The sequence below is a fragment of the Cajanus cajan genome, chromosome 9 (genome assembly GCF_000230855.2).
Source record: "Cajanus cajan strain Asha chromosome 9, NIPB_CcT2T_4, whole genome shotgun sequence".
Classification (NCBI taxonomy): Eukaryota; Viridiplantae; Streptophyta; class Magnoliopsida; order Fabales; family Fabaceae; genus Cajanus; species Cajanus cajan.
The window spans coordinates 13,518,497-13,590,585 of NC_138525.1; the positions used below are offsets into that span (position 1 = coordinate 13,518,497).

At 35.1% G+C, this 72,089-nt stretch overlaps 5 protein-coding genes across 6 annotated transcripts; 2 read left to right on the forward strand and 3 right to left on the reverse strand.

The window, feature by feature from the left end:
• Positions 1-811: 811 nt before the first annotated feature.
• LOC145951952 (uncharacterized) lies at positions 812-6,136 on the reverse strand. Its single transcript, XM_083064153.1, has one exon. The coding sequence runs from the start codon at positions 6,134-6,136 to the stop codon at positions 812-814; it is 5,325 nt and encodes a 1,774-aa protein (XP_082920279.1).
• Positions 6,137-17,834: 11,698 nt separating this feature from the next.
• On the forward strand, positions 17,835-20,784 carry LOC109792625 (subtilisin-like protease SBT1.7). Its single transcript, XM_020352044.3, has one exon. It carries the CDS (start codon positions 18,063-18,065, stop codon positions 20,367-20,369), a length of 2,307 nt encoding a protein of 768 aa, XP_020207633.2. The 5' UTR covers positions 17,835-18,062; the 3' UTR covers positions 20,370-20,784.
• Positions 20,785-30,788: 10,004 nt separating this feature from the next.
• Positions 30,789-34,013, forward strand: LOC109792627 (uncharacterized). 2 transcript variants are annotated; one of them, XM_029270177.2, is made up of 5 exons: positions 30,789-31,186; positions 31,438-31,552; positions 31,655-32,281; positions 32,655-32,883; positions 33,575-34,013. In XM_029270177.2, the coding sequence occupies exons 1-5, from the start codon at positions 31,110-31,112 to the stop codon at positions 33,598-33,600; spliced, it is 1,074 nt and encodes a 357-aa protein (XP_029126010.1). In that variant the 5' UTR covers positions 30,789-31,109; the 3' UTR covers positions 33,601-34,013. The 2 variants fall into 2 exon arrangements, with proteins under 2 accessions (XP_029126010.1, XP_020207634.1); XM_020352045.3 differs by having other exon boundaries at positions 30,794-31,186; positions 32,655-32,838.
• A 1,908-nt stretch (positions 34,014-35,921) lies between these two features.
• Positions 35,922-37,494, reverse strand: LOC109792624 (3-oxo-Delta(4,5)-steroid 5-beta-reductase). Its single transcript, XM_020352043.3, has 2 exons — positions 37,483-37,494; positions 35,922-36,317 (listed from the first exon to the last, which is right to left on the reverse strand). Exons 1-2 carry the CDS (start codon positions 37,492-37,494, stop codon positions 35,922-35,924), a joined length of 408 nt encoding a protein of 135 aa, XP_020207632.2.
• A 20,057-nt stretch (positions 37,495-57,551) lies between these two features.
• LOC109791533 (uncharacterized) lies at positions 57,552-60,342 on the reverse strand. The gene is made up of 3 exons (XM_020350841.3): positions 59,700-60,342; positions 59,177-59,524; positions 57,552-58,493 (listed from the first exon to the last, which is right to left on the reverse strand). Exons 1-3 carry the CDS (start codon positions 60,147-60,149, stop codon positions 57,870-57,872), a joined length of 1,422 nt encoding a protein of 473 aa, XP_020206430.1. The 5' UTR covers positions 60,150-60,342; the 3' UTR covers positions 57,552-57,869.
• Between the last annotated feature and the right edge of the window lie 11,747 nt (positions 60,343-72,089).

Here is a 72,089-nt window from a genome sequence, read left to right on the forward strand (position 1 = left end):
GTGAATAAAACCGAACGAATTGCCTCGGCTTGTACTTCTGTTTTATGTAAAACCGAACGAACAAGCCTCGGTTTCTAGAACATTTATGAATAAAACCGAACGAATTGGCTCGGCTTGTACTTCTGTTTTATGTAAAACCGAAGGAACACGCCTCGGCTTGTAGAACTTTTATTAATAAAACCGAATGAATTGCTTCGGCTTGTATATCTGTGATGGAAGCATATTTGTTAAGGCACATCCTTGGCCGAGTTGAACAACTCGGGAGGGAAGCCTGTTGCGAGACTTTGAGGCACATCCTTGGCCGAGTTGAACAACTCGGGAGGGAAGCCTGTTGCGAGACTTTGAGGCACATCCTTGGCCGAGTTGAACAACTCGGGAAGGAAGCCTGTTGCGAGACTTTGAGGCACATCCTTGGCCGAGTTGAACAACTCGGGAGGGAAGCCTGTTGCGAGACTTTGAGGCACATCCTTGGCCGAGTTGAACAACTCGGGAGGGAAGCCTGTTGCAAGACTTTGAGGCACATCCTTGGCCGAGTTGAACAACTCGGGAGGGAAGCCTGTTGCGAGATTTTTTGAGGCACATCCTTGGCCGAGTTGAACAACTCGGGAGGGAAGCCTGTTGCGTTGATTAAGTAACAGAATCGAAAATTGAGCTGTAAGAATGGAAGAACTGCATAGATTTTTATTAACAGGTGCCTCGTTAAAAACCTTATCGGCCAAAACCCCTTTTCACTTTTTTACAAGGGGAGAAAAGACCGAATAAGGAAAAGAGTACACCATCTATGTATACAAGGTCTGATTTACAACAAACATTAACTATAATATGTCTTCAGATGGGATGCATTCCAAGTTCGCGAAATGACCTTGCCTGAAAGCTCTTCCAATTTATATGCACCGTTCTCCAAGCTATGCCGAATCCGAAATGGGCCATCCCAATTAGCAGCCAACTTTCCTTCTCTCGGATTACGCCTCGCCGATCCTTGTGCTCTCCATACTAGATCACCTTCTTTAAAACTTCTTCTGATAAGATTGGAATTAAATCTGCGAGTCATCCTTTGCTTGCAAGCCTCAGCCGTGATTTCTGCTTTGAGACGAACCTCGTCCGCCATATCCACTTCAGCTTGGAGAGACATATCATTGGTATTTTCATCAAAATGCATTCTTCGAAAAGAAGGTTCTCCAACCTCCACAGGTATCATAGCTTCGGTGCCATATGTCAGCCGAAATGGTGTTTCTTTAGTCGTGGATTGGGGCGTGCACCGGTAAGCCCATAGAACTTCCAACAATTCCTCCGCCCAAGCTCCTTTAGCGTCTCCCAACCGTCTCTTCAGTTCGCCAAGTATGACTTTGTTTGCTGCTTCGGCTTGCCCATTGGCTTGTGGATGCTCAACAGAGGTAAATCTGTGCTTGATACCGAGATCTTGTATGAACCGATTGAGTTTCTGATCGGTGAACTGCAGCCCATTATCGGTAACAAGTGCATATGGAATGCCGAAGCGAGTAATGATGTTCTTCCATAAAAATTTTTGGACATTGGCAGCTGTGATACTTGCAAGCGGCTCGGCTTCAACCCATTTTGTGAAGTAATCCACAGCTACCAGTAGAAACTTGCACTGTCCTTTGGCTATCGGGAAGGGGCCTAGAATGTCCATACCCCACATCGCAAATGGCCACGGCGAACTTATGCCGTGCAGTTCTTCGGCCGAAGCGTGGATAAGGTTACCATGTCGCTGACATGACACACAATGCTTCACAAAATTTACACAGTCGTCCTTGAGAGTAGGCCAGTAGTATCCGGCTCGTAGCACTTTCGTTGCTAAAGTCCGTCCCCCCGAATGAAAACCACATATCCCTTCATGCATTTCTCTCAAAATGTAGCTAGCTTGTGCCTCATCAACACATTTCAATAATGGAGTCGAGAATCCTCTCCTATACAAATCTCCTCCAAGAATAACATATCTAGCGGCTTGCGTTCGGAGCTTTTTAGCCGCTGTTGGGTCCGATGGTAGTGTGCCCTGCTCAAGATAATCCATTATCTCAGTGATCCACGTACGAACGGATCGCTCCACTGCCAAACATTCGGCGGCTACCACACTTGGCGATTCGAGGTCCAAGTGAAGTGTGGTTCGTAGTTGTCCAGGCTTTCTGGTGTTGCTTGCCAACCGAGCCAATTGGTCCGCTCTCGTATTGTGTTCCCTTGGTGTGTGTTTTACTTGAACTTCTTCAAACGTATCGCGCATTTTTTGGAATAAATGATAATATTTCAACAAGTTTGCATCTTTTACCTGAAAATTATCATTCACTTGTTCGGCTACGACCTTTGAATCGGTCCAGCACTCCAGCCGGTTGACACCAATTTCTTGCGCGAGTCTTAAGCCAGCCAATAACGCTTCATACTCGGCCTGATTATTTGAAGCTTTGAACGCAAACCGTAAGGACTGTTCTATGATTAATCCTGTTGGTCCCTCCAAAATTATACCTGCCCCACTCCCTTGATTGTTTGAGGAACCATCCACGTGTATCGTCCATACAGTACTAACAAAATATCCTTTCGGTTGCAATTCATCAACGAAGTCCACCAAGCATTGGGACCGGATAGGTCCCCTAGGTTGAAAACAAATATCAAACTCCGATAACTCAATTGACCAAGCCATCATCCTTCCTGCTAACTCGGGTTTGCGTAACACTTTGGCTATCGGGCAATCAGTTCGAACAATAATCTGATGACTCTGAAAATATTGCCGAAGGCGCCGAGCAGTGTGAACAAGCCCGAGTGCAACTTTTTCTAAAAGCTGGTACCTTGTTTCGGCTTCCTGTAACATACGACTGATGAAATAAATGGGCTGTTGTCCCTCTTTTTCTTGAATTAAAACCGTACTTATTGTGTCATTCGAGACACACAAGTAGACCAGGATTGGTATTGCCGGATCGGGCTTAGAAAGGATAGGTGGAGAACCAAGACGTTCTTTTAAAGTCTGAAAAGACTTCTCACATTCGGCAGACCATTCAAACTTGTTCGCTTTTCTCAGTAATTTTACCATAGGTTTGGTTATTTCAGCCAAACACGGGAGGAATCTTGACAACGCTGTAAGCCGACCTGCTAACTGCTGAACTTGCTTAAGATTCTTAGGGCTGATCATTTTGACGATTGCCATACACTTATCGGGATTAGCTTCGATCCCCCTAACCGAAAGCATGAAGCCAAGGAATTTTCCTCCTGATACTCCAAACACACACTTCTCCGGATTAAGCCTCATATCATACTTGCGCAACTGTTTGAATATTTCAGAAAGATCCATTGCATGCTGATCAACATTTCTGGATTTTACCACCATATCATCCACATATACCTCCATGTTCTTGCCTATCTGATGTTGAAAAACTTTATTCATTAACCTTTGGTACGTTGCTCCAGCGTTTTTCAAACCAAACGGCATTACCCGATAGCAGTAATTAGCCGAATCGGTAATGAACGCCGTCTTTTCCTCATCCCGAGCATGCATGGGAATTTGATTGTATCCCGAATAAGCATCCAGGAATGTCAACATTTCGTGTCCCGAGGCTCCATCGACTAATCGATCTATGTTTGGAAGTGGATAGGCATCCTTAGGGCATGCCTTGTTGAGACTTGTATAATCTGTGCACATTCTCCACTTTCCATTTGACTTTTTTACCATGACCACATTCGCCAACCAAGTGGTGTAATGAACCTCTCGAATGAATCCGGCATCAAGCAATTTGGCAACCTCTGTTTCAACTGCCAGCTTTCTTTCGGTCCCCATTTTTCTCTTGCGCTGCGCGATTGGTTTTGCTTCGGCACAGACTGAAAGCTTATGACACATGACTTTTGGATCCACTCCTGGCATATCGGAGGGTGTCCATGCGAAGAGATCTCTGTTCTTCTCTATAACCTGACATAAGGCCGAGTGGTCATCTTCAGAGATTTCGGCACCGATGTACGTGACCTGCTCGGGACGTGAGCCTATCTGGAACGGTACTTTAGACTCAATTGGTTCCACCCTTTCTTCATTATTCATTCTTGGATCAAGATCCAACACAGCCTCTTCTACTAGTGCCGAAACGTTCACAGCATGAATTTTGTTGGATTTGGATTTTCTTTCCTCCCTCGGCTCAACACGCAAACTAGCGTAATAACATTCCCTAGCAGCCTTTTGATCGGCGTGAATTGTAATGATATTTCCCCTATCTGACGGGAACTTCATTGCCAAATGTGGCGTTGAAACAATAGCTCCTAATGCATTTAGGGATGGTCTACCAAGTAGGATATTATACGAGGTATTAGCTTCAACGACAATGTACTTTACTTGGATCTCTCTGCTCTCCTTTTCGTCAAAACAAAACCTTGTAAAAAGTTTTATGTATCCCTTGGTGCTGACTCTCTCTCCTGCAAAGCCAACCAACGGATCGTCATAAGGAAGCAACTCTTTTTCCGAGATACCCAACTGTTGGAATGTGCTCCAATATAGTATGTCCGCCGAACTGCCCTGATCAACCAGTGTTTTTTTGACAATGCAGTTGTGAATCTCAACACTAATGACCATCGGATCATCTTGTTCTGGGTCAATACCCTTGAAGTCTGCATCTGTGAAGGTTATCGTTGGTAATCGCCGAGACGACTGTCGGTGAACAGCGTTGACCGACCGGATAGCTCGGAGATGTCTCTTTTGGGCCGAAGAAGTTGTGCCTCCACCTGCAAAGCCACCAGCAATGGTATTGATAATCCTTCGATGCGAGGGTGCCGAATCATCTTTTCTTTCACGTGACCTGCTTCTCTCGCGCCGACCTCTATCAGAGGTTTTATCAGAACGGTCTTGCCTGTGCCGATCCTGATACCTGGGTTGGTATGAACGATTTTGAGACGAACCAGACCGGTCCACAAAATTGTGCAGTTTCCCTTGCTTAATCAGGTCTTCGATCTTGTCTTTGAGGGCCGCGCATTCATCAGTTGAATGTCCCCGATTCCTATGATACCGACAAGATTTGCTAGTATCTGCTCTTGGCGGAGTAGATGCTCTCTTCGGGATCGTTAACACTTCAGATGCCAAGGCCTGTTCGAGGACCGCCGCGCGATTGGCACTAAGGGGAGTATACTGAGTATACTTCGGTCCACGAATAGGCCTCTCCCGAAGGGATATTTCTTTGCCTCGCCCCCTGTATGATGGTTCAACTGGTTTCTCGGATTTAGTGGACTGCTCGGCGCGGGCCTGATTTCTAAATTCTGCCAACTCCTCCATCTGCATGTACTTATCTGCCCTCCTACGTAATTCATTCATGTCCGAAGGAGGCTTTTTACAAATGCTGTTGACGAATGGGCCTGGTTTTAAAGCCGTTGTGAGATGATGCAGCGCCACGGCTGGGTTGAGATCTCTGATCTCCAAAGTAGCCTTGTTAAACCGATCCATAAACGCCCGAAGAGACTCTTTTTTATCCTGCCTAAGACTAACCAAAGATAAAGATGTTAGACTGTGAGGGCGACTTGTCGCAAATTGGATAATGAACTGGGATGATAATGTATTAAAGGAATCGATTGAGTTAGGTGGGAGACGAGTGAACCAGCTGAGAGCTCTGCCTTTGAGGGACGTAGGAAAAATCCGACACAATGCAGCGTCATCGGTCGTACTCAGAGTTACCTGTGTCAGAAAAACATCTAAATGTTCATCAGGATCAGTGGTACCATCATACTTGTCAATAGGTAAAGCCTTCCAGTTGTCCATCAGGGGGAGTTGCATAATGGAGGGAGTAAACGGATGTCGGTGTGATCCGATAGTGGTTACATCTGCAGGACGAACTACAGTAGGTAAAGCCGAAGGGAATCTCTCAGGGGCTACTGCTGAAGCGTGGGGGACCGATGTATGGACCGCATGAGATTGGTATGATCCCTGAGTTTGTGTGTTGGTGGCATGGGTAGGCTTCCAAGAAGTATCCTGACTTCTCAGCGCTTCATTTTCAGCCCTCAAGGCTGAAAGCTCCCTTGCATCTTTTTCTCTTTGTTGTTTCATCAATTCCATTTCTTGCTTGAGTAGTCGTACTGTTTCGGTGAGATCTGTTTCATCCACCATCTCCACATGTTCTTCATTAGGGCGGTCTTGCGTGTTCGTTCTCCTAGTTATCGGCATCGTTCTTAGCAAACTTTCAACCACTTTCGTTCGGCCCCACGGTGGGCGCCAAATGTACCTGCCTGGAGGAATGTACCTGCCTGGAGGATACACCAAATCTTCTCGTACTCTGAAGGCCGAACGAGTGGTCCGATTCAACGCGAGTGAAGGGTTGGTACCTGCAAAAGGCACTCCAACGCTCAAGTCAGGACAAGCACCAATATCGAGGGTAATTAATGAACAGTGACGTTACCTTTTGACTTGAGCTATTTATATTGACATTTATGGGCTTTGGACCCCATGGGCCCTGCAACGTATTTACCGTATTAGGTAATACACCTTAATCAACTAATTAACTCCTAATCATGGATTAAGGACCATGAGAGATGATGGGCCGATCCAGGTGGCCGAACGCCACTCGGTCACTTGGTTTTGCCTTTTGGCAGCCGACCGGGTGGTGGCCAAACGCCCTTACCCGTACAATATTTATATAAACTATTCAACCCAACTTGTAACTTAATCAAATTATTTGAATTTTTAATGTTGAATGAATAATGTATATTGAAAGAGAACTGTTCATTTTGTATAACTTTTTTACAGTTTTTTATAGATATCAGTCACCCATCATATCAATATTATAATTAAGAAATTAATTTAGATATATTATTTTAAATTAAAATATATATTATGTTAAGAGAAATTAAGACATAATCACTATAATCGATTTAATAGTAAAGAGATTAAAATAAAATATACAAAGTCTTGAATTCGAATTTTAGTGTCATTATTATAATTTTAATAAATAATAATAATAATAATAATAATAATAAAGGAATTAAGACTAAGGTTATATTACAACTGTTTATATAGTATAATTTTCAACTTAAATTCTAATAAAATCTATTAATTCTTTAGTTAATATTCTTAGGACAGCGGTTAATTAGTCAAAAATGAATTTTAGCAGTATTGCCAACCTGCTGACAGATGATCTAATTACTTCATTGTTTCTTAATTTGCTGTAATTTTGGGACCCAATAATGGTATTCATGCATGGATGAAATGTTGAAGTAATTAATGTGAGAGAAGCGATAAGTAAATTATTGGTGAAGTGCTTGAGTAGAACAGTGTTGGATTGTTTAAACTTGGTTGGAAGCAAAACATTAAGTGTAGATAGCAGATTGCTTAACCTACGTGGTTAGCATTAATAAGTGGTAGGTCCTATCCAGCTAATTGCCTGAATAAAGAAGAACAAACAAGTTTACAAGTTGGAGAAACTATCATTCATACGTCTCTACTCTCAATAATTAAACTATTTTCTCCCTCTGTTTACTCAGCAATCCCTTTTCTTCTCTATAACAACGGTGGTTTATAAACAAATTAGTATTTCTATTAAATTCCCATCTTTACGGATACAGTTCTAAGCCATTCTCGATGGGTTGTACCATAAAATATTAAGTCTAAACTATAACTCTTCTAAGTCCAGGAGTACTATGAAGAGGATTCTTCCAATCAGGTGTGAACGAGTAGGGTGAGATGAGTTTAATAGGATTGAATTGTTTCAAATTCATGAGTTTTTTTTTTTTTTTTTTTTAAATATTTAACCTAATTCAATCCAATCTATTTCAACTACAATTGAATTGGATAATGTGAGATAATTGAGTAGAACAATCAAAATATTAATACGTATTAAAAATTGAAACAAATAAAAACTAGAAAAAAATACTTAATTCAAATTTTAATACATAATATAAATTTCAAACAACATTAAAACAATCAAAATAAGATTATGCGTGGTATTTTGTAATCATTTTCAACCATATCCTCCATATACTTGTCCATTCTATTTTGAGTATATATTGTGACTCAATACAAGAGTGTAATATATATATATATATATATATATATATATATATATATATATATATATATATATATATATAATTGTGTGTAGTATTTTATAATTTAATTTAGTAATTTATTAAAGATTGAGTTGGATGGAGTCGAGTTCTTTGAAAAATAAATTCTTTATTCAATTTAATTATAATTGAGTAACATAAAAAATTATTAATTCAATTTCTAAAAATATAATTAACTTGGATAGCTCGAGTTTGTGGGTGGATCATTATTTGCTTATACCCCTACTTCCAACTATTAGATACCATTACATAATATTTAAAATTAAATATATTTTTAATCACTTAAGTTTATAAAATTTTTGTTTCAAAACTTAAAATTAATCTTTAATATTTATATACAATTTTAAAAAAATTTGTTTCAAAACCGCCACTAATATTGCTGAAAAATAGTAATGGATTTGGACCTTAAGTCTTATTTAAAAAATAATAATTATTATTGTTGTACATATAAAAATAAAGGTATAAATATTACATGACAAAAAAATTATTAAATAAGAATAAAATATTTTATTGATTATATATAAAGCATTAAAAAACATAATGAACTAAAAATAAAACATAAGAAAACAACTAGTTAAAAAAAAGTTGACAAAAGAAAAATTAAGGAAAATATGTTCATATTATAAAAATAGGAGATAAAAAGATAATGATAATAATAATGGATGTAACATGTATTTGCACACCTCAATTGTACATGGGTTTGTTGTCACTAATATACACAAATTATTTCAATTGTGCAATATTAGTTGAATTTATTTTGATATTTTCACGAATAAAGACATTGGTACGTGAATTTTGTGTGATAAATTTAATGATATATAAGTTTTGTTTGAGGAAGACATTTGATCAAAGAGTATATATGTATATATATATATATATATAGTTTTTACCAAAAATCCTATAGGTGCTCTGATGGCAAGGACAACGTTTTGGTTATTTCAATATCCATAGCTCTGGAGACACTTGCAAAGATACTTCGATGCTCAAGTTAGAAAATATTTTAGGTTAAGAATTAGGTTAGGGTAGAATGATACTCGACGTCCCATATATAGGTGTTGATTGCGTGATTCTAGGGAATGATCTCGTGTGATGTTATAGAGTATCCCTATGATTGCGCATGAGACTTATTATGCAAATATATTATTCCTTCATAGACCTTTAATGTGTCATGGTTTTTGGGAGTATGGTGTTAGTGTCATCATCTAGTTTTTTGACTCAAAGCTTGCCATTAGTTTGCCATAAGCGTCTATTCGAGCCCGACTCGGTGTATTCAAGCTAAATGATGTATCTTGACTAGGTGTATTTGAGTTGTAGTACATAAGCTCCCTAGTTTTGAGCTCTACAGGAGGGAAGTATGTAGTTGCTAGGTGGTTCTTAGTGTGGTTCAATAGATAGTGTTTGCAAAGCCAATTTTGGTTATAATTGAGGAGGTTGTAGAGTTGCAATCAGAAAAGATATAGGTGAGGACAAAGGTAATGGCCCTTATGATCGTGAGGGTTACAAATGGGTCAAGAGTGAGGTAGACTAGTATGAGAATCGACTGGATGTGGAGGAAGTTGTGGTGTTATTACTTGACAGGTGTGTTGTCTATTCAAGTTGATGCTCATTTGTTTATGGCGTGGCCTTTTGTTGAGGGTGACCATGTATATTTGGGAGAGAGAATTTATCTACACCCATTCATGTACATGTATCAGTGCATTTTGCAGGACATCCGAGTTACATTGGCTTTCAGTGATCTTAAATGTGCTTTTTTGAGGCGAACAAATGTGGCGTTGAGTCAACTTCATCCAAATAGTTGGGCATTTTTATGGATGTTTCAAGTGTTGTGAACATAAGTTGGAATAAAGTTGACCTTGACAAATTTCATGTATTTCCATCAATTGAAGGTGGGTCCACCAATAAGTTAGATGCCATTGAACTGGTGGAATAAAAGGAGTTTGTATAGCTTGTTTATGCAATCATTCATGGGTTTTAAGAGTGATTTTGTTTAGATTAAGGTTACGACAAGCCATGAGAGGAGGAATACCATGTTCCATGGGCCAGATGGGACGACTAAGTTTCCTTGGCATTGGATGGATAGTCCCCGAAGGTTTAGTGGGGACAAAAAGTTGAGGATTACGAGGACTAAAATAAATTAGTGTTTGGAGTTGGTGAAATTACCTCGTTCTCTATATGTGAAGGTTGTGTTGGTATTGCCGAGTGTTGCCAATTTGGAGGTGGCTTTACAAAGTGAGTGTATGTTGTAACTGGTTTTTTGTTTGGGTGTTTCTTGATGTTGTTTATATTGAGTCCAAACCCTTAATGTTTTAATTATGACAAACTTTATGAACAACTGTTATAAGCCTTCTGAGTATTTATGCTACTAATAAGTTTACTTAGTGTACTCAAAACATTAATTAAAGTAAACTAATAATTGATTCAAAATGATCCTTAGAAGATGGCTCATGATCAATGTCACATAAATATCTTGATGAGGTTTCAAAAGCAAGAACTCATAATGACTCGAAAGGAAACACTATGAAGATTATCTGTATAATATATTAAGTTCTAGGAATTCATTTAAAAAGATCTTAGTGAATATGAAAAGCCCAAAGAAGTATCTACATTCTTCATGTAGAAGCCAAGAGCTTATATGGAGTAGATCATGTGGGAAATTGCAAAAGAAGTTGTAGGAATTGTTGCCTTGATTGCAGAACACAACTGCTATTTTTTTTGTACATAACTTAAGTTATAGATATAAGCTTGAGGAAAACCTTGTGGATATGAAAATCTAGAACTATTATCTACAACCTTCATGAATAAGTCGTACATTGGAAAAGCCTACATCATGGACAAATATGGCAATCAGGATGAAAACATTGTCTTGAGTTGCAACTCAAACACAATGCAATATATTGAGTATAATTGTAGCTGTAGACATGTGTTTTATCCAAACTTGGTGGATATGGAAAGATAGAAGGATTGTTTATAACTTTGATGAAGAAATTGTGGGAAAATGAAACCTCTATCATGGACAAATTATCTCTACAACATAGAAACGTTGTTTTGTCCATAATAGCATGATGTTGTTGTAATGTTTTGGGAATAACTTGTGTTGTAGAGGTCCAAACAACATGAAACCAATTCTTAATGATCAATGATATGTTCATGTGTAAGTTTCATGAATACATCCTTGTGACAACTTAAAATAAGATTCAATATCAGTCAAGAATTATTATTAAGCAAAGAGACAATGTCTATCCTAAGCTAAAAGATGAGCATCATGTGTTGATGATTCAAGGGAGTTCAAGTTGGACATCTTTTTCGAGGAAAGATACCATGAAGACCTTGTACAAAAGTCTCTTTAATGGAAACTTTACATCAAAAAGCTCCAATTCAAACTCAGCTTCTCAGCAAGCTAGTACTAAAGACCCTGCTTAGAAGGTTTCATAGAAGCAGACTCAAAAGGAAACACAAAAGCAAGGAATATGCCTTGAAGACCTTGTACAAAAGTCCATTTCTTTGGACCTTGCATCGAAAAGCTTCAGTTCAAGCTTAGTTTTTCATAAGACTAACACTAAAGACCCTACTTAAAATGTTGTTTGGAAGCATGCTTATAAGGAAGCTTCAGAAGTAGACTGCTTATGAAGGATATGTTGACAACAGTAAAATGAAAGAAAAACCTGATGTCAGCATTGCTTAAAATTTCAGCTAGCTCTAATAAACATATTTCAAAGGCTATAAAAAGAAGACACTGGGTTCATTTTCATGTGAGCAAAACTAAAGAGAAAAACTAGCTATTAAAGCTATAAACCTTACTCCACATTTTAATATATTTAGAGATGTCGACTTCAACATATGTATCAGTTCTATAATGAAAAATGAAGTATGAAACTTAGTGGAAACTTCTAGTCTAGGAGAGATTGTTGCAATCCTAGCAGTTGTTAGGATACATAAACCCATTGATTGTAAAAAAGTCTTCCTTACCCTGCAGATTTGGTGTGCAAAAGTGTAGGAAAAAGAGAAAAGATTCCAACTAGTTGGTTAAGCGAGCTCATAGCAGGTGGCTGTGAGGGTTGAAATCTCAACAAGTTGTCGAGTAGGGAAACTTAGTAAATGGCTAAGTGTAGAACACAAACAACATATGGTTGTGTTTTGGGAAGGAAATCTAGTAGGTGGCTGATGGTGTAATCTTAATTGGTGTTAAGGAAGAAACTTAGCTGGTGATTAAATGTGGAACACAAACAGGAGGCGGATATGTTGCGTAGTTGAAAATCTAGTAAGTGGCTAGTGGTGTAATCAAAATAGTTGTTACTAACTTAAAGGAAAATCCCATAAGGTTGTATGAGGACTGAATGTAACCCAAGTTAGGGTGAACCAACATAAAACTCAGTGTGCAATCTCTCGAATTCTATCTCCTTACTTGTTGCCAATATTTTAATTCCCTATATATATATATATATATATATATATATATATATATATATATATATATATTGCATAATTTGTCATTGTTTTTAATTGATCAGAAGAAATAGTCATGAGAAAATTAATCCTTTGAACACTTAGAAGCAACGGATTTTCATAAAGAACAAATATTATTTGAGGGAACATGTTTATTTAATGCTACTGCATTCAGCCATTCACTGTCATGTTGTTGCATAATTTGTTTTACAAATAACTAAACTTGGAAACCATTTACAAAAAAATACTTTAAGCTTTAACACTTAGAAGCACCAACTTCTAAAGCTATTTTTAGAATATATAGTATGCACTAACACTTTTGAGCAACAAATATTTACAAAGAAATTATTTTTAAAGAGCATTACAATTCAAATTCCCTTCTTGTATGTTAACATTCACTTTAATGTATTGATATATGATGTGTTTGTTTGCAAATTTGATGGGGAAGAGCATGTGGAGGTAATTGAAGGCCAAATTCAAGGTGGATGGGGAGGAGGGGGGCAGCTGATCAAGCTCAGGGGCATTGAGGAAGAGCACAAGACCCTCAAGGATTGTGAGAAAGTTTTTGCATATGACCCTCTAGCCCCAATATTTCAATCGTAACTCTGCTAACATCATTAAGGTCATCACATTCGATGTATTATCTGTTTTGGCGCTTGTTGGATCGTTGCAGTTTTATTCTTAAAAAGACATTTCAGTTGATTAAAGAGAGAAAATATTTATAAACTACCTTTAGTCTCAATTCTTAAGCAATATAAGATTTTTAAGCAATACTGAAATATATATATATATATAACTAGAAATTGTTTTAAATGTGAGAGATGAAAAATAATTTTTTTTACTATTGAGAAATTAAAAATATATTTAAATTATAGTTTATTTTAATTTTAAAAAATTTATTTACTTATTTATTTGAAAATGGAGCTTTTTGCTTGGAAAGCTTCTTTTTTGTGTGTAAAACGAGTGAGTTGTTGGTAGAAAATGGTTACACAATAAGTGTTAGTCTTGATCCTTGTTAAATAGATGAAAGGGACGTACGTAATCTCCATTTGACACGATCGACCTGACCATAGTTGTCAAAAAGCAGAAGAATCCTTCTGTTTTGATTTTTCATTGATTGGACGGTACTGCTTAAATTTCTTTGTCCAAAGTTTAGTGAAAGAATATATGGTGAGATTTTTGTGTAGAATTATTGCTTTCCATTCAACATAATTTAATAATTTATATAGACCAAGTGAACATGCCAACTGAATAGAAAAAGCAGAGTGTCAATTATTGTGAGATATAGATAAATTTTGTCCATATCTTGGCCTTACTTAAACCACTCCTTTTTGTTATAAAATCAAGCTTATTGAACTGGTATTCTCTGTCATTGGCCTAGTTTAGCTTTTTTAGTTTATGTTAACTGAAATATTTTCAGGCTAAAGAGTGGGAAATCTGACAGTGAAGTATATTCAAGCTAAAGGAATTCGATTGTTTACTGAAAATGTCATCAAACTAGATATCCAATTATATATTATAATAAATAATAAATAAATTTACTCAACTTAATATACAATTCATCTTTTTATGAAAATAATGAAGTACGGGTATTTTAGACTATTAAATACTGAATTAACTATTCTTAAAAAATTTAGTTTTTTTTTTTAATTTTAATTTTGATCCCATATTTAGTTTATACATAATTTTGGTCCTTTTAATTTTTATATAATTAAAAAAATATATAACTATCTCCAAAATTGTGCGACTATTCTAAAAGTAAAATGACTTTCTATTATGATTTTACGTTCAAATATTTTGATTTTATGTTGAAAGTAAGAATTGAATTTTTGTCTATAATTAAAGAATATAAATATTGAATCGGTTCTATTAATAATTAAGTGATCTCTCTAATTTTAATCTTTTACATTTTGTTCTTATAGTTATTATTGTTAAAATTAAGTTTATAATCTCATATTTCATCCGATAATTAACAATTGTCTCGTGATATCAATTTATATAGATCAATAAAAAAAATAATACATGTATAAAATGTCCAAATAATTTTTATTTTGAGAAAGTTAACTTCAAATACTTCTTTAACTTCTCTCTTTATCACATTATCTTTCATAATTATATTTTTTTTTCCACTTATGCCATGTTTAGTCGAGCTTAAGTGCTAGGCAAATAAAAAAATGAAAAAAATAAAGTAATTAGTTAAAACTTGCCTCGTTTATTGCTAATAATGAAATATCGAGGAAAAGAAATGAAAAGGTCGTGAATCTCAAATGAAAGAAAAATTTTATGGATTAAGTAAGGGAAATTAAAGTGGAGAAAGTATAAATTGATATATTTTTTTATCTAACTAAATTACAATATCATTAGGATTCGAAATTAAGATTATATGTATTTTACTTTAATTCTCACCTTAAATAAAAAGTATCATGTAATTTTTTTTGTTCTCTTAAATCAATCACTCTATCAATAAGATGTAACATTATTGATAGATAATATTTGTTTCTTAAGTATATAGTTAGGAGTTCTATCCTTTATCTATGTGTGGAAAAATATTTGTTAAGAAATGTCGATTTCTTAAATAAATCTCAATATTTTAAAGAAAGTAATCCCTAGCTTTTGACCAAAGAATATCTTTATTTCATACTTATTTCACTCTCAATTCAAGTGGGAGGTATTGGATTGAGATTTTGAAAGAGTATTTTAGCATGAAAAAAACTTATGAATTTTAATGGATTTTAAAAGACTTTGAATGAATGTCATGACTTTTAAGATTTTTTTTAAAAGACTTTTAGAACATAGATTTTAATCAAAACTTTATAGTTCAAATTTTAATGGATTTTAACGTATTTTGATGAATTTATATTGTAAGATTTTATAGATTTCACATGAAAACATGGATTTGTAAGATAAATTTAATGTTAAAAGAATTAATAAAAAAAATATAATAAATAATAAATAAAAGTAAAACTAACACAACTTTTTTCCCATCTTTTGATAAATAATTACCTTTATCTTTTGACAAATAATTAATTATAATGTATTCCTAACTAACATTTTTCCACATGTATAAAGCTATACTAGCCTTGCATGCATTGACTTTCATGCTCTTAAGTTTGAATAATATGTTCAAAATTATGATTTTCATTAATTGGTAGTACTAAAAATGAAAATTCATCCATTGATTCAATTGGAAATTCATTAGAACGACAGTCTTTTGCAAAGAAAGTTATGTAGTGCTACACATATTAATACAAGTTCAGCTTATGTCTTAAATAGAAATGAAAGTGTGAACTTAAAAATTGTGATTTAAAAATATCAAATATCCGTTTGATTAGATTTCTTAAGGATGGGTGACATAAAATTGAAACTTCATTTTCATTTTGAAAGTCATTACCATGATTTGTAAAATCTTGTAGATGATATTGCACACCTCAAAATGGAGCGAAAAATTGGTGCCTATTAGAAAATCCACAATCCACTAGAAAATATTTACCTAATTACATATACAATACATATAAAATTAGTATGGAAAGTTAAAAGAAAATATATTATTATTTAAAAAATATTTACCTTAGGGCACTTTAAGTCCATTTCTCCTTGTCAAAGCATCACTTAATAACTTGGAATCATAAGCTAAACCTTCCACCCACTAAGAACATACATGAATTCCAAATCAAAGTTACAAGTTGATAATACATTTTTTGATATCTTTTCATGATGATTACGATAATTGCTTACATCTTGTCCCTTTACCATTATCAAAATATGAGTATCATCAATAGCTCCAATGCAATCCAACTTTCTTTTATATATTATTAAATTTCAACCATTATAGGCCCACCAAAATATAAAAAAAATACCTCAACCAAAATATAATCAAAATGACACTTAGAAAAGTATAGTTCAACAAAGCATTAATCATCCCAACTTAAAATTTTATTCAAGATGAACATTCTACTAATGACATCTTAAAGAAAATGTCATTCTTTGCTTTAGTATAAACCAAATTAACAAGCATAAAATGAGTTTTGTCATCTAAATTTAGGATCTCTTTTATAGTATTCCAAATATTATTATCTTTCAATTTATCTTTGTCTTTTTTCTCTTTTCTCCCTATCTTTTTCTCTTATCTCCAATATGTTAAATATTTTTTCAAAAATTGATAGCAATAATCCTAATCCCAATAGAAATAGTATCTAGAACTTTCGCATGATTGTTGGTACCATTTGAATTAGTACTCCCTCCATACTTAGATCTATTTCTTTTTAGACGGTTTGATTTTTCAAAGAAAATCTCTGAACTTAAAAGGGAATTAGATAATGGGCTACATAACTAAGGTGGTGAAGGTTGGTAGGATGATTTGTAATTGTCTAGTTGATAAATTATACATCAATATTGATAAATAAAAATGTAACAAAAAATATTGATAGATAAAAAATGATAGGAGAAAAAATAGAGAAAGAAAGAAAAATAAATAAATGAAAGAGATGAACAAAAGGAGAAAAAGAATATGAGATAGAAAAGATATGAGAAGCGAGAGAGAGGATAAAGGAGAGAGAGAGGATAAACAAAGAGAAAAGAGAAGATGAGAGAGAAAGAGTGAGAGAGGGAAAAAGAGAAGAAAAAAGGTGAAGAAGCAAAAAGTGAAGAGAAATAAAATAGAAAAAAAAAAAGTTGTGCAAAATCTTTTAGTAAATTATTAGATGAGTGAATCATATGTATATTTTACTAAAAAATCTGTCCTTCATATTAATCTATTAAAATTTTAATATTTTTGAATATCAATAGACTTATTTTATGTAAAAAAAATTAATTGAATACTATCAAATTTTAATATACTCATAAAAAAATTCTGACTATCTTAATTGAATATCATTAAATTTTGATATATTCTTAAAAGAATTTAATTATCTTAATTAAATATTATGTAACTTTTTATATTAAAAAGTCTTAATTAAATATTACAATATTTTTTATAACAATTTTTTTGAAATCTTAATCTAATATATCTTTCAAATTTCACTTTATTTCATATTTATTTTTATTTATGCTTTTTTTTCAATCTTCATTCATTTTATTTTATTTTTTCACTAGACACGCCCATAGTTTTGTTGTTCACCCTAAAAACAATTCCACTAATAATTCAACTTTTCATTTTTAATAAACCAAAAAAATTATTTTAGTTTTTAATATAAAAAATACGATGATGACGTCATCGAAAAAGCTACTTTGTCTCCTCACGAGTCCAGAGGTTTGCACTACCACCATGTACAAGTGCTTTTTCCCAAAGATTAAAGAACTGGCTTGTTATTTTTCCTTTATCTTTATCTTAAAAAAAAAGTAGGCAACACATTTTTTCAGTTTTATAATTCTTCATATTGCTATAATATCCCCCATTGCAAATTTGCCATTCCTCTCTTGGTCGTAAAACACCCTTTATCCATCCATCCGCGCTCAAATTCAGCATTCCAAAATCATCCATAAATACCTCACGCTCACGCTCACGCTCACACTCACACACACCGTATCCAACACCACACTTGAATCAACCAGAAACAGAGCACTGAGCAGTGAGCACCTAAGTCCACAAGATGAAGCCCCCCAATTCCATCTCCCTCCTCCTCTTCTTCCTCTTCCTCCTCACACTCTCCATCACCAAAGCCCAAGCCCAAGCCCACCAGCCCAAAAAGACCTACATAATCCACATGGACAAGTCCAGCATGCCCGCGACCTTCACCGACCACCTCACCTGGTTCGACTCCTCCCTCAAATCCGCTTCCCCCTCCGCCGAAATCCTCTACACTTACAAACACGTGGCCCACGGCTTCTCCACCAGGCTCACCCCCCAAGAAGCCCACGCACTCTCCAACCACCCCGGAATCCTCTCCGTCACACCCGAACTCAAATACACTCTCCACACCACCCGAACCCCGCAATTCCTCGGTCTCGACAAATCCACCACACTCCTCCCCGCCTCCGACCAGCAGAGCCATGTAATCATCGGAATCCTCGACACCGGCGTCTGGCCGGAGCTCAAAAGCCTCAACGACGCCGCCTTCGGCCCCGTCCCCGCCACCTGGAAAGGCGAGTGCGAAACCGGCAACAACATGAACGCCTCCAGCTGCAATAAGAAGCTGATCGGAGCGAGATTCTTCTCCAAAGGCTACGAAGCCGCACTCGGACCTGTCGACTCAACCACCGAGTCAAACTCCGCCAGAGACGACGACGGCCACGGGACTCACACGCTGACCACCGCGGCAGGGTCGGCTGTGGCCAAAGCTAGCCTCTTCGGCTTGGCGTCAGGAACAGCCAGAGGCATGGCCCCGCAAGCGCGCGTGGCGGTTTACAAAGTGTGCTGGCTCGGCGGATGCTTCACCTCCGACATCGCCGCCGGGATCGACAAGGCCATCGAGGACGGCGTTAATGTTCTATCAATGTCGATCGGAGGAAGCTTGCTGGAATATTACAGAGACATAATCGCCATTGGTTCGTTCACCGCCATGTCACACGGGATTCTAGTGTCCACGTCAGCAGGCAACGGTGGGCCCAGTCAAGCCTCCTTGTCCAACGTGGCGCCCTGGATAACCACTGTGGGAGCCGGAACTATCGACCGTGATTTCCCCGCCCACATAACTCTCGGAACGGGCAAAACCTTCATCGGAGCTTCTCTTTACAGCGGCAAACCCTTGTCGGATTCGCCGCTTCCTCTTGTCTACGCCGGTAACGCCAGTAACTCCTCCGTCGGCTATCTTTGCTTGCAAGACTCTCTGATTACTGAGAAGGTTTCAGGGAAGATTGTTGTATGCGAGCGAGGTGGGAATCCGAGGGTGGAGAAGGGTTTGGTGGTTAAAAATGCGGGAGGTGCTGGAATGATTTTGGTTAACGGTGAAGCCTACGGAGAAGAGTTGGTTGCTGACCCTCATCTTCTCCCTGCTGCATCTTTAGGACAAAAATCGAGTGAAATTTTGAAGAAGTATGTTTTCTCATCAACTAATCCAACGGCCAAGATTCAATTCCTAGGGACGCATTTGGAGGTTCAGCCTTCGCCTGTTGTGGCGGCTTTTAGCTCCAGAGGACCCAATGCTCTTACTCCAAAGATTCTCAAACCGGATTTAATAGCTCCAGGGGTGAACATCTTAGCCGGTTGGACCGGTGCGGTTGGGCCAACCGGTTTAACCGTTGACCAACGACACGTCAGCTTCAACATAATTTCCGGCACTTCCATGTCGTGCCCGCACGTGAGTGGCTTGGCCGCGATTCTCAAGGGCGCGCACCCTCAGTGGAGCCCCGCCGCAATTAGGTCAGCGCTGATGACCACGGCGTACGTGAGTTACAAAAACGGCGAAACGATTCAGGATATCGCCAATGGACAAGCCGCGACGCCGTTTGATTACGGCGCGGGACACGTGGACCCCGTGGCTGCGCTTGATCCCGGTCTCGTCTACGATGCGAACGTGGATGAGTATCTGGGGTTCTTCTGCGCGCTGAACTACACGTCGCTTGAGATAAAGCTTGCCGCGAGGAGGGACTTCACGTGCGACCCGAAGAGGGAGTACCGAGTGGAGGATTTCAACTACCCGTCGTTTGCGGTTCCTTTCGAGACGGCTTCGGGGATTGGGGGCGGTTCGGATGCGGCGAAGACAGTGAAGTACTCTAGGGTGCTCACTAACGTGGGGTCCGCGGGGACTTATAAGGCTTCGGTGTTGTCCGGTTCTTCGAAGGTGAAGATTGTGGTGGAACCGCAGGAACTGAGTTTCGCGGAACTGTACGAGAAGAAGGGCTATACGGTGTCGTTTACCTCCACTTCGATGCCGTCTGGAACGACCAGCTTTGCACGTTTGGAATGGACGGACGGAAAGCATAGAGTTGGTAGTCCAATTGCGTTCAGCTGGACTTGACAATTGGATTTGGCATGACGTGACTCCGATATATATCTTATTATTATTTAAATTTAAATGGTGTCCTCACTCGTGGTGGATCTGGATGATGGACTATGGCCCAAATGAAAGGGGTCACTTGATTGTTGCTCTTTATGCTATGGTTTTGGGCCCAACAAGGAGGCCCGGCCTGGCCTTACAGAGCTTCTTCTTGTTATGTATCACTATGTTATTTTTATTCGATAGGCTCAAGTTCAGGAATAATAATTGTACATAAAAAAAAGGTAATGGGGGCACCTGTATCATTCTATGCATGTATCATAATAGCTTTCAATTATTGGTATCTTTCCAGTTTTGAGGTTTTCGTGGCAACCGAGATTTTAAAATTGCTACTATGAATAACTTCTATATTTTATTAAGAGTTTTATTTTTGTAACTATTAGTACTTTTCAAATTCTCTACTAGTGTATTTTATTTATATGTAAAATATAAAATGATGGGTCACGCGCGCATCTGATTAGCACACACTACAACAGTACAGACATCCTATTTTGTTCGTGTTATGCAGAAATCATAATTTTAGACTTTTGGCCAATGATAAACTCACTATGGGTGTTGCCATTCATCATTCATGTTAATTAAACGACTTAGAACTACGTTGAAATATTAATTAAAATAATATATATTGTTTTTAAAATCATATGAACTACAAAGGATTGGAGTAGTATGTATACACAAATGATGGTGATCGTAATTTCAATTGATAAAAAAGTTAGATCGGGATAAAGTAATACTATATTTATATAATTCTTTTTAGATAAAAGTTATTATCATATAAAGATTTGAGTTGGAGAGCAAGTTTAACTTCTTTTGAAGATTAAAATTGTTAGTTGTCCAAATAAATTAGGACTAATTCATCGAACGTATGCTCTTATTAGCCCTCAATTAACATGGAGAAAAAATCCCATAACAAGTTAACTCCCAATCAGAAGACAATGGATGTTAGAAATAATTACTGATGTTTATATTATACATATAGTATAAATCAGCAGAACATCATCTTTACCCCTTAGCCGTTGCAAACAAATATTGATTATGGATTCTGTACCGTGGTGGTCTCTCATTGGCCGATCATATTGGCCGATCCAAGGCACGTCAGTAAAATACCGATTTAACATACTCTTTGCACCTTAGTGCTCGAGCATGGAGGGCTATGTACCGTGATGGTCTCCCATTGGCCGACCATATTGGCCGATCAGAGGCAGGTCGGTAAAATGCCGATCACACAAGAGGGACCCAAATATGGGGAGATTAACTGGCTCACTCGGACAATCAATAAGATCCCACGATCCGTGGGAACGGTAATAAATACCGGGAGTTACGAGTCCATAATGGGGCGTGATTTATGGGATCATAAGTGCGATTCATGTCTATAACGTCACACCGTTATATATAGCAATGATTAGGTCTAAGGCGGCAGGTTACTCTGATCGAATGTTCTAGGTCAAGACTGCTGTCAAGTTCTTTTAGCTCGGTATCGCTAAGGGTTCTTCGGCGGCGGTCTCCAATACCGGAACATTTTGGCGCCCACCGTGGGGCAGGTAAAACTGCATCCCACACCTTTGTTGTTGGACGTGAGCAGAAAGTCTCAATACGAGGAGTGAGAGAAGTCGAAGGAAGTAGGAACACACTACACGCAACAACATAACCAGATTCACTCATTCATTCATCATCGCCAACTATCTCCATAATCCACGCTTACTGGTCAATACCATGTGTCAATATGATACACCTTTTCTTCTTCTGACTATTCACTGACGCTGCACCACCACTTTCATCTTTGGTTTGGTAAGATCAAAAAAGAAAAATCCCACCTTTTGCTTGTGTTCTTGAGAAAGTCACTGTTTTGTTAATACCCATGTGCTATATTCATGTTATTCCCGACATCACATGTTCAAAAATTGATTTGGAAGCCCTGATAGATCTCGGGGTGATTCGCGTTGTGTCACGAGATTTTCTGAGGTTTTGATGACCATGTGGTAAATTCCACCCCTTTGTGTTCGGTGTTGACTTTATTTGCATCCAAAATTGGATCTTACAACGGGGTGGTTGGTTGCCATAGAAGATTTGATTTGATTTGATTTTATGTTATTTTGTTTTGTTGGTTTTAATTTGTAAGGAAGATGCAATCAAGGGGTGTGCCCCTTGAAGAGAGAACGAGAGGTGGCGGGCGGAGAGATTTCCAAACCCAAACACTGGCCATCCGATAAGGCCGCAACAAAGAAACTGATTCACAAAGAAAAAAAAAAAGCCCAGTGGTTTCACGAGAAAGCTGCGCAACGGAACCCATCTTCACGTGACCTCACCTCACCTCACCTCACCTCACTCTCTTTCTTTGATTCAAAATCACTCACTCTTACTGTTTTCCTTCCAATCGGATCCACCATGAGGGACAAGGACAAAGAAAAAGAGACAGAGAAGAAGTACCCTATCGGCGCCGAGCATTACCTTCTCTACGAGGAGATTGGCCAAGGCGTAAGCGCTTCCGTGCACCGAGCGCTATGCATTCCCTTCAACAAGGTCGTCGCCATCAAAATCCTTGACTTCGAACGTGACAATCGCGATCTCAACAACGTTTCTCGTGAGGCCCAGACCATGATCCTCGTCGATCACCCTAACGTCCTCAAATCGCACTTCTCCTTCGTCGCCGAGCACAATCTTTGGGTGGTTATGCCATTCATGGCCGGCGGTTCATGCCTCCACATATTGAAAGTCGCGCATCCCGATGGTTTTGAAGAGGTTGTCATTGCAACCATTCTCAAAGAGGTATTGAAGGGTTTGGAGTATCTTCACCATCACGGACACATCCACCGTGACATCAAAGCCGGTAACATTCTCATTGATTCGCGCGGCACCGTTAAACTCGGCGATTTCGGTGTTTCTGCCTGCCTATTAGATTCCGGCGACCTTGGTGCGAAAAGCACTTTAAGGTCGGCACGAACCTTGGTGCGAAGAGCACTTTAAGGTCGACATTTGAATGACCCAAACCTTGGTGTGAAGAGCACTTTAAGGTCGGCATTTCGATGATCAATCCCTTGTGTGAAGAGCACTTTAAGGTCGACATTTGAATGACCCAAACCTTGGTGTGAAGAGCACTTTAAGGTCGGCATTTCGACGATCAATCCCTTGGTGTGAAGAGCACTTTAAGGTCGGCATTCCAACGAACAATCCCTTGGTGTGAAGAGCACTTTAAGGTCGACATTTGAACGACCCGAACGTTGGTGTGAAGAGCACTTTAAGGTCGACATTTCAATGACCCAAACCTTGGTGTGAAGAGCACTTTAAGGTCGGCATTTCGATGATCAATCCCTTGGTGTGAAGAGCACTTTAAGGTCGATATTTGAATGACCCAAACCTTGGCGTGAAGAGCGCTTTAAGGTCGGCACAGTCTACACCTTGGCGTGAAGAGCGCTTTAAGGTAGACATGTTCAACAATCTACACCTTGGCGTGAAGAGCGCTTTAAGATCGGCACAGTCTACACCTTGACGTGAGGAGTGCTTTAAGGTAGACACGTTCAACAATCTACACCTTGGCGTGAAGAGCGCTTTAAGGTCGGCACAATCCATACTTCGGCGAAAAAAACCCTTCAAGGTCGGCATTTTAACGACCCATACATTGGCCACGACGTCGCATTAACGGCGGATTTTAACAACCTGTACATTGGCGAAAAAACGCCCTTCAAGGTCGACAATTTAACGATCTACGTCTCTTGGCGTCAAAGCATCTTAAGATCAAAATTTTTCAACAATCTACACCTTGGCGTGAAGAGCGCTTTAAGGTCGACATTCTTAATAATCTACACCTTGGCGTGAAAAGCGCTTTAAGATCGGCATTTTAACAATCTATACCTTGGGGTGAAAAGCGTTTTAAGGTCGGAATTTTATTTTTTTACAATCTAGACCTTGGCGTAACAAACGCTTTAAGGTCAGAAATTTAGACGATCTACACCTTGGCGTGAAGAGCGCTTTAAGGTCGGAATTTTAATGATCTACACCTTGGCGTGAAGAGCGCTTTAAGGTCGGAATTTCAACGATCTACACCTTGGCGTGAAGAGCGCTTTAAGGTCGGAATTTTCTACAATCTCCACCTTGCCGTGAAGAGCACTTTAAGATCGGAATTTTATATGATCAAAAACCTTGGTGTGAAGAGCACCTTAAGGGCGGCATTTATACGATCAAAACCTTGGTGTGAAGAGCACTTTAAGGTCAGAATTTAGACGACCCAAAACCTTAGTGTGAATAGCACTTTAAGGTCGGAAAAGGTCAACAAAGCGCCTATCTAACATGCTCTTCGCACCTTAGTCCTCGAGCATGGAGGGCTATGTACCGTGGTGGTCTCCCATTGGCCGACCATATTGGCCGATCCAAGGCACGTTAATAAAATACCGATCTAACATGCTCTTCGCACCTTAGTGCTCGATCATGGAGGGCTATGTACCGTGGTGGTCTCCCATTGGCCGACCATATTGGCCGATCCAAGGCACGTCAGTAAAATACCGATCTAACATGCTCTTCGCACCTTAGTGCTCGAGCATGGAGAGCTATGTACCGTGGTGGTCTCCCATTGGCCGACCATATTGGCCGATCCAAGGCACGTCAGTAAAATACCGATTTAACATGCTCTTCGCACCTTAGTGCTCGAGCATGGAGGGCTATGTACCGTGGTGGTCTCCCATTGGCCGACCATATTGGCCGATCCAAGGCACGTCAGTAAAATACCGATCTAACATGCTCTTCGCACCTTAGTGCTCGAGCATGGAGGGCTATGTACCGTGGTGGTCTCCCATTGGCTGACCATATTGGCCGATCCAAGGCACGTCAGTAAAATACCGATCTAACATGCTCTTTGCACCTTAGTGCTCGAGCATGGAGGGCTATGTACCGTGGTGGTCTCCCATTGGCCGACCATATTGGCCGATCAGAGGCAGGTCGGTAAAATGCCGATCACACAAGAGGGACCCAAATATGGGGAGATTAACTGGCTCACTCGGACAATCAATAAGATCCCACGATCCGTGGGAACGGTAATAAATACTGGGAGTTACGAGTCCATAATGGGGCGTGATTTATGGGATCATAAGTGCGATTCATGTCTATAACGTCACACCGTTATATATAGCAATGATTAGGTATAAGGCGGCAGGTTACTCTGATCGAATGTTCTAGGTCAAGACTGCTGTCAAGTTCTTTTAGCTCGGTATCGCTAAGGGTTCTTCGGCGGCGGTCTCCAATACCGGAACAGATTCCTATATAAAATTTTAATAATCTAACTGTTAAATTAAAAGTTTTTAATTAATATATAATTTAGGTTTATCAAATTTTAAAAGAATTGAAAATTATTTAATACTTTATTTTATTAATTTAAAATTGACAGATAATTATAAAAATATTTTTATACGTTAATTTAAATTAATTAATAGAGTATTAAATAATTTTTAAATTTGTAAAAAAAATCATACTTCATCTATGCATTAAATTTTTTTAATTAAATGGTTTGATTGCTAAAATTTAATGTAGAATGTGAGTTATTGAATATAATAAGTCTAATTTGGAGTAAGTGGAGCTCTTCTTATATATATATATATGAGGAGGGTTATAATAATATCGGTGTAACTTTTACTAAGTATTAAACCGTTCAATAACTTTCTATTAAATGTGAATTTTATAAATTCAACCGTTAGATTGAAACTTTATATCACTTTATATGTTTTATCAAATTGTGTTAAAATTGAACAACAACTTGAAGATAATCAAACTGTTCATATTTTAGTATATTTTGAAATGTATATATTACATCAATTTTGTCTTATAAGAATGAAGTATCAAATCATCTTAGATTAATATAAATTTTTTTTATATATGATCTAAGAGTAAAGAACTTTCAATCTAATGATTGAATTTACAAAATTCACATTTAATATAATATTATTGAGCGATGTAATACTTAGTAAATGTTACATTGATATTATTATTATAACCCTCATTCTCATATATATATATATATATATATATATATATATATATATATATATATATATACACACACAACACACGGTCAAGACTTAGTGATCTACCCATACACCACTTAAAAGGTAATCCACAACAACATCCACCCTCCAAAAGTTTAACTAGCGAAAATTTATCTTTCAGAAATATACTTTTATGTTTATAACGAGCCGTTCTACCATAAAGCAGTTCAATCAATACCTCATCCATGAGGCAGTAAAATGACCTGTAATAGCAGGTTTTCTAACTTGTTTAAAATTGCAAAATAGTCCTTATACTATATGCGAAGGCACTATGGACGCGCGGTGGCGGCGGAGGCACGGTGGCAGCGGAGGTGCCGTCTCCTTCCACGGTGGGTGGCAGCATGGTGGTGGCAGTGAAGGTGTGACTTCGTTCACGTAGTGGCAGTGCGGAGGCGCAGGCTCCTTCGTGCGGTGGCAGTAGAGGCGCGACCTCTTACGCGCATTGGTAGTGGAGGCGCGGCCTCCTTCACGCAATGGCAGCACGGAGGCGCAACCTCCTTCGCGTGGTGGCAGCGAAAGCGCAACTTCGTTCGCGCGGTGGTAGCGGAGGCTTAACTTCGCTCACGCGGTGGCAACGGAGGCGCGACCTCCTTCTTCACACGGTGGCAACGGAGGTGCGGGCTCCTGCTCCTCCGTGCCACCAGCCTCATGTCCTTCCTCTACCGCTACCTGACCCTCCCCATCGTCCGCGACGTTCAACTCTGCTAGGGCCTCTCCTAAACCCTAAACCTCGCCACCTCCAAATTCGGCCCTCCCCGCCCCTGGCTCGCCCTCGAAGGCCTCACCGTCATCGTCTTCCTCGTCCTCACCACCCGCCAGTAGCCAAAACAATAACCCTAAACAGGGAAGGGACTAATATGTAAAATACAAAAATTTTCGTAAACAAGTTACAGGTAACAAATCTAAACCGTTGATTATTTTATTATTAAATCTACCGGTTAAAAATGGTGTTTCATTGATGTACCATTTTTCATATTACTTCATGTTAGAATTTTTGGTTTATCGCATAAAGAAACTTTTGTGATCTTTTAAAAGCATAAATCACCGTGAACGTTTGAACCATAAACAATTTTAATATTGTACTATCCGTACTGCGAAGCCGAGCTCCGAGCCCGGCACCACAGCGCAGGACGACCTCAGACACGCGCTGTGTGACGTCAGCTCGTCATCCTAATCAGATCATAACTGATCTCGGGCCCAAGGCCCAACACAACCCTAATTAACACCAAGGTACGTGCATTATTTATACGAGACTCACACTCATACAAACCCTAACTTGAGCATCGGAGTCTCTTTTGCAGGTACCACCCCCATCTTGGAGCATCAAGCGTACCAGTGAAGGAGGCTCACCAATCTTACTCGGAGGATCATCTCTACAGTAGATTTCCGGTAAGGACATTTGGCGCCCACCGTGGGGCCGATCAAGACAGCTCTTATCGGCCACGCTTATGGTATTTACCAGAAGCCATAGCAGACGCACAACAGACGACGCAAACCACTCAACTACCATGGACAACGAAGCCACATTGAGGAGACTGATCGACCAGGTCGAACAGATGCGGCAGCAACACGACGCCGATCTACGAAACATGCGTGCCCAGCACGAAACTGACCTAGCTGCGATGCAGACCGCCAATGAAGCAGATCTAGCGGCGCTACGTGCTGAAAACGAGCAGATTCGCGCCCAGCTCCCTCGGCACCCCTCTGATCATCCTCTTGAGGCGAGCAACCTCCACGAGGAAGAAGCGCACTCGGTCTCTCAGCCCTGAACTGCGACTAGGGCACCGACTCCACGACCTGCCACGCATCGGTCTCATGTTTCGACGAACAAATCGGTCCATGAAGTCAGCAAAGCCCCGACTCATGTCACAGGGGGTCAAGCAACCTTCCGTCGTCATCCCTTTGTGGACGGCATCATGGAGACACCACTGCTTCAGGGGTGGAAGCCTCTCCACCTCGATCGCTATGATGGCACGACGGACCCCGATGAGCACATCGACCTATATACCACACAGGTAAACCTCTACACCAATAACGATGCTATTCTGTGTAGGGTTTTTCTGACCTCGCTCAAAGGGGCCGCGCTCAACTGGTACACCCAGCTACCTGCCGAGTCAATCGACAGCTTCAGCACTCTGGTCAGGCGGTTCACAATACAGTATGCAACGAGCCGACCTCACCACATCACTTCGGCCGCCCTGGCCAGCCTCAGACAGAACGACGACGAGCCACTTCGGGCGTTCATGGAGTGATTTGCAGCCACCTCGGTTAAGATCAGAAATCTGAACCCCGAGGTCGCCCTGCATTCCATGCTCATGGCACTCAAGCCCGGGCCCTTCGTCGACAGCCTATGCCGTGAGGCCCCTCACGATATGGACGAGCTCCGAGCTCGCGCTGCTGGGTACATCCAGATGGAGGAGCATGCCGAGTTCCGCAAGGCAATTCGCGACAAACCACAAGGAAAGCAAGACCAAGGTCAGGCCACGAACATTTAAAGCTGGCGACCTTGTTTGACGATTACGGGGAGAAGCAAGAACAGACCCCTCCAAAGGAAAATTTGGAACTTGGAATTCCACCCACCTCAAATTTTATTTCTCTTAACTTGTAAATTCAAGGGATGTACTCTTTTTCCTCCTCAGCCTTTTTTCCCACTAAAGAAAAGGGTTTTTGGCCAAGGAAGGTTTTAACGAGGCACCCCTCAGACATAAATCAACAAAGCAACTCCATTCCCATACATTTTCGGTATTGGCACATTAACCATGACGACTAACCAAGGTCGAGTTCGAACCTTGATATGTCAAGGTCGAGTTCGAACCTTGAGATCACATTTTCTTAACCAAGGTCGAGTTCGAACCTTGATATGCCAAGGTCGAGTCCGAACCTTGAGATCACATTTTCTTAACCAAGGTCGAGTTCGAACCTTGATATGCCAAGGTCGAGTCCGAACCTTGAGATCATATTTTCTTAACCACGGTCGAGTTCGAACCTTGTTATGCCAAGGTCGAGTCCGAACCTTGAGATCATATTTTCTTAACCAAGGTCGAGTTCGAACCTTGATATGCCAAGGTTGAATCTGAATCTTGAGACTACATTTTCTTAACCAAGGTCGAGTTCGAACCTTGTTATGCCAAGGTCGAGTCCGAACCTTGAGACTACATTTTCTTAACCAAGGTCGAGTTCGAACCTTGTTATGCCAAGGTCGAGTCCGAACCTTGAGATCACATTTTCTTAACCAAGGTCGAGCTCGAACCTTCAAACAACAAAATTGGGAGCTCCTCAGAAGCCCCTTCGCTCTTACATCACTCGGTGCTTGGGGGGCAAGTGTACTGGCCAGCCAAGTTGCCGACTTGTCCCTCACCAATCTATTGACTCAATCAAAGGTTTACCAGCCTGACCAAGCAGTAAACTCATTATTGCCGAGTTCCTCAGCTCGGCCATGAAATATGGACATCGGAATACGACATCGGCCCAAAGAGGCCACGTCATCAAACAGATAAAAATACAATCTTGTTACCACGCGCCTGCACGTTCTCGAGAACGAGGCGACAGTTGCAACACATGGCATCTTGACAGGCAAGCATGCGCGAAAGGTCACTACTCCCTAACGAGCTCGGTCTTAACTCCTCGACCTACGGTCTTTGGAGCTCGGGGGGCTAGTGTACTATCCGTACTGCGAAGTCGAGCTCCGAGCCCGGCACCACAGCGCAGGACGACCTCGGACACGCGCTGTGTGACGTCAGCTCGTCATCCTAATCAGATCATAACTGATCTCGGGCCCAAGGCCCAACACAACCCTAATTAACACCAAGGTACGTGCATTATTTATACGAGACTCACACTCATACAAATCCTAACTTAAGCATCGGAGTCTCTTTTGCAAGTACCACCCCCATCTTGGAGCATCAAGCGTACCAGCGAAGGAGGCTCACCAATCTTACTCAGAGGATCATCTCTACAGTAGATTTCCAGTAAGAACAAATATGAATTATGGTGCTAAACTGTGGAACGACCTTAAGAATTATTAATCCATCAAATTCCTATTAACATAAACAATTGTTCATAATAATTAAAAATAATCTTGATAAAGACCAAAATATATATATATATATATATATATATATATATATTTTGGTCAGCTGTTAAAAATCAAATATGAGAAAAGCGAAGCTTCCACAAGTTGTTTGGCAGCAATAGGAAAGCACGATGAGGCAGTACTTAATTGACCGTAAACATTGGAAGCATTACAATTATAAATTATTACACGCGTTCCGCTACTCTTCCTTATCCACATGTGACCAAGTTTCCCACTTTCCCCTTTTACCCATGAGAAAATCTCGTTGACTGCATCCCATAAAATAAAAATAAAATTGAAAACCAAACAACAAACGAAGGTCGCAAGAATAAGAACAAGAACAAGACCAACATTTTGGAGCCGCTTCATTCTCCTCCAACTAACTACTAATCAGAACTGTTCTCACAGATCCTCCTTTTTTCCCTTTCTTTTCTGCGTTTAATTCGCCACCCACCCGCAAAGCGTTAACCATTTTTGTTCATTGCAACTGAGATTTCCTCAGTTAGGGTTTTATTCATCGGCTTCATTCATTTTATCAATTTTTTTTAAAAATAATTATTGTCATTATTATTCCAAATTCGAAGCGAACCATAGTTATTCATGGCGTCGAGTTTTGACCGGTGGGAAAAAGATCCTTTCTTTAACGCTGCCGAAGAAGTTCAGGAATCTGCGGATAGGTATATTCATTTGGGTATTTATCATAAGCTTTCTTCGTTTTTTGTTCCAATTAGCTTTGTGTTTTTATGTAATTTGTAATTGATTTGGTTCTGAACAGGAACTATAGGAGTAGAACTTACTTAATTTGTGCCTTTTTCTACTCTATTGAATTGAATACAGAGAAATGATAAGCTTGGAGTTTGTAAGTTTAGTTGTCTGCACTATATTATAACTTCTTCTTGTTGATTTTGTTGTTATTGTCTTTTTCAAGGATGGAATCTACGTATAGGACATGGATACACGCAACAAAAGATGCATCTAGCATGTGGAACTCTGATGAATTGTGCAGAGATCTACGTACTGCACTTGGCACTGCCAAATGGCAGGTAATTTTGACTCCTGGTAAATGAGCTACTAGATAGTTAGTTCATTTGATATGTTTTGTCGTTGAAATGGGTATATGATTGCATCTCTGGCTTGCAATGCAGTTAGAGGAATTTGAACGGGCGGTGAAGTCAAGTTATAGCAAAAGCTCAAGCGAGGAAGCGAGAAATAGGCACCGAGATTTTATCACTGCCATTGAGGATAAGATAATGAAAGTTGAGCATTTGTTGAATGGATCAGTTGTTCCAGGAGACAAGGCATCTCTGCCTTGGTTGCGTTTAGATGAAGGAGAACAGAATGAGCTTGCTTTGTTTCTTTCAGGAACGCCAGCATCTGGAAGTAATGATCCCACTTGGTCTAACTTAAGGGACATTGAAGATCCACTATTAAGTGATGTAGCTTTGGCCAGTAATTGTTCAAAGGATTTTCATGTTTCATCTGGATGGGGTGAACCAAAGGAGGAGATGTCAAATGGGCATCGCCGGACAGCCAGTGCTAGCGCTGGTATTGGTTTTTGGAAAATTTCGGTTCATGATGATGCACAGCAGTGGAGTTCCTCCAGCGGTTCTTCTGGTCCAATGCATAAGATACCCAGTTTATCAGGTTTTCTCAGTTCTGTGGAATCTGTCCCCAAGTTGAAGTGGCCTAGGAATGGTTATAGAAAGCTCAAAGCAGCAGATCATCGTGAAGAAGCTGACACTGCACTACTTCCAACAGCTGAACTGAATAGGGTGTGTACTTAATCTGCACCTTTTGTTTCTCTCATAGGACCGGTTTGGTTAAACTTTTTTAGAAGTACTCATACGATAGAAAAATAGAAAAGAAAAATGAAATAAGTTTTTCCATAAGCTTATGTAAAAATTAATTTATAGAAACTTTCTTCTACAAGTTTCTCCAAAATCTTATTTTGACTTTATGTATAAGCTTGTTTTCATTTATGGAGAAAGTAATTTCAATTTTCCTTCCTATTTTTTTCTTCTAAAAGTATTTCTGGAGAAGTTTATTAAATCAGACTCATAATGGAGTTTTGTTTGAGTGGTTTTTAATACATTAGTTGAATTACTAATATGTAATTCCTTTTTGTTTTTCTTTTGTTGAAAAAAGGGAAACAATGCACGCTGTGAAAGAAGTAAAAGTGGCCTTGATAGTTCTGATGAATGCTATGACAAGCAACTCTATGGATGGTATGGTGCTATCCGGAGACAGCTTCAAAGATCTCAATACCAAATGCAATACAGGCAGCCTGTTCGAATAGCTGTTTCGATTGTTGTTCTCCTTTCTTTTATTGGTAAGCTGATAGCTGTTTCGATTGTTGTTCTCCTTTCTTTTATTGGTAAGCTGTTGTTGTATGTGTACTGTGTTCCTACTTACATTGTATGTACTTGCATGCAATGGGATTTCTTATGAACAACTTCTTACTATGGAAATTGAGGAATTATACCTTATTAATCTTTTTATTATTACTATTATTATTTCAATAATTTGTATGGCCTTCTTGCTAACGATTTGCTTTTGCTTCTCATCCTAAAGCTGTTGTTTATTGATCTTTTTTTTTAATTATTTATTCTTTTTCCAATTTTGTTCTCTTGATTTGCAATAGTCACTCCTGTTGCTATCTCCATGCTTTCCTATCTTTTTTTTCTTCTTTCGTTAGTTTGTTGCATAGCTTGTTTATTTTACACGTAGACATTTCAATTTATTGAACTTTATTATGCGATGGGCATTCTTTTGTTGGGAGGAATCCAAATTTATTGTCTGTAACGTGAATGTAAAGTGTGTAACTTCTGTTACTTTTGTGGTTTTGCCCCTTTTCAATAATTTTACGAATAAATTTTTGTAGTTTAATGTATTTAACCAACTGATTTTCTTCTTTCCTTGAACACCCTTAAGCTTACATCTTGGTCCATTCTTGGCAACTGTTTGAAATTTTGTCTGCCCACTATATGTGCCTCACATGCTTGCATTATTATTATTGTTGTTGTATACAATTTATGTTGCGGCTTACACTTATCGGTATCCTGCAGCATTAATCGCATTTCACGCAATGTAGAAGGAAGATATAGATACACGATCTATCAATTTGTAGCTAGAGACATGACGAGGTGCAGACAAGCTTTTGATGCAAGTTCATATAGTCCCACATTGTCGCTTGAGCAGCAGAGATAGGTTAGATTTTCTAGAGGTACACCCTTAAGTTTTGGGATTTTTATTAGTCAATTAGAGTCTACTATAGGCACTTCCTCAACTTTTCGTTTTTTTCTTTTGGCTATTCAATCTGATTTTCCCCTCCCACTTCAAAATTGTCCATGAAAAGCTCTGTTTACTATAAAATAGTAAGATGGATATGGTAAAGGGGATTGGCCTATTTGATATTCTAATGTGTATCATACATGTCTGCTGGATGCTAGAGCTGTTTTTTTATTTTTATTAAAGCTAATAATGGTCTAGCGTGGGCATTTTCAAGATGATACCTTCATTATTCTTTTTATTTTTTTGTTTTCATTTGATATGGACCAATACTTGGCAGTTATGGGCCTGCTGGCCCAGCAAAGATGTGAGTGATGTCGGTTAAACATGAGAGCTTCGCTTCGACGTTGTCTTGCTGAACTTGCTCTGAGAATCTGAGATATCGCACTGAATGTAGTGCACGTTGCATAACATTTTATTTCAATAAATTAAACTTAGACTATGCATGGAGATTTGAGTTGTCTAACTTTTACGTAACCGTTTCCTTATTATATAGACATGTTTCGATGGCATTAATAAAGAATCAACTACAAAGAATTTTAACTAAAAAATATGGAGATGTATAGAAAGCCATGGTAGGGTGGATTAATAATAATATTATATATATATATATATATATATATATATATATAGATATAGATATAGTGACGAATTTAGAATTTAGAAAATTTGTTAAGTAGGAGTAATAAAATATTTTATAATATTTTTTTTATTAAAAATAAAAAAACTTTTTTAGAAAAAGTACATTTTTGTGACAAAAAATTTAATATCTTTATTTTTTATAAATTAAAAATTTTCATAGAGTAACAATTTTTTTTTATTTTATTTAATATTATATTTAAGTGACTTTATAATTTTTAGTGACTTATTTAATATCAGAGGAACAAAATAGTATAAATTATTAAGATAAATATGATACAATTATTATTAATTTTTTTTATATCTATTATAAATTATGTTCATTTAAATCAAAAATATTTTAGGAGAATAATGTCTATTTTTTTATAAGAGTAAATTTATTTTTGCATTAAATGTTTAAATAAAAAAAATAAAAACTTTATGTGACAATTACTCTCATTTCTCTTAATTTGAATTTTCTACCAACACATAATGTACATATACAAGATCAAAATGGTTAAAAATAAAAATAAAAATTAAAAAATAACTTATATTTATATACTAAATTATGATATCTTTAATAAATAAAGTAATAAATATTTCGATAAAAAATAAAGTATATTATAATAATAATGGAAGGAACATGAGGGTTGTGTTCAATTGAAAGCCCATCAAGAATGATGGAGATGTGTTTAGATGGGTGGGGATCCTACAGAGGTTAGGGTATCAACGTTTTTCTTGATTGATAAAAGATAATTGTTGAGAGAATCAGTTTTCTGAATATCTTTGAGTTGAGTTTTCAATTGATACACCTTTGAACAAGTTTGAGATTCAAAGTAAGTGTGAAAGTATTTCTAAATTTGGTGAGCGTGGTTGCAACCCGCTATGCGAGCAGCATGAAGTGTAGGAGAGATTGAAGTAAGAAGTCATGTATATACGATTTGATCTTGTTGCTCCCAATTGGCATAGTCGTCAAAGATTTTCCTAAGAGCTATGTCGTCTTTGTCCTTGAATTTGTTAGGTATGAAAGGAAAAATCAATGAATTGTTGTAACTTGAAGGATTTGATAGTGCTTGAAGCTTGCATCATCCATATGAGGAAGTTTTCATCATCAAGTTTGATTGAAATATGTACGATTATTTGAATTGCGGAAACTATCATGAAGAATTCATTATTTTCTCAAGATCTTATTGTTCTTGATGATACCATGTAAGATTTAGATGAGAGAAAGAGAAGAAAGAAAAAATAGAAAAAATATGTATTATTATTAATGATGCATACATATTATACTACAAGAGATATATATAGAGAAAGCCTAAGAGTTTAATGGGCTTAATGACTCTTATAGACTATATTCCCTTTACATATTTCATTATTTCTCAGTCATACAAACTTTGGCACCAAAATCCCTGTAAGTGCATGTGTTACAACAGGAGATTCATCAAGATCCTTGAAGACAATGTCAACACAACCTTGAAGGCTTAGATAAATATCTTTTCCACACCCTCATGGCACAATCTTATAAACTTTGGTCCTATATATCCAACTCTTAAACGAATTATTAGAGTTCCTAAACCCCAAAAACCCATGCTCTCTCGCCTTGTTCATGCTGTCCAATACCACTGCCTCCCCTCCCAATGCAGCATCTGCAAGCCACCATTCTTCAATCTCTTCAAGCTTGACATGCAGTAGCTGATTCTCCCTCACAATCTTTTCCCACACTGCACCCTTATTCTTCATCGTTTTGGAGAACCTCATATCTGAACCTTCTAGAAACCCAAAATCCCTTATCTCAAATTGTTCCGCCAACACTTTCCACACATGCTTCCACTTGAAAACATCCCCGTTGCTACAGTTGAAGGCCTTGTTCTTTGCAAGAGGGTCCACCGCACCCCAAATGTGCTGCTCCGCAATTAAATCAGCATCAGAAGCGGTGGACGTTCCTTAACATAGCACCGTTGACTTCACAATTTTGGGCCTCCGTTGTCTTGTTCATCCAACAAACGTAGAAGATGTGAGTGACGTCGGTTAAACATGCAAGCTTCGATTCGACGTCGTTTTGGTCGGAGATATCGCACTGGATGTAGTTGATAGCGTGGTCTGCGTTCCAAGTTGGTTGGGTACGGCGTGCCACACCGTAAACCTTCTATGGACCACCGGGTGTGTTTGGGAGAGGTAGAATATGAGAGAGGCTGTTGCCCACGATGCCGCCACGCCTAAAACCAACGCCGTTGGAGGTACCTCAAAGGGTGGGATAGCTGGTCCCAAGATTTAACGCGGCTGCATACACAAGGCAGGATTCGAACCCCTGACCTTGCTTAAGCGTGGATCAACCCCTACCGCTGAACCACACGCTTGGAGTTCAACACCACGTTTTAATGATATGTATTTAAATTTTTTATTTTATAAAAAAATTAATAATACTTAACTATATGTTCTAGAGATTAATACATGTGGTGTTGGAGGACCACTTAATAGTTTTTTTTTTCTTCTACTAGATGTGATATGCTTAATCTTTGTTCGATTCTTATTTCATTTAATGTCATTTATGTGTTCATTTAATATTTTTTATTATTAATATCGTAAGTCTTTATAAATAAATAATAACATTTGTTAACTTTTATTGTCTTTTTTCTGTTCAAATGTTATTTTCTTCTTCTTCAAATCATAAAAGATTAAATGACGTTTTGTACAATTGAATTTTTTAAACAACTATTTTTTAATTTTTAAATGTTAGTCAAAGTAATATTTTTTTTATATTATTTCAATTCCTTAAATTTTAAAATATATATTAATAATATTTTATGATTTTCATTATTATAATATTACATGTGACTTTTAATTATGTTTATTTTAACAATATTCTTTTTTATATTTTAGATTATTATTATTTTATAATCATATCGTAGTATTTATTTTATTTTATTTTTTAAATTATAATATTAATCTGCTATTATTTTTTATTTTTTATATTTTATTAATTATTTTATCAACGTAGCCTACTATTAATAATTCTACCTCCCCAGAGTCCTTTTCACATGTAACATTGAGATGCCTAATCTTGTACTTCCATTGCCATGTTATTTAATGTTTTTTTTAAGATAAAAAAGATTATAAAGATGGTCGTAATAAAGATTAAACCTAGGTCTTTATGTTTTTAATTATCTCAATCCCTTCCCACCTAACTACTAGACTAACCCTAGTGATTTTAATGTTATTTATTTGTTCATTTAATTTTTTTTAGATAAAATTATATTTTTAAATTTCACTGCTTTTAAAAGGTTTAATTTGATTCTTTAATTTTTTTTAAGAAAAATTGTAATATTGTCCTTTCAATTAAATTGATATTAATAGCGTTAAAAAAATTAGATAAAAGAACAATATTAAATATTTTTTGAAAATCAAAGAACCAAATTGAATATTTTAAAAGGCTTAAATATGTTTTTAATCTCTTAAATTTAGGGTAAATTTATTTTTGGTTCATCAAATTTAAAATTGGTATTTTTAGTCCTTGTAATTTCAAAAAATCATATTTTAGTTCTTATATTCAAATTTTGTTAAGAAATTTATCAAATATTATTGCATAAAATCTACCTATTGGTGTATTTGTTAGTGAAAACATCACATTTGTCTCAAAAATAAATTTGCCTTAAATTTGAGGGACTAATATTTTTTGTCTAAATAAATTTGAATAATATTTTACGTACTTTAACAAGATCATGAATATTAACAACAGATTGAGTACTTGAAATTTAAAAAAAGAATATCACAAAATGAAGGAGATATCTAATAAAAAATATATTAAATAGGTAGAAAAAATTCAAATTTATTTAGGTTGTCGCAATCAGGATCACAACACGAATAATGCAAAAATATTTTATTATAAAGCCGCCACCAATATTTTGTTTTGAGAAAAATAAATTGGAAAGTACTTTTAAAAAATGGTCTTCGAAATCAAAGTTAAAATCAAAAGTCAATTACATGTAGAGAATGTATTAGTACTGTACAACGCTAGTTAAAAGTAATACCTTTAATTAATTGGTCAAAACTATATATCTTTACAAATATTCATTTTACCCCCAAAAAATATTTTTTTAATTTAATTTTTATTTTAGAAATAATTTATATGTGAAATATGTAACATCCCAGTTTTTATTATTATTATATGGTATTTGGTCATAATTTTGTGATTATATTTTACTTTAATTGTAGCTAATTCACATTTCATTTATGCTTAATTGTAGGCTTTAGAAATATATGTATATTGTTGGGCTTAATTAGATAGTTGTAAACTTTCTTTTCAATAAAATCGTTTTCGCTGGGCTGACTGGCAAACCTCGGTGTTTAGGGCATAACTTGGGCTGTGATGGTCCAAATGATGCAAAATTGGTGTCAATGGAAATCTAAGAGAAAAACGCACAACTTTTACAGAAATAGCCATTTGCAAAATCGGTCGTTTAGGAGGTCAAAATTGGAATTTGATTGATACAATTGGTTCTCGCTGGACTGATTGGCAAGCCTCGGTTTGTGGGGTATAACTTGGTCGGTGGTTGTTCAAATGATACAAACTTGGTGGCTATGGAAAGATAAGAGAAAATCCTACAACTTTGATGAAGGAAATATTTTCAGATTCGGCTGTCTATAAGGTCCAAATCAGTAGCTAAAGTCGATGAGGAAAAGAACATGGCACCAACTCCATTAATTCATCCCACCAACTTTAATAATTCATCTCACTAATTCATTCCACTTAGTTTTGTCTAAGATTTTTTCATTATTTTCCATTTTTTAATGTGTCTTGAAGGCTATAAATAGCCCTTCACTTCTCCATTGCAAACCATCCCTCAATTCTCATTCTCTCTTCTCTTATACTCTCTTCTTCTCCTCTTCTTCTCTTTGAAGACCTAGAGGAATCCATAGGAGGTGGTTCTATCCTAGTAGAAGGAGCCTAGAGGAGGAAGCCCTTCTTTAGTTTCAGCGCTTGTCATCCAGGTAAGGGGGGGAGTGAGAAATCTCGCTCTGGGTGTGGGATTGTATGCTGGGTAGTGGGATTGGCCCCCAATCCTGTGTTTGTTGTATGTTATATTGTTTGTATGTTCTAATTGCTTGGTTAATATGTGTGTATGAATAGAAATTCTGTTGAGATTATGATTGTGAAAGTTATGAATATGATATGATAATGTGAATGTGATGTTTCTAATGATATGATGTGATGATGAAATATGATGTGAAATGACCATGAGATATGATTGACCATGAGATAGATAATGTGATAATGTGACAATGAGATATGAAATGTGATAAAGAGAAATGACCATGGAAAGTGATAAAGTGATATGAGAATGCATAGAGTCTTGTTTGACATGCATCATTTGCATAAAGTGATAAGGGTACGATATGGAATACGCCGCCAGAGAAGGCCCCCTAGTGTAAAAGCTGTGGGGATCAGTCCTTGGGGATGGCTCGGTTTGGAAGTCCCAGTCTCGCCCATTGTGTGCATGGGATGTATCTTGCGCGGCTTAGCTATCCCGACGAGACTCTGGTAGTATGTCCTTCTAGTGAGAGTGCGCAGAGGTTGTGTCCCGGCATGTACTCCTAGACTACTCTTTGTGTATTGCTAGCGGCAATATACTACGTGATAAGTGACTGGCGCCACATGCATGATAAAATGTAGTCCGTGTCCATACATGTGTCTTTTGATGTTATATGACAAATGAATATGCCTTGAATGAGTAAGATGTGATATTTTATTAATCTATGTTATACATATTTTGTTTGTGCTTGGCTATCTGGTATATATTTCTACACTGTGAGCCGAGTGAGATGTTTTCTCACTCCCTTTTTCTTTGTGTTGTTTTTCTCTGACTGTTATACAGGTGATTATCAGTATGAGGCTGAGAATGTTGGTCGTGAAGCTTAGGCTTCTTTATGGGCTATGCTCTGATAGGACATGTGACATCGGGGCATAAATAAGATTAGATTAGGATGTTAATGTTATTATTTTGGAAACTTGAGATTTATTTCTTTGTAATTTCTGCTGATTGTGTATGTTAAAAATGTGATACTCTTTAAACATGTTTGATTATTAAATGTTATATTTAAATTTATTGAGTTATGATATGCGGGGTAGAGGGTGTCACATTTAGTGGTATCAGAGCCTGGTTGATCAAATCGACCGTGAGTTATGAGTCTACTGTGCTTGTGTGATAGTTGAGAAATTTATACTAGCATGATGGTTGATTATGTTTGTTGTCATGTGTACTATTTTCTTAGATTATGGCTGGTAGAAATGATCGTGCAATTGCTGATGCTCTTCAAGCGTTAGCACAAGCCGTGAGTAACAATAATAGGGCTGAAATCACTCCTAACTGGTTAGAGCGATTTCAACAAAATAATCCACCTACTTTCCAAGGAGGATATGACCCAGATGTTGCGATGAATTGGCTAATGGAAATCGAAAAGATTTTTAATGCCATGGAGTGTCCTTTCGCTCAGAAGGTGAGGCTGGCTACCTTCATGTTGACTGCTGATGCCCATTTTTGGTGGGAAGGAGCTCTTCAAAGGATGATTGATGGAGGAGTGCAATTGAATTGGGACAACTTCAAGAGAGTCTTCCTCGAAAAGTATTTCCCGGATGATGTAAGAAGCCAGAAAGAAGTTGAATTTCTCGAGCTGAAACAAGGAAATGATACAGTGGCAGAGTATGCTGCAAAATTTGATGCCTTGGTTCGCTATTGTACTCATTACCATGGTGAGGGTGGTGAAAGGGCTAAGTGTATTAAGTTCGTGAATGGCCTTCGTCCGGAGATAAAAACAGCAATTAATTATCAAGAGATCTATCACTATCCAACGCTTGTCAACAAGAGTAGAATCTATGATCGTGATAATCGTGCACGTGCTAGTTTCTACAAAGGGGTTGGAGGTCCTATACGTGCTGCAGGTTCTAGTGCTCTGGGTAAGAGTAAGCCTTACTCTGTTCCTACCAAAATTCAAGGAAATCATGCTAAGAGTAGATCCGTTGCTAGAAATTCTTTCGTAAGTGGTGCTGCTAGTGTAGGAGGCTCTGTTTCTACCCCTACTAATCGATGCAAGAAATGTGGGCTGCGTGGGCATGAACACTATAACTGTCCCGACAAAGAAATAACATGTTTCAATTGCAATGGCAAAGGTCATATTAGTACTCAGTGTCCACAATCGCCAAAGCAACGTATGATGGGAACAGGAGCTAATTCTCAACCTAAACGTCCAACAACTACTGGAAGAGTATTTGCTCTTAGTAGTGCTGAAGCTACTCAGTCCGATAATTTAATACAAGGTATTTGTTTCATAGCTGAGAATCCTTTGGTTGTACTGTTTGACTCTGGTGCAACTCATTCTTTCATTTCTTTTGCCTGTGTCCAAAAATTGAAATTGCCAGTGTCTTATTTGAGCTATGATCTAGTGGTAGAAACTCCCACAGAAGGTCCCATATCTACTTCTAGTATTTGCCTCAAATGCCCAATTTCTATTTCTGAAAGACAGTTTCTGGTTGACCTTATCTGTTTGCCTCTTAGTCAACTCGATATCATTCTTGGAATGGACTGGTTATCTTCCAATCATGTCCTACTAAATTGTTTTGAAAAATCCATATCTTTTGGTGAGAATAAGGGCGCAGAGTTTTTAAGTGCTAACAAAATAAAAACTTGTTTAAAGGAAAATGAAAAGGTTTACATGATTCTCGCCTGTTTAACTCTTGAGAAAGACCATGAGCCTAGTAAGATTCCCATAGTAAGAGAGTTTCCTGAAGTTTTCCCTAAGGACATATCTAGCTTACCACCTGAGAGGGAGATTGAGTTTTCCATAGACTTAGTACTTGGTACTGCACCCATATCCATAGCACCTTATAGAATGTCCCCTAAGGAGTTAGCTGAACTCAAGAAACAGATAGAAGAACTTCAAGAGAAACAATTCATTAGACCTAGTGTCTCACCTTGGGGAGCGCCTGTTTTGTTGGTCAAGAAGAAAGATGGGAGCATGAGGTTGTGCGTAGACTATAGGCAACTAAATAAAGTAACCATCAAGAATAAGTATCCATTGCCTAGAATAGATGACCTTATGGACCAGCTAGTTGGGGCTTGTGTGTTTAGTAAGATAGATTTGAGATCAGGTTATCACCAAATCCGAGTGAAATCCGAGGATATCCCAAAGACTGCTTTTAGAACCCGCTATGGGCACTATGAGTATTTAGTTATGCCTTTCGGTGTAACTAATGCACCTGGAGTATTCATGGATTATATGAATAGGATCTTTCACCCCTATTTGGATAGATTTGTAGTAGTCTTCATAGATGACATCCTTGTATATTCTAAGACTAAGGAAGAACATGCTGAACACCTTAGGATTGTCCTTCAAACCCTTAAGGAGAAGCAGTTATATGCTAAATTGTCTAAGTGTGAATTCTGGCTCAATAGTGTAAGCTTTTTGGGACATGTGATTTCTGAAGGAGGGATAGCTGTAGACCCTTCTAAGGTAGAAGCTGTACTTGAGTGGAAAACACCTAAGTCAGTTTTTGAGATCAGGAGTTTTCTGGGGTTAGCTGGGTATTATAGGAGGTTTATAGAGGGTTTTTCTAAATTAGCATTACCTTTGACCAAATTGACTAGGAAGAATCAACCTTTTGTGTGGGACTCTAAGTGTGAAGAGAACTTTCAGGAACTTAAGAGGAGGTTAACTAGTGCCCCTATTTTAGCATTACCTGACCCTAATGAAACCTTTGTAGTGTATTGTGATGCCTCTAAGATGGGTTTAGGAGGGGTACTTATGCAGAAGGGAAAGGTAATAGCCTATGCTTCTAGGCAATTGAAAATCCATGAACAAAACTACCCTACCCATGACCTTGAATTAGCTGCAGTAGTATTTGTTCTTAAGTTGTGGAGGCATTACTTGTTTGGGTCTAGATTTGAAGTTTTTAGTGATCATAAGAGCCTTAAGTACTTATTTGACCAAAAAGAACTAAATATGAGGCAGAGGAGATGGTTAGAGTTCCTTAAGGATTATGATTTTCAATTAAATTACCACCCTGGCAAGGCTAATGTTGTAGCTGATGCTCTGAGTCGAAAATCCTTGAGAATCTCTTCTTTGATGATTAAGGAGTTGCACATGATTGAAGAGTTTAGAGATATGAGCTTAGTGTGTGAACTGACCTCTAGGAGTATTAAGTTGGGAGCCTTGAGAGTGACTAATAACTTGATAGATGAGATTAGAAAAGGTCAGAAAGCAGATCCTTTCTTATTGAGTCAAGTAGAGAAGTTGAATCAAGGTGTGGAAAGTGAGTTTAAAGTTGGAGTAGATGGGGTGTTAAGATTTAAGGACAGGTTATGCATTCCTAGTGTGCCTGAGCTTAAGAAAGCAATCCTAGAAGAAGGTCATAGGAGCAGCCTTAGTATCCATCCAGGAGCCACTAAGATGTACCAAGACCTTAGGAAAATGTTCTGGTGGCCTAAGATGAAGAGGGAGGTAGAGGAATTTGTGTATGCTTGCTTAGTATGTCAGAAAGCTAAAGTAGAACACCAGAAACCTTCAGGTCTGCTACAACCTTTAGATGTGCCTGTGTGGAAATGGGATAGCATCTCGATGGATTTTGTAGTAGGATTACCTAGGACAAGGAAGAACTTGGATGCTATATGGGTCATTGTGGATAGATTAACTAAGTCTGCCCATTTTATTCCCATTAACATTAGATACCCTTTGGAGAGATTAACCAAGTTGTACATAGGTGAGATTGTAAGGTTGCATGGGGTTCCTACTAGTATAGTTTCTGATAGAGATCCTAGGTTCACCTCTAGATTTTGGGAGAGCTTGCATAAGGCGTTAGGCACTAAGCTTAGGTTGAGTTCAGCATATCACCCCCAAACAGATGGCCAGACTGAGAGGACCATACAATCCTTAGAAGACTTGTTGAGAGCTTGTATCTTAGAACATGGAGGTACTTGGGATAGTTTCCTACCTTTGATAGAGTTTACCTACAATAATAGCTACCATTCCAGTATTGGGATGGCACCCTATGAGGCTTTGTATGGTAGGAGATGTAGAACACCTTTGTGTTGGGTAGAACCTGGAGAGAGTGCCATTTTGGGACCTGAGATAGTTCAACAAACCACCGAGAAGGTTAAGATGATCCAGGATAAAATGAGAGCGTCCCAAAGTAGACAAAAGAGCTACTATGATAAAAGAAGGAAAGACCTTGAGTTTAAAGAGGGAAATCATGTATTCCTTAAAGTAACTCCTTGGACTGGAATTGGTAGAGCACTTAAATCTCGCAAACTTACTCCAAGATTCATTGGTCCCTACCAGATCCTTAAAAGAGTTGGTGATGTAGCCTACCAAATTGCGTTACCTCCATCCCTATCAAATCTTCATGATGTCTTCCATGTTTCTCAACTTAGAAAATACATTCATGACCCATCTCATATTGTGGAACCCGACAACATTCAGTTAAAGGATAACCTCACTTATGAAACCATACCTTTGAGAATTGAGGACAAGAGGGTAAGGCAACTAAGAGGTAAGGAAATTCCTTTAGTCAAAGTTGTTTGGGGAGGAAACTTTGAAGAAGACGCTACATGGGAACTAGAAAGCAAAATGCGGGAAGCTCATCCATTCCTGTTTTCAGGTAAATTTCGAGGACGAAATTTCTTAAAGGAGGGGAGAATTGTAACATCCCAGTTTTTATTATTATTATATGGTATTTGGTCATAATTTTGTGATTATATTTTACTTCAATTGTAGCTAATTCACATTTCATTTATGCTTAATTGTAGGCTTTAGAAATATATGTATATTGTTGGGCTTAATTAGATAGTTGTAAACTTTCTTTTCAATAAAATCGTTTTCGCTGGGCTGACTGGCAAACCTCGGTGTTTAGGGCATAACTTGGGCTGTGATGGTCCAAATGATGCAAAATTGGTGTCAATGGAAATCTAAGAGAAAAACGCACAACTTTTACAGAAATAGCCATTTGCAAAATCGGTCGTTTAGGAGGTCAAAATTGGAATTTGATTGATACAATTGGTTCTCGCTGGACTGATTGGCAAGCCTCGGTTTGTGGGGTATAACTTGGTCGGTGGTTGTTCAAATGATACAAACTTGGTGGCTATGGAAAGATAAGAGAAAATCCTACAACTTTGATGAAGGAAATATTTTCAGATTCGGCTGTCTATAAGGTCCAAATCAGTAGCTAAAGTCGATGAGGAAAAGAACATGGCACCAACTCCATTAATTCATCCCACCAACTTTAATAATTCATCTCACTAATTCATTCCACTTAGTTTTGTCTAAGATTTTTTCATTATTTTCCATTTTTTAATGTGTCTTGAAGGCTATAAATAGCCCTTCACTTCTCCATTGCAAACCATCCCTCAATTCTCATTCTCTCTTCTCTTATACTCTCTTCTTCTCCTCTTCTTCTCTTTGAAGACCTAGAGGAATCCATAGGAGGTGGTTCTATCCTAGTAGAAGGAGCCTAGAGGAGGAAGCCCTTCTTTAGTTTCAGCGCTTGTCATCCAGGTAAGGGGGGGGAGTGAGAAATCTCGCTCTGGGTGTGGGATTGTATGCTGGGTAGTGGGATTGGCCCCCAATCCTGTGTTTGTTGTATGTTATATTGTTTGTATGTTCTAATTGCTTGGTTAATATGTGTGTATGAATAGAAATTCTGTTGAGATTATGATTGTGAAAGTTATGAATATGATATGATAATGTGAATGTGATGTTTCTAATGATATGATGTGATGATGAAATATGATGTGAAATGACCATGAGATATGATTGACCATGAGATAGATAATGTGATAATGTGACAATGAGATATGAAATGTGATAAAGAGAAATGACCATGGAAAGTGATAAAGTGATATGAGAATGCATAGAGTCTTGTTTGACATGCATCATTTGCATAAAGTGATAAGGGTACGATATGGAATACGCCGCCAGAGAAGGCCCCCTAGTGTAAAAGCTGTGGGGATCAGTCCTTGGGGATGGCTCGGTTTGGAAGTCCCAGTCTCGCCCATTGTGTGCATGGGATGTATCTTGCGCGGCTTAGCTATCCCGACGAGACTCTGGTAGTATGTCCTTCTAGTGAGAGTGCGCAGAGGTTGTGTCCCGGCATGTACTCCTAGACTACTCTTTGTGTATTGCTAGCGGCAATATACTACGTGATAAGTGACTGGCGCCACATGCATGATAAAATGTAGTCCGTGTCCATACATGTGTCTTTTGATGTTATATGACAAATGAATATGCCTTGAATGAGTAAGATGTGATATTTTATTAATCTATGTTATACATATTTTGTTTGTGCTTGGCTATCTGGTATATATTTCTACACTGTGAGCCGAGTGAGATGTTTTCTCACTCCCTTTTTCTTTGTGTTGTTTTTCTCTGACTGTTATACAGGTGATTATCAGTATGAGGCTGAGAATGTTGGTCGTGAAGCTTAGGCTTCTTTATGGGCTATGCTCTGATAGGACATGTGACATCGGGGCATAAATAAGATTAGATTAGGATGTTAATGTTATTATTTTGGAAACTTGAGATTTATTTCTTTGTAATTTCTGCTGATTGTGTATGTTAAAAATGTGATACTCTTTAAACATGTTTGATTATTAAATGTTATATTTAAATTTATTGAGTTATGATATGCGGGGTAGAGGGTGTCACAAAATAGGGCTTCTTTTTCATTTATATTTTTTAAAAAATTTGGATAAGAATTTAAGCTAGAAAATGACTAGTCATTAAACTCTAAAATTTGATAATATTAAAGATAGAATTTTCTATTCAAATAATATTATCGATAATTACTATTATTGATTTTTCGTAAAAATATATTTTTTTTATCCTATGTGTAAAAGTTTATAATAGCAAATGACTATCCTATAAATTTTTATGATTTACGATAATAAAGGTAAAAGTGTTACTTAATTAATATCGCAAATCATTGCACAAATTAAAATAATTTATATATGAAATAGGTCTGTTTTTATATTTTTAAATTAAGGGAAAAAGCTTGCATAAGAATTTTAGTTGATAAATAAATAATCATTAAATCCTCATAATAACGTTAAAGATAAAATTATTATTCAATTAATGCTATTAGTTACGATATATTTATTTATTATTATATTAACAAAAGAGATCAAGTTTCTTAAACAAGAATTTAAACTAACAAATGGTCAGTCATTAAATCCTTATAATCAATGTTTAAAATAAAATTATTATTCAATTAACGTTATTGATTATTGCATGTGATCATATTTTTTTAAAGAAAATAAATCATTTTACTCTATGCACAAAATTAATGATAATAAACGACTACTTTGTAAATTTTTATGATTTAAGTGATATTAAAAGATAGAAATGCTACTCAATTTAACATCACAAATTATTGCATGAGTTAAAATCATTTTTATTTTCCACAAAAAAAAATAGACACATAGGATAAATAAATAAAGAAACAAGTGATTAAAATCCTTTTTATTATTTTTTAATAAAACATATTTATTGAAAAAAAGTAGAAGTATCATAAATGTGCTATTCATCCTACAACTAAGTTATCTAATTTGTAATATGTAACATCCTACATTTTTGTAATTAGATTAATAATATATATTTTATTATAAAATTTAAAAGATTGATGTTATAGAATATTTACATTTTTATTTTTTAAAAATATTAGTAAAAATAAAAATTTTAAAATTATTTCAATTTCTTATATTTTAAATAAATAATTTAGAATAAATATATATTATTAATTAGACCCGGTACCAACAAAGTATCAGTATAAAAAATTTTATTTTTTAGTATTTTTATTTTTATAATAATCATTTATGAATTTTATTATGTTTATTTTAATAATATTAGTTTATAGTTTTAAAGATTATTATTTTTTATCATTATTTTAATTTTTACTTTTTAAATTATAGTATTAGTCTACTATTATTTTTCATTTTATAGTTTATTAATTAATTATATTTATATTCACATATAGTGACACACAAAATATGTTGTTAAATTTCATTCAAAATCAACATTAAAATTATGTATAACTATATGTCAAATAAACATATACTTACATATATTATACATAAGTGACAATTTTTATATGTCACTATATATATGTAACATTTCTTGTAGTGTCATCATTAGCGATACTTTTATTTACTTTACATATACTTTAAAATTAATATATATATATATATATATATATTACATAACTATTATGTGATGCGATTCACATGTATTTGATTTAATATAAATTTTATAAAATAATAAATATATTAAAAATAAAGTATTTTATTAATTTCATTTTATAAAATGTATTTTATTTATTTATTAAAATTATTGTTATATATTATTGTATAATAATAGAAAAAGATGATTATATAGTATTTATAAATTAATGTATATAACCATGATTTTAATATATTTTTTACTCAATTATAACTAATGTATATGTTAATAATAATATCATCTTTTACATAAAATATTTGATAATGAAAATTTTATTATGAGATCACAAAAAATTGGTTCATAAACATAATTTGTCAATATGAGTTAATTCATATACCGAAACATATGATATAAACATTATATTTTATTATTCGAAACCTATGTTTATTTTATGATTAGTGTCAAGATATATGTTTGTGATTGTAAACGTTCAATCAATGAGTCTATTTTTATTTGTTTTTGGGTTTATTTTTATTTTTAAAATTTTATTTTATTTTATTTTATTTCATTTCATTTATATTTTTAAAATCAATGTCGCCCAAGTGAGAGAATGTTATAAACTTACATTTTTTATTTTAAATTTTCATTTATTTATAAAATATTGGTTGAATAGTATCTTGACAGTTCTTGAAATATTTATTTAATGAGATCGATGGGTATCGGAAGCCACATATGAATGCACATAAAATAGTGTAGCCTAATAAATGAAAAGGTAATCTCCTCTCCATTATCTTTATAAATATATGTCTTGTGACATATGGTACTGATGATATGATGCAACTTGTATAAAATTCTATCAAACTTAAGATAGATAAGATAGAAGGAGAGGAATATCATATCCTATTACAAATATATGTAAAGACTATACAAGTGGGTTAAAGGGCAAAGTACAAAAATATACACATGTCACACGAATGAAAACAAATTTTCTTGCTTAAACAAACACTTTATTTTCATTTTATTATAGTTGTTTTTACTTGTATTTTTACTTTATTACTAGTATTTTAACTTATGCAATGCACAAGCTATATATTTATGATACGTGACTAAAATTTATAATAAATTATATATCTAAATAAATATTATATTTGAATATATAAATTATATTTAAAATTTGTATAAATATATATTCTTAAATCTATAAATTATATTTTAAATTTTTGATAAATAATTTATATTATGTAGCAATATTATTTGTATTTATTAATAATTTATTTTTAAAATATTAAACTTTAATTCATAAATAAGTATGATAAATAAAATTAGATAAAAATTTAATAAAATAAAATAAAATCCTCTCATAGAAGAAAAATCCTTAAAATCGTTTTCCCGTAAAATCGAAATTTATGTTTAATATATATGGATTAATATCTTCTTTCTAAAATTTGAATTCTAATATTAAAAGTCTTATCTCTTAATAAAAATAAAACAACATAATTTTTTTTTTTATCTTTTTAAATTTGAATTCCAATATTAAAAGTCTTATCTCTTAATAAAATTAAAACAACAAAAAAAATTAATTTTTAATTTTTATGACTACTAGTAAAAGAAAGTGTTAGATTATCACATGTCAATCTCCTATTTTTATTTATTTTTTCCTATAAAAGTTTCTTCTCACTTTTACACACTTTCTCTTTTATATTTATTATTAGCATTATTTTTTTCTTTGTATTATTAGGGAAACAGACTTATCTCTTAACAAAAATAAAACAATATCCTAAATGTTAAATAATTATATATATAAGCAAATACAAAATGGATAAAAATAGGATTACTGCAAAATTAATATAATAATATTCTAAATTCTAAGAAAATATGTTATAAGATAAAAAAAAGTTTAAAAGATTTAAAAGAAAAAAATGTGTTTATGCCATATATTCTAATATTAAACCTCAAGTCTCGAATTTGAGCTTTAGGTTTGATAAAAAAAAAAATAATGCTAGAAGGAATAATCTTAATGCAGTAAAGGTTTAGAAAGAAATTAATTTTCAATGAAGTCGATAAATATTTCTATCAATACCATGATACCAAATATCTATATATATATATATATATATATATATATATATATATATATTCTAACGTTAAGATAATTATTTTCTATTCTAGATAATTTGTTATTTAAGATTATTTTAATATTAATTAATTTATTATTATGTTTTATTATTATCCCAACGAATCCTGGTGTATATCCTCCTAGGGTATTGTGATGGCTTAACCCAACATTTATACCATTGAAATATATATATATATATATATATATATATATATATATATATATATATATAGAGAGAGAGAGAGAGAGAGAGAGAGTTATAATTATATCGATGTAACTTTTACTAAGTATTACACTGCTCAATAACTTTATATTTATTGTGAATTTTATAAATCCAACCGTTATATTGAAAGTTCATATTACTTTATACGTGTATATCAAATTTTGTTAAAATTGAGCAATAACTTGAAGGTAATCAAAGTGTTCATATTTTAGTATATTTTGAAATGAATATATTATGTCAATTTTGTTTTATAATTTTAGTATATTTTGAAATGAATATATTATGTCAATTTTGTTTTATAAAAATAAAGTATCGAATCATCTTGGATTAATATAAAATTTTGTATATATAATCTAAGGGATATGAACTTTCAATCTAACGGTTGAATTTACAAAATTCGCAATAAATATAAAGTTATTGAGCAGTGTAATACTTAGTAAAAGTTACACCGGTGTAATTATAACTCCTATCATATATATATATATATATATATATATATTATTTTACTTTTTATGTTTTCAAATATTAATTTATGTGATTATACATTTATATCATTGACTAAATTTTATACATATAAATTATGAATTATGATAATAGTGTCAATTTGATATTATTTGTCAATATTTTATATAACAATTTTGATTTTATAAGTTGATTAAGTTAGTTGTGGGTGATATCTAATTCCTTTTTGTTATTTTACTTGTTCTATTGTGTAATTCTAAAATATAAAATTATAATATTTTTTTTATAAAATTTAATTATTTATTTTTTAAATTTAAATGAGTCAACTCATTTAACCAATCAACCTATAATGACTCGAACCGAATTAGCCCACTTATTGCCTAACCTGTGTGATAGGCTGGTTCAGCTACGGTTCTAAGGAAATGGCTAGGACTTTTCCATCAAATTGTGCCCAATGTATATAAGCAAACATGCGCTGTGTTGGAAGTGTCGATCTATGATCCATGAAAGTGTTGAAAACGTAGATAAAGTAAATGCACTACTCTTTTTGGTTGGGGTGAGGACTTTGTACTTTATTGAATAAAAGTTTAAAAGATTGGAGGATAGAGGGTCTGCCTCAACCATGACTTTGCGGTGGCCTACTTGTAAAAACCTAATCATCAATACCCATATCTTAACCAACTAACTAATGTGACGGATTACCTATAAAGAAAGCAAATTGCACTTTATCGTATCCAAGGTATTTACATTTGTGATTCACATTTCATAACTAGCATCCCACAAGGGACCGAGGCTAATCATTATATCAAATTGCACGAGAAAACTATGTCATCCAAGGAGAACAAAGGCCATGAAGTTAGTAGTTTTCTTTTTCATATAAAAAAGAAACAGTTCGAATAATGTAGGAAATCTTGACATATTTCTAACAGTTACAACTAAATATTGATACAAGCTTGTCATAAATTGTCGATATATATATTGTTGCGGAAACGTCTAGCAAATTTTAAACCAAAAGCAAAACAAGAAAGAAAGAACACCAAGAATTTAACGAGGTTCAGCCAATTATGCCTACTTCCTCGGACACTACCAAATATATTTCACTAAGAAATATTACAATAGAGAGAGAAGAGAAAACTACAAGCCTTAGAAGTTACAAATGAACTTGTAGTTGGGATGATTTCAAAGTGAAGGGAAGGGTTTCTATATATAGAACCTAAGGCACTACACATTCCCAAACCTATCCAATGTGGGACTAAATTTGCCACACATAAATTTGCCACACCATATTCAACAAATCTCCACCTTGGCAAATTTCATATTTTCAAATCTCTCATCTTTGATAGTGTCTACCAATGCAGTCTTCAAATTTTGATAATATTAATCAAGTCCAAACAGTGTTGGAACTTGATTGAATCTACTACCTTTGTCAATATATCAGCTGGATTCTCTGTGGTCCTTATCTTCTGGATAGCCACTCCACCTTCTTCGATAATCTCTCTTATGAAGTGGTAACGAACATCAATATGCTTCGTCCTTGCATGGTAAGTTTGATTCTTTGCCAACATGATTGCACTTTGACTATCACAATGCACCTTCACATGCTTTTGTAGAATTCCTAATTCACCAAGCAACCCTTGAAGCCAAATTGCTTCCTTCACAGCCTCTGTCAAAGCCATATACTCTGCCTCTGTTGTAGACAAAGCTACAGTTGACTGTAAAGTAGACCTCCAACATACCGGTGCTTTTGCCAAAGTAAAAACATAGCCAGTAGTTGATCGACGATTATCCAGATCTCCAGCATAGTTGGAATCACAATATCCAACCACATTTTGACCATCTTGTTCCTGCTGAAATACCAAACCAACATCTACAGTGTTCAGAATGTACCGTAGAATCCATTTCACAGCTTGCCAATGCTCTTTTCCTGGATTATGCATGTACCTGCTCACAACCCCTACTGCATATGAAATGTCAGGCCTTGTACACACCATAGCATACATTAAGCTTCCAACAGCGCTAGCATATGGAACTTTAGACATGTAGGCTTTCTCTGCTGCATCTCTTGGAGATAAATTTGCACTGAGTTTAAAATGAGAAGCAAGTGGTGTACTAACAGGTTTGGATTCATCAGATATGCCAAAACGTTTTAGTACCCTTTTCAAATACTCTTTCTGAGTTAAACAAAGTCTTCCCAATTTTCTGTCTCTACTTATCTCCATGCCAAGAATCTTCTTTGCTTCACCAAGATCCTTCATTTCAAATTCACCATTTAATTGAGTTTTTAACTTCTCAATTTCCTCTTTGTTCTTGGAAGCAATCAACATATCATCAACATAAAGAAGAAGATATATAAAAGATCCATCATGCAGCTTGCGCAAATACACACAGTGATCGTACTTGCTCCTTGTGTACTTTTGCCTCAACATAAACTTGTCAAATCGTTTGTACCATTGTCTTGGTGATTGCTTCAATCCGTACAACGATTTTTCAAGTTTACAAAACATATTTTCTTTTCCAGCAACCTTGAACCCTTCAGGCTGAGTCATATAGATTTCCTCCTCCAAGTCTCCATGTAAAAATGCCGTCTTTACATCCATTTGAACCAGTTCCATATCCAATTGTGCCACCAAAGCCAACAGAACACGGATGGAAGAGTGTTTTACAACTGGAGAAAACACCTCATTGTAGTCAATTCCTTCCTTCTGAGCATAACCTTTGGCTACTAACCTTGCTTTGTAGCGCACTTCTGACTTGTCAGGAAATCCATCTTTCTTTGCATATACCCATTTGCACCCAATTGCTTTCTTTCCCTTTGGAAGATTTGCTAACTTCCAAGTCTGGTTCCTTCTAAGGGACTCCATTTCTTCAGACATGGCACTTCTCCACTTATCTTCTTTTGAACCTTTGACTGCTTCAATATAAGTGGTAGGAATGTCATCACTTGCAACTGGAGATGCATAGGACACCATATCAACATAACGAGCAGGCATTATGGTTGTCCTCTTTGGCTTTCTTAATGCAATTGATTCAAGTTGCTGTGGAGGTTCTTGGATATGAACCTCTTCTTCATCTGACTCCTCATCTACCATAGGAGTTTTTTCTTCATCATTTGCTGGAAAAACAATCTTCCTTTCAAACTCCACCTGTTTTGGAGTACCATTCTTCTTTTGTTCTGTTGTCACCTTTCCCAACATGGTAGATTCATCAAAGGTGACATCCCTGCTAATGATTGTCTTCTTGGTCTCTAGGCACCAAAGACGATATCCTTTTACACCAGATGCAATCCCCATGAAAATTGCTTTCTTTGCACGAGGATCCAATTTTGACTCCTTAACATGATAATAAGCAGTGCAGCCAAATACATGTAAGGAATCATAATCTGTAGCAGGTTTTTCGAACCATTTCTCTAGTGGTGTTTTGCCACCAATTGCACTTGATGGTAGGCGATTGATAAGATGACTCGCATATACAACAGCTTCAGCCCAAAACTGTTTGCCCAATCCAGCATTGGACAACATACACCGAACTTTCTCCAGCAACGTTCGATTCATGCGTTCTGCCACTCCATTTTGTTGTGGTGTGTGCTTGACTGTGAAGTGTCTGACAATGCCGCTTTCTTCGCAAGCCTTCTTAAATGGATCACTCGTGTACTCCCCACCATTGTCTGTTCGAAAGTGCTTGATCTTTCGCCCAGTTTGGGTTTCCATCCTCTTTTTCCATTTAAGGAAAATTCCAAGCACCTCATCCTTAGTCTTCATTGCATACACCCAAATTCTCCGGGAAAAATCATCAACAAAGGTGACATAGTAGTGGTTTCCTGCCAATGATGCTGTTTTTGAAGGTCCCCACACATCAGAATGAACATAATCCAAAATACCTTTAGTATCATGGATAGCTGTTCCAAAATTCACCCTTGTCTTCTTCCCTTTGACACAATGCTCACAAAAGTCCAATTTGCAAGCCTGAATATTTTTCAACAATCCTTGTTTCATGAGTAAATTCAAGGATCTTTCACCAGCGTGTCCCAGCCGCATATGCCATAACTTGGCCAACTCCAACTCCTTCTCGTCACTGGATGCCACTGCTGCAGTTCCAATAATAGTAGTACCTTGGTAATAGTACAACCTATTATTTTTCCGAACTCCTTTCATTACCACCAGAGCTCCAGAGATTATCTTCATTACTCCACCTTCTGCGTGCACCGTGAAACCCTTCTCTTCTAAGGCTCCCACAGAAATGAGATTTCTTGATAAACTCGGGACAAAACGAACATCCTTCAAAGTTCTGATTGCTCCATCACGATTCTTCAATCGAATAGAACCAATCCCATGTGTGGTAAGAGGAACATCATTTGCTGTATAAACAACTCCTTCTTCTAGTTCTCTGAAATCATAGAACCATTCTCGATTAGGACACATATGATTGCTGCATCCCGAATCAAGAAGCCAAGCACTAGAAGAGCTGGTTGAACCAGAAACAGCAAGTGAACAATCTGAGTCATCAACATACTCAGCTACATTTGAATCTGCAACAGTCTTAGATTGACCTTTGTTTTTTAGTTTAGGACAATCTTTCTTCCAATGCCCCTTTTCTCGACAAAAGGCACACTCATCTTTCCCAACTTTAGCCTTCGACTTCGATCGCTTCTTCTTTCCTTTCGCCTGGATCACCGGACGTCCTCTTGCAACCAAAGCTTCATTAGCCTTCTCTGAGCTATCTTTTTTGTCTTTTCTCCTCAGTTCATAGCTGTATAGGGCTCCACAAACTTCATTTAGAGACACAGCAACCTTCCCATGGAGTAGAGTTGTTTCCAGAAACTCAAACTCTTCAGGAAGTGATCCCAACAACATTAGGGCAAGATCCTCATCTTCAAAAGTCACGTCCAGGTTTAACAAATCAGCAACAAGCTGATTAAAACTAGTGATGTGATCATTCATTGTGGCACCAGGAATGTAAGTGAACCGAAACAGCCTTTTCTTCATGTGAAGTTTATTCTGACTGCTTTTCTTCAAGAACTTTTCCTCCAACTCCGTCATCAACTTACTAGCAGAGGTCTCTTTGCAGAATGCATACTTCTGCTCTCTTGATAAGCATGACCTTATTGTACCACATGCCAATCGATTGAGGGTCTTCCAATCTTCCTCTCCCATACTTTCTGGTTTCTTTCCTTCAATTGTAATGTCTAGACCTTGCTGAAAAAGAGCATCTAGAACCTCACTTTGCCACATGCCGAAATGACCGCTGCCATCGAAAATCTCTACCATCAACCTTGGATTCCCACCAACAGCTCTTTGCAAAATGCTTGAAGAAGCATTCAAAGTTGATGATGTAATTCTAAGTGGATTTTCTTCGTTTGCCATCTCAGCTCAATTCGAAAAGAGTGTTTAAAATTTGCTAAATGTCAAATAATAAAAATAGGTCCAGGATTAAGGAAAAATTTTCTGATGTGCCGACTATAGAATACCTACAGCGCACAGAGCATAGTGTTTTTTCCTTAAAATAACCTGGCTCTTGATACCAATTGTTGCGGAAACGTCTAGCAAATTTTAAACCAAAAGCAAAACAAGAAAGAAAGAACACCAAGAATTTAACGAGGTTCAGCCAATTATGCCTACTTCCTCGGACACTACCAAATATATTTCACTAAGAAATATTACAATAGAGAGAGAAGAGAAAACTACAAGCCTTAGAAGTTACAAATGAACTTGTAGTTGGGATGATTTCAAAGTGAAGGGAAGGGTTTCTATATATAGAACCTAAGGCACTACACATTCCCAAACCTATCCAATGTGGGACTAAATTTGCCACACATAAATTTGCCACACCATATTCAACATATATGTGTCCTTAAAAGCATAAAACTCATAGACCTAGGAATAATTTAGCTACTACTTACTCTGGCTAGTTGGTTTACAATTCATAATAAAAACCAGCAATAAACACAAGTTCTTGAATCCTAATTTCCTTCAAAGATGGAAGAAATTTCCTTACGGAATACGGATACCACCAGCAATATCAATATTTATATCTGACAAAGTGCTGGCCATTGAAACTCAAAGCCAAAACTTTTCAGTTACGAAGCGAAATCGAGGTTATAACTGTGATCTCCAAGCATAGTGTTGATGCTTTCACAGGAAAAAAAAAAACTCTACAGGAATTATAGATTATAAAATGATCAGCAGATTCCCAATTTCACACACTTATGGAAAGCAAGTGGGAAAAACAAACCTTGATGCATATAATCATCCACCAAAAACCCAGAGTATAGAAATTCACTTTTCAGGATCCATGACTGATCATTTCTATTTACAGATTTGACGAGGCAATGACCCACAGCAGAAAACTCTTGACAACCCTGCTGCAATCTTACCATTTACCTGCAGTAATTTGTCAGATAGTCCACAAAAGGTATAAAAACTAGACGCCTAGGCCTAATCCAGAAACTTCCTCTTAGCTAAACATCCACTGTCCAGTTAATGTTATTCGTGCTGCTTTCATGGGATTTTTGTAGTTGAGCAACTTTGGCTTGGTATGCAGCTGCTGCCACAGCAGTCTTCACCCTCTGACCTTGAGGAAGCTCACAGGCTTCACTCATAGAAGCAAACCTTAACTCAGATGGAGGAATGAAACAGTCCAAAGAAAGGCCAGGAACATTGAATGCAACCTCCTCAATCGTCCAAGCCTCTTCCATCCTTGTTTTAGTGTGGCTCATTGCCGTTTCCCCAAACCTGAAAAGCGTCACTACAGAACGACCTGAGTGAGCAATCATTATCCCCTCAACAGGTCTGTAATCATCGAGAAACGAATTTATTGTGGTCTCCCAATATACTGCATCACCACCGTTGTTCTGAATGCGGGTCAAATGGGAGTCCTCCAAGTGAACAAGAAGCCCCGTTTTCTGGCTAAAGTACCCAAACAGAACATGCCTTATGATCTCTGCTGGACCTTCACTCCTGGCTTTCAACGTTGAGGGGTCTGCACAAAGCTTGAGGATGAAACAGTCCTCTTCATTTATCTTCTTCTCCCCAATGCATCTTGCATTGATAAACATGCTAGCAGTTGTTCTTGGGTCAAGACCCTGTTAAGACAAAAGGAGTCAGAAACATAGCAAAAGCCTAAGTCCTGCTTAACATAAATTTCTCCATAAATACATGCAAAAGAAACTAAAAAGGTAATGAATTTTCTTCACATAAGTTAAAATCAATTTATTCACTGAACTTGCATAAAAGTTCAATCAGTCTTCTAACTTGGAACCTGTTTGGATAAACTTCTCTAGAAATACTTCTAAGAGAGAAAAGTAGGAATAAAAAAAGAAATAAATTCCCTTAGCTAAATTAACTTATGCATAGAAGCTCCCTTCTATTAGCTTTCTCAAAATACATTTTTTTTTAAAGTAAGTTTGTTTGGATATAAGCCATAAGTGTTTTTGAAAGGTTTAATATTAAAATAAAGTTATTTTCAGTAGAGAAGCTCTCAAAAGCTCTTCTAAGCTTGTATCCAGACAGGCTTTTATGCATAATCGCTTATGGACAAGTTTATTTCATTTTCCCTCCAATTTTTCTCTCTTAAAAACGGTTCTGGAGAAATTTACCCAAACAAACACTTGGCGCATGACTTGATTTTAGCTTATAGAAGAAACTCAATGTATTTTACCTTCTTACTTATGATCATGCAAGTGCTTATGAAAAAAGTTATCCAACCAGGGTTCCAGCATACAACAGTCACAGCCATACATGCATGTAACAAGGCAGGAAACGTCACCTGAAGGGCGCGACGCAGCGGCCGAACAGGCCCTTTGGCGGCGTGGGCGCCGAGCCAGGGCGTGTGGCGCCAGACGAGTCTCCCATTGCAACCGGCGTGAACCTTGCTGCCACCAAGAGCAAGCTCCACATACCACATGTCGGGGTTCATCTGCCACAAGACAAACCCACCAGACTCAGCAGCCTTGGAGGAGTTCCGGCTGCGCGTGACCTTGTTCGCCGTCTCGAACTCGGACGCTATCATCCTCACCTTCCCCATGGCATAGGCATTGTTAATCGAATTCTGAAGCTTCTGCCCTCCAGAAGCCGCAATGTACTGCTGCAGAATGTACTGCGCAGAAGAAGTCTCCTACAACAAACATAAACCACCCATAGTACCATCACAAGATCAACAGTGACACTCAAAATGTGACCTAACATAGACTGATCTTAACGAGAGAACATAGGATTGACGGAATTGAAGAGAAAGGAAACAAATTGTGAAGGTAGGTGCAGTTGATCTGAGAGTGAAAAGAGGGACTTACAATGGGGATGTCTTTGATGCTGAGGTGAGGGAAGGGGTCGGTGGTGCACACGTGGACAGGGGCGAGTGGAGCGCCCAACACGCCGAGGAGCAACCTCAGATCGGACTTCTTGCAAGAGGAGGACGAGGAAGAGGACGAGGAAACGGAGGGTGTTCTCGCCAGTGGTCCTTTCATCCAGTGGCCCCACCTTCCCTCGCCGCGCCTGGAGTCCTGCCCGTCGGTGCCGTCGGGCCCTTCCTTCAGCGGCGAGAGGGCCTCCGCGGGCCGCAGGCTTCCCGATCTCGCCATCAAGAGCTCCGGCGGCGGCGCGTGCTGCTTGCGCCGGCGGCGGAGCAGCGAGGACATCGGCGACGCGCTCCTCGCCGGGCTCTTGGCGCGTGACCGCGCCGGCGAGAGGCCGCGGACCACCTCGTCCTTCAGCGCGGAAAAGAAGCCTTGCTTGCGCTCCATCTTTCACACACGCGAGTGAGTGAGTATCTTCGCTTGAAGAGAGCACGCACGCGCAAGTTATTAGAGTTCAGAGGAAATTTTGCTTGCTAAAACGAAAGAGAGAGAGTGGTGTGGCATAAGCAACCGATTCGGACAATGTTGCCGCGAGACCAGTAAGTAAGTAAACTGTGGTCTACACACACTGTTGCGCTAGATTGCTTCTCATACTACCACATTTTCACCTACTTAAACTTTCTTTTCTTTATTACTTTTTCAATTAAATTTAACTTAATTAGGGAGCCGTTTTTTAAGATTAGAAATTTAATTAGAATAAATAACCTCTGTCCAATGTGCATTCATTCAAAATTGATTATGGAAAAATGCATTTTTGTGTTCAGTTTTCTTGGTGAAGATTTTTTTGTTCAGTTGATACTTGAAAAAAAATAACATTGATGCATTTTATTAAACTTATTAAATAAATACAAATATGGTATGATATTTTTTTTTCGGTTATTAAGTTTTTTTTAGGATTGTCCCTAGAGCATCCATCGTCGATAACAGTAACTAATCTCTTTAACACATTGAAGACATCTTAAAAGGTAGTGAAATAGCTTACTCTAAAATTTAAAGCGACTGCATATATAAAACAGGATTCGAACTCCTGACCTTGCTTATACGAGTATAAACCCTACCACTGTTCGGTTATTAAGTTTATATCTATAGAAGTTGATTGTATTATATACATATAATATATAATATGTCTCGCTTTTATCAGTGGCTCATTGTTTGAGTATGGATCTTGAGAGGGATAGTGAGGAATTGGATCGGGGCATGGGAAGCGACAGCGACAAAACGCCGAAAACTCGTCAGGTGATCTTGATCCTCCATCCACAAATCAAACGGCAAATCGTTTTCGGCCCTCTGAATTGCTCATGCTTGAAACCATATTTTTCATCGAATTTATGTGTCTAAAGACAAATCCAACAAATTTATTTATTGTAAATTAAAATTCAACTTTCGAGAGTTCTTTTTTATAAAAAAAAATAATAATAATAATATTGTTTAAAATCATTTTACAATTAAACTCGAATGGTAGTGATAACCAGAGAAGTCAAATATAGTGAAATGCACCGTTAGCGATGGTCAAAATGAGGGGTTTTAAATTTATAATCAGTCCACTCTCTCCACCAAGGCAACGACCAACGAGCATCATCATTTTGGAATACTTTAATCAGTGCAGATCCATGATGAGAGACATCTTCAAAACATCACCAACCTCGGCATGCGCTTTAAAATGACACACCATTACATCTATCCATTAGTATCTTTTATTGTATTTTAATGTAAAATATATGTGTACCTAGCTTAAATTATTTATATCAGTATCAGTGCACACCTTTTTGTGTTATATAACATGGAAGAATACTTACAGGACTGAAGTGAAAGACAAAAAGAAAAAAATAATCAATGTGGTAATTGATGTAACGTAAAATAAAAATAATAAAAAAATTGTACTGCAGTAGTAAAGAATCGCATATTAATGTTGAGAGAAGAATTAGTTTTTGTTCATTGATATTTCATATTAATATTACAATTATAAAAATAAATAAAAAAAAGGTAAATGATTATAATTTTTCCTAATATGAATGAAATTGTTATTCTCAATTTTTTTATAATATTTTATTTTTGTAATATCTCATTTTATTATATTTTTTATGTATAATTAAAATATATTGTGTAACAATTTGTTATCATCTCTATACTTAACAATTCAACTACCAGTAGCAGAAGAATAAATACAATTACTTAAAATGGACATATGCATAATGCCTAGATTTACATGTCATAATATATACACATGTAAAGGTTTAACAACTGAGATAACATAATAAGTATACAAGCACATAAACATGTGCAGTAACTCATTACTAAAATAGTAAATTGTAAGATATTGGTCAAACAACACAATAACTATAAGTTATATCGGGGTAGTTCAAAAGGTCAACACCACCATCATTAGCATGACCTTGCAACATCTCCATCTCTAGTTTATCCGTGTCTTACTCTCACATCAAGTACGATCATCACAGTGCAACTACAAGGAAATATGCAAGGATAAGTTAGTACTCAAAATGAAACAACATAATAAGTATAGAAGTAAAGTACAACTATACTATCAACATACACAACTCAAGTTACTTCAACATTAAATTAACTTGCAACTTTTCAACACAACATAATCGAACAATCTAAGTGGTTTGACCCTATCAAACTAACAACAACACAATTTTTTCAATCTAGTTAGATTAACAGTCAATTTTGGAATGAAAATCCATAACAATAGGGTTTTGAATTTTGTCACTTAAACTAGGAAAGTATAATATTCCTACTGAGGTAGGACAACTTGGGTGTGGACCTACCATAGCGTTAGCATGCATAACTAAGTCTCTTATGAGATTAGCCTGTTAGCTATCTTTCAAATACTACACCTTTTCCAGTATGTAGTTAGGAAATTTGACCCCTGACCTTGTACCTTACTCTAATTTGGTTGTTTTATACATGTATGGCTCAACTTAGCCCCTATAAGGATCAACAATTGGTCACTTATAATTAGTATAGTTTGACCTGACCTTTATACCGTGGTCACTTTATAAACAGTATGACTCAACCTAGCCCTTATCCTGCATCAATTAAAGTCATAGAGGAGACTCAATAATCCACTTCAAGAATCAACTTATCAATAAAGGTTTTCAACAAAATGGGTTCTCAAAGCATCACAACAAAAATCCTCATAATGCGATATTCAACATAAAAACAACATCTTCTCTAATCTTAAGTCAATCAACACAACATAACTCAATGCTCGAAACATTCTCATCATTTCTACATATAATTGATTCATGTATATTCATAAATATAACTTAAATGTACCTTTTGTCATCCATATTTAACAATTTCCCAATTTTTTCCAGCCAAGTTTTGATATTATAAATTTTGCATCTTAACTTCAAAAAATTAGTATGTTTTGTCACGTCCTTAATTGACAACTTGGCATTGCTAGTTGTCCAATGTAACATGTTTACCATTAATGTGCATGTCATATTGACTATTAATGTAAATTATTAATGTGACATATAAATGATAATAAATATGATATGTCACATGACAATACATGGAAATTGAACTATTCTCTTTATTATTAAATATGTTGCAAAAATATGTTGTTAAAGTAATACTAGTAGACAAAAGGTATTTCGTGTTTTTCTTTGAATACACACTTGTGGTGGTAGTTGATGATTATTAAGAGATTTAAAAAAAAAACTCAAATAATAAAAGAGTTTTCTAATCTTTATTAATTATTATTGTGCAATTTTTCAAAAGTTAAAATTGTCAACAATAATGTATACACCAACACAAATAATCCCATTTATAAGGTATAGATTATGCATATTACATACGTTATCCTTTCTTTTAACTAAAGATTGAAATTCAAAGCTAGCACACAAAGATGTCGATTTGAACTTGATCAAGTCAGCCGCAAATAAGGTCAAATTGAACCTTAAAAATGATTACCTAAATAGAATCAAACTATTTTGGCATAACTTGCTAAGCCTGATAGGCCAAATGAGCAACTTGGTCCGCAAGCTTATGGGCTAACTTATTAAAATAATAATTAGAATAATCAAAATTATTGTTAATTTGTAAATTTGTAAAGTATTACAAAATAATAATAATAATAATAATAATAATAATAATAATAATAATCTTTCACTCTTTTGTGCTCATTTATGGAGTTGTGGTTACAAAATTAGAGTTATAATTAGTTAGTGTGAGAGTTTTGTTGTTTTCATTATGTCTTTAATAACTTAACATCGTGACCCGTCATCTTTGTATCGTTCGTCGAAGAAGACGAAAACGTAATTATGCTTGTGCATGTGCTCACATAGTCATAATAAAAGTAAGAGTAGGAATATTAATGACAAAGACCAAGATATTGAAAAAGCTAAGAAAACTAAACCCATACCTATGAGGTATGAAATTATTATGAAAAGGTTGATCTAGTTAATGGGATGAATAAATGCAAATACAATGATTGTAAGAAATTGTATACATGTAAAACTATTAAGTATTTTATGATAGTATATAATATTACTTAATCATATTATAATTTATTTTTTATTATAAAAATTATTTAATTTTCTTTAAAAAAAATTATTAAGTCAGTTTGGCATGATGGCCCAACATTGGCTAGGTCAGGCCAGAAAATTGTCACCTGAAAAAAGTATAAGTTAGACTAACCTAACCTACAATAACATTTGATTCGTATAAATGAAGTTAGATCAAATTAACATGACCTACTTAACACCTTTATGCATAGTATAGCCATTATATTATATATATATATATATATATATATATATATATATATATTCCTTTTAAATGGGAAAAAAATTCTCAAACAGAAGCTATCAAATTAAGATTTGTAAAAACAGAAGCTATCAAATTAAGATTTGTAAAAAAAAAGACTTTTAATGCCTTTTATTTTATCATCACGGAAAAAAATATAGTTAGTGTGGAACTTTATCATATATATTATATTGAAAGAAAAAATAATTAATTTGAACAGTTAGAAAGAACTATTGAAAGAGAAAGATTATGATATTTCAATATTCATTGAGATGGAGGTGTGTGTTACACTTTATTATTAGATCAATTTAGAAAAAATTAAAATAAAATTGAAGGGTTAGAATATATATATATATATATATATATATATATATATATATATATGAAGAAATTTTATAAGATCGAGAGTAAATTATCTGTATTGACAGTGTAGACGTTTTTTTTTCAATTACAAATTATATGGGGAAAATTTATTAATTTTATAATAAATATTTTAAAAGTCGTATTAATATTTTTTATTGTTAGTATATCTTTATACTAATAATATATATATATATATTAAATTCATTGAATAAACCATATAATAAAACAGTTCTGCTTTTACATACGAAAATATATATTATGAATTTGCCCGAATCTATGTGTATGTATTTTTATCAATTTTTAAAATTTAAATTTTTTTAAAACATGTTAGTTTGAAAGAAATAACGGAATGACATTCTTATATAATTTCATAAATATATTTTCGTAACAACTAACAAGCAACATTTCTCCTAATAATAAACTTATATATATAATCTGTGAATTTTAAAGAAATTAACGAAATGATTATTTTTGACTATGAGATTTGAGTAAAATAAATAAATAAATAAACTATGCAAGAGATGTGACCTTAAGCCTAGCAATTAATGAATTCTCTTTATGCTTTGTGTAAGTGTTGCTTTCCAAAAAATGAGGGTGTATTTGTTATATATAAATAATAATAAAAATCCAAGGATTAATGAAAAAACGGAAAGAGGGACGATAACGAACGGAGAGGGGGGCGATAACGAACAGAATGAAACTTAGTGAACATAAGCATTGACAAATCTGGGCGCCATTATTTTGTTTGAGTTTAGAAACTTAAAGGAAGATAGGTTTTTAGTAGGATTTTGTATAGGAAGTGAATGAATTAGCTAGACTTGTTTATAGTTACAAGTTCGGATTGTTTATATACACAGCCATCATAATTCAAATGTAATTATTGTTTATCGATTTGAGAATTTTACAAATGTTTGTCATTTATTGTTTATGAATTAGAGAATTTTACAAATGTTTGTCGATTATGATAGATAAAGAGTGATTGAAATAGCACCAAATAAATCAATCATTCAAATTGTTCTTATTTAAATGTAATTGTTATTCATGTGTTAGAAAGTTTTGTAAAGATTTATTTTTTGTGATAGATAAGAAAGGGTCGAGATCACATCGTGTAAATTAATTGACACCACTCTTTATGCGTTAGAGAATTTTATAGTGGTTTGTCCTTTGTCATACACAAAGGAACAATTGAAATTGTACCCAATAAATCTATAGTTTAGATTTTTCCAATTCAAATCCAATCATTATTCAGGTATTAGAAAATGTTACAAAGATTTGTATTTTGTGTAAACAAGAAAAAGTCCAGATTGCATTAAATAAATCAACAGTCAAAATCTATTTGATTTAAATGCAATTATTGTTTATGTGTTAGAGAATATCTTACAATTTTGTATTTTGTAACATGCCAAGGAGCGATCAATATTGCACTTTACAAATTAACATCATTTTCCATATGTTAGAGAATCTTGCAAAAGTTTGTCTTTTGCGAATTGTAACAAATAGGAGTGATCGAGCTCACATCATACTAATTAATAGTCGAGATAGTTTCAATTTGAATGCAATTACTATTCATTTGCCGAATAATCTTGTAGGGGCTTATCTTTTGTGACAAATAAATGAACGACTAAGATATCTCGCCAATTCAAATACAATCACTATTCACACATCAAAGAAATATAAAATTAAGTGATTTTAGTTTTTTTTTCCTTTCCGATTTAACCAATTATAGTAATGTTTCATTGGGCAATTCAATTAAGTTTGGTCATCCCATTGTATTCATTGACATGAAAATTATGAAGATCAACCAATGTTTTATGTAAAATAAGACAAAGAGACATCAATTTATATGCACAAAAACACTATGTTGTAACATAAGATCAAGTGACTTTAGTCTCTGGCTTTTTTTTTTTATTAACTAAGTTTAGTCATCGAATTGTATTTATTGACATGAAAACTATAATATGATCAACTAATATTTCATCTAACACAAGTTAAATGTTTAAAGGGCGCTCCGTGATAATATAAAGACATTATGTTATGCATAAGTTATATCAATAACTCATCACGTGTTAGATAAAAAATAAAAAAAAATAACTTTATATATAACAAATTTAACAATTTTTATTTATTTTATATTAAACAAAATTATTAACATAAACAATTACGTTAAATATTAAAATCAATTTAATTTAGTTATTATAAATAACAAAAAAATGAAAAACCAATTGTAAAATTCGGGTTTGGGAAACCCGAATTCTAAATGAGTTTTTTTAGCGAGGGTGTTAATGTAACAGTGTGAATTCGGGATTATGATGATCGAATGCATTTATGAATATGTAGGTAAATAAAAAAGCAAGCTTGTGTATATATATGCGTAAATTTTGTTTTTATTTGTTTATATGGGTAAAAAAGTGGAATATTCATACTTTTAATACTTGGCTAAAAATCATGGACATATCCTATGTAGATCTTCGATTACAGTGTAACTATATCTAGTTGAGTTAATGATTTTTTCTTTAACATGATTGCTTTGAAATGTTTATTGATTTTGTTAGTCTAATATTTTTAAAAATTTTGACCCGTTACCTTTATAAAAAAATTTCATTTCAATTATTTTTTGTCTCACCTAATTTGAAATATTGTTTAAGATAATCTAGTTCGGTTTGGATTGAAAAAAATGGTTGATTAGATTTTATTTTTTTAATTTGATATAAAGTAATCTTAAATAATAAAAAGGTTAAAAAAAAAATTTTGTCTCTCTAAGATTTGTTTTTAGTTTCTCTAATTTCATTTATCTTATTTTAACTTCATAAATTTGAAAATGTATCATTTTGAACCCTCTAAAATGCATTACTTAAAAAAGTCATGTACTAAGTTTATATTATCTTATAGTCACAAATTGCTATATACAATGAGTTTGCTAATTTTTATAATCCATTATATAACACTTAATATCAATATGCAATACTATTTAAATTACTTTAAAGATAAAAAATAATACATTTTAAAATTAGAGAATTAAAATAAGACAACACAAATTTAAAAGATTTAAAATCAAATTTGATAAGTTTTAGAGAGATGAAGAACATATTTTACTTAAAATAATAATAATAACACTCCTAAGAATTTCAGACACCCTTAGACCTTACACAAACATTCACACAGAAGAGATCAAGAGAGAGAGAATTCCCTTTCACACGAGCTCGTGTCACAACATTTGGCCAACCAATCATACAGTGCGCGTACTTGACCATTGAAAGCATTGTTCAAGAATCCAATCAATCCACGAAAAGGTGTGAATAATAAACGCAAAATGTTCTTTCAATAATGTGTCATGCATGTGTTGTGAACCAGAGTTACAAGAAGACACAGATTTTTCATTGCTAAAAAATAAATAAATAATCCTGGAACGTTTGTGTTTAACATTACATTGGCATTAAAACAAAATCACATATTTTACCGACAAATTCACTTACTCCACAACTTATATTTTATAATAAATTTTAACGATTTAATCATTAATTTATGTTTTATAAAAAAATTTAACTATTCAATATTAAATTAAAATTTCTTAATGGAATGATCAATCTTCCAAAATTTTTAATAAATTTGAAAATTATTTATTACTCTATTTTATTAATTCAAATTAACATATAAAATATTTTTATGATTATTTATCAATTTAATTTAATTAAACGAAGTATCAAATATTTTTTTTAAAGAATTTAAAATTTAAATTATTGAAATTTGATGTAAAATTTAAATTATTGAGTGAAATAAATCAAAGTGAATACCCCTCTTTATATAAAAATATTATTCACATTTATATTTGTGATTTATCACATTCAGTAAAATTTATATTTTGACCAAAAATTACTTGCAACCCTTGATGGCAATAAATATGTCACTCATTTTTTTTTTGGTAGTTAATATGTCACTCATTTGTCTATAATAAAAATTAAACACGTGATTTCATTTGGAAGTAAATAATTATATATGATTTAAATATGTTTTTTCTCGTATAAATTTAAAATAAATTTATTTTTATCACTCAAATTTAAAGTTAATATTTTTAGTTTCTATAATTTTTAAAAATTTTATTTTATTCTTTCAAGCCACATATGTAAAAATGATAAATTGAGACAATTATGTAATATAATTAATTTTAATGGAATGTTTTTACTATTAGAGATACTAATAAATAAATTTTATGCAATAATATTTAACTTTTTAACAAAATTTGAATATAAGACTAAAATAATTTTTTTTAAATTATAGAGGTTAAAAAAATTAATTTTAAATTTAAGAAAATAATTAAATTTAAAAAGTAAAATTATATTTAAGTCTTATATATTTCATCTTGTGGTCATAATAAGACATAATGTAGAAAAATTGGTGGTTTGTTTATAAAAGTACTTTACAATTTTTATAAAATATTTTTATATTTTTATCCTTTTCCAATTATTAAAGATCGTAAACATATGTGTTTCTTGTTGTTAAATAATAAAAAAGAAATTAATAAATAAATACTTTCTCACTTCTTAAATTCTTCAATTTTTATTTATCAATTCTATTGATATTGTTACATAAATTTTGATATCAAGTAGTACATTGACATCACTCATAAAAATTTAATGTTAAATAAAAGAGCAAAATAAATATATCATAATTTTATTTTATAAATTTCATAAAATTAACTAATATAACTACTTATTATATTATATATATTATATGCAGAAGTTTGACTCGTTTAAAAATTGTATTTTAACAAGGAGAAGAGGGAAATAGTTTTGGTGCATGTTTCAAAATCAAGACATCCCACAATAACTGATCTTTACATACTATTAGACTGTGCAAAGATGTTCCATTTTCTTCATTCAAGCCGCATCGAAGTCAAGTAACCATCACCCATTCACCAACTACTTCGGAATTTTATGGTTGATAGGTTTAGTAGGTCGCTGAGCTATCCCAAGAAAACTAAAATGGAAGCTAAATTTCTTCATCCTGATAAAACCTTTTTCTTTCTTGGCTTTCAATAATAGTAACTGCCCTATCAAAATACAGGACCATTTCACTTTTATTAAATAATAACAAGTCGCAACAATGACAACGAAATGAAAATGAGCTAGCCAATTTTTATACGACATATAGATCCAAGGTCAATTCCATATTAATAAAAATAAATAAATTATGCAAGTAGATATACATAGATGTATGAGCCTATTTGAATAGAATATAACAAAACTTAAATACATTTGTTTAGTTGCGATTAATCAGTTGTTTAATAAGAATGGAAGTTTTATTTCGATGATAATATGTATAAATATATATTAATAAAATTGTAATAAATATTAAAATAAAATTTTACTAATTTTTATAAAAAAAATAACATCTAGCATCTAAAATTTTTCTAATAGAATATTTTGAGGATATATATTTGAATATTATTGTTGGAGTGGAAGGGTTGTGTTGTAAGGTGAGGGTGGGGCCATTAAGGAACCCTAATTCTAGATGGAGTCACTTTTGAGTTTTGACCAACCAAACTTGCGTTTTGGCAAAAGGACGTGCACTTGGCACCAGCCACTACTACCAAGCTTTTGCTTTTTCCCAAGCACTTCTCTTAATCACGTCGCTCATCACGGAGACTGGTATTATCCCATTGTCGTGTTCTAACAATATTCTTGATTACAATTACAAGCTACGAGTATGAACTCAACTTTTTGGTTTTTGTTTTGCTTCTCATGCCCCCAACTCCCCAACCTTACCTGGCAGATTCGCTGCTGAAGAAAGGAGGATTTTATTTGAATTATATTTATATATCACGTAGATACGAAAAATATTAATGTTTTTAATTGGCTCCATCACGTGCTATAATTTTTATCTAACACAAGTTGAGTTATTAATATAAATCGAGGTTATAAATTTACATAAATAATATGATGCTTTTTAGGATTTTGCTAACCAATATTGGTTAATGGCTAAGTAATCGATATATAAAGCTTTTATTAATATTTTACTTGTATTTTTCACTTTTGAACAAAAAATTATACTTTTAAAACCTTAAATAGTGTCTTAAGGACTCTAATCAGTATTTTCCTTTTTTTTTTAAAGACTACAGTAACGAGAAGACTTTTGGTTCGGCTGTATTTTTGGTTGTTTTATTTTTGTGGGTTCGTAAATTTGGTCTATTTATTCTAAAATAAAAAATATTTAGTTTTTCTAATTTTAAAAATATAAAATTTTGATCCTTGTTAAAATAACATCTATTAATAATTAATGAACATCAAATTGATGTTAGGATTAAAATCATGTATTTTCAAAAATAAAGGGACTAAATGTTTCTATTTTAAAATAAAAAATTAAAATTGTGAATTTACAAAAATAGAGAGCCTAAGAGTGCAATTTAGGCAAGAGTTTTTTCCTAGGACTCTTAAATATTCTTTTAGTACTAGTAAAAAAAATATGTTTCTAGTCTCTTATTTTTTGTTTTCTCAAATTTAAAATTAATTTTTCAGTCCTATAATTTATAATAAAAAATACTTGTTTTAATCCATTGAAACTAAAAATAACATAATTAATAGTGACAAATTGAGATAATTGTGTAATATCAACTGAATTTAATAAGATATTTTCATTAGCACTAATATGTGAATTTTGTCCCATAAATTTAGTAATAAGTGAATTTTATTTGACAAATTTACTGGAGATATTCGAGCATAGAAACTAATTTAAGGTTTTTTAAAATTAGCATAATAAAAATTTTAATTTTGAGGAAAAATTCACCTCATATTTAAGAGAAAAAAAATACATATTTAAATCAAATAATGATAATAATATCAATAAACAATGATGTTTCTAACCGATTCATGAAAAATGATCAAATGATCATTAGTGATGGATCTACACTATAATAAGGATGAACAAATGCACCATCTCACTTTAATTAAATTATTAGTATATATTTAAAAATATTATATTTTCACTCCTAATTTTATATATTAAATCCACTAATGATTATTTTTGACACTTTACTCTTTATCTATTATTATTATTATTATTATTATTATTATTATTATTATTATTATTATTATTATGAAAAATATCCCACTAAACTAGGCTCTTGAACCAACGTGGTTAGATCAACTTTGAGAAAGCACATTAGAAAAAATTTTCACGACAAATAATAAAAAAATA

Coding starts and splice junctions, on each gene's coding strand:
- LOC145951952 (XM_083064153.1), bottom strand. CDS start 6,136: ATGCCGATAACTAGGAGAACGAACACGCAAGACCGCCCTAATGAAGAA.
- LOC109792625 (XM_020352044.3), top strand. CDS start 18,063: ATGAAGCCCCCCAATTCCATCTCCCTCCTCCTCTTCTTCCTCTTCCTC.
- LOC109792627 (XM_029270177.2), top strand. CDS start 31,110: ATGGCGTCGAGTTTTGACCGGTGGGAAAAAGATCCTTTCTTTAACGCT. Junction 31,187..31,437: donor GTTCAGGAATCTGCGGATAG/GTATATTCATTT, acceptor GTCTTTTTCAAG/GATGGAATCTACGTATAGGA. Junction 32,884..33,574: donor TGTTCTCCTTTCTTTTATTG/GTAAGCTGTTGT, acceptor GGTATCCTGCAG/CATTAATCGCATTTCACGCA.
- LOC109791533 (XM_020350841.3), bottom strand. CDS start 60,149: ATGGAGCGCAAGCAAGGCTTCTTTTCCGCGCTGAAGGACGAGGTGGTC. Junction 59,525..59,699: donor GCATCAAAGACATCCCCATT/GTAAGTCCCTCT, acceptor TGTTTGTTGTAG/GAGACTTCTTCTGCGCAGTA. Junction 58,494..59,176: donor CGCTGCGTCGCGCCCTTCAG/GTGACGTTTCCT, acceptor TTGTCTTAACAG/GGTCTTGACCCAAGAACAAC.